Genomic DNA, 60,948 nt, shown 5'->3' on the forward strand with positions numbered 1-60,948 from the left:
CGTCATTGTCCTCTTGAGTTGAATCATCATTCGTCAGAGGAGGACACGGGGTGGTGAGTACCCATTTGTGCTTGTTAACGGTAGGTATTATGTCGAGGTTACGTTTCGAGTCTATGTAGTTTTCGTTTTCGAGTTTGTTCGAGGAAAGAATGAAAGAGAGAGAGTTGGGAGACATATTGCCTATAAAAGTTGAAACAAGTTTATGATTAGTCTTTGGTTTAGGATTTAAGTTTGTTTAAGACTTTATAAAATCCAAAGGTGTTATGAACGAAATGACACTTTACTCCTTCGAGGGAAGGCCGCAACGAGTCTCCTTTCATAAGTAAATGACTCATCATTAATGCATAGCCAAGATGTCAATACATCAATTTTGACTAGCCACCTTGTAAATTGGTTTGATCACTCACATCCTTTCGCAGGGCCTCGAGGGAGGATTACTAGGGATTGAGTCTAAGTGTGTAACCAACCACTTAGTCTAAAAGATTGACTTTGAAAAACAATCCGCCGAGGGGAGGTCTTGTCATCATCTTCTCACTCTCGGACGTAGCTCATTGAGCAATGATCAGAGCAAAGCGCCCTTGAGTACTCTCATTTAAGAGAGGGCCACGAGGGTGACTCTTAGTCCGGCGACACTTGCACTTTTCATTAGTGTTGGGGATCGTGGGTTACAAACAACAAGTATAACCCTCCCACTTAGTTTTTGGAGTTGGTTCATCGACTCTTTTAACTTCGGAAACAAATTTCCTAGTTAGAGAGCGATAGAGCGGACAACTAGAAGAGAATCCTAGATCGACATGTTCAGAGCAGTATTAGTGCATAAAGGCACAAGGTACATACTCGATCTTTTCCTATTTTCTATTTCGGGAAAGTGCGTGAGGGAAGTGTGAACTTCAACTCACTCGAACACTTGAAAGTTTGAGATTACACATCTTTTTATTTTTCGGCTTGTCTACAAGGAGACCTCCCACTCAAATTTTCAATAGCATATAGATTTTGAACATATGTGATATAGATATAGTTTTGAAAACATTTTGAAAACTTATTTGATATGGGTGACAAAATATTTTTCAAGTTTGAAAGTGAAAACGGTTTTTCAAAATTCAAACTAGTTTTGTAAAAACTCAATTTCAATTAATCTTTCAAAAATCAAAACTTTTAATCTTTACACATCATGTTTATAATCATATGAAAAACATTTTTGCTCAAGAAAATTTTCTCATTAGAGTTCTATAACTCATGGTAGTGGGGTTTGAAAATCCGGATTTCTAAAAAACTGGAGTTTCAGACAGCCGCGCACCTCGGAGTAAAATCACCATATCTGGCGGCTCCGATGTCCTTTTGAGCCGAAACTGGTGGCATTGGACAGAGGACAGACAGAGCTTTAATTTGATTCAAGAATAATTAAATTTTGATTTATGAGCAGAGAGTTATGCCACTTTTAATGCGGGTTTACTCCAGCTCGAAGAAAAAGAAATAAATTAAAGTTTGGTCCTTTTTAGGTGCGAAAAAGAATCGAGTGTAACGGAACGTTTTATGAAGGTTGTTAAAGCTTTTATTTGTGTTTTATTAGCAAGGTAATAACAAGGCATAAAAGAAATAACAACAAGCATAAAACGATTCAAGTAAAAATAAGAAACTAGCAAGATAACAAAACTAGTCACAAAATTTTACTCGAAATTTCTCAAACCTTTAAAACACGTTTTTCAATATAAAAAATTAAAAACTTTTAGAACTGATTCTAATGAGTTTTAAAAACATCCCAAAATCATAGAAAAACAACATGGTTTTTAATTTAAAGGCATGAGCAATAAATTAAAAAAAAATCTAAGATTACAATTCTAACTTGTCACAAAATTAGTAAACTTTCGAAAACGATTTTCAAGCTCATAATTTTAAAAACATGTACATGCATCTCTTTGACCATAGCTCTGATACCATTTGTTGGAATTGATATAGGGTTTAAGAAAAAGATTAAACGCTTCGGGAAGCGGCGGAATTTTAAAAAATTTCTTTTCAAGTAAAAACAGTTTTTACTAACCTAGACAAAGAGCAAGTACATGTAATTAAAACCTATTATGAGTATAGAAGTTTACTAACCTTTCTTGAAGCTTGAACTTTGTAGAAGCTTTTGGAAAGTTTGCAACGCTCGTCTCCTCGCAGCACGTCTCTCTTTCTTTCCTCGGCACCTCGAGCAACCACGATAGTTTCTATCACTAAATCACTCGAAATAAAAGGAATCAGTGAGTGGGCACTTTTAAACACTACGACTTAAGAACGAGTCTTGAAGTCGCAGAGCTAAACTCTAGGTCAAATGAGGACCTAGGTGCCAAAACAAAATCGAAAATAAACTAGAGAGAGAGAGAGGAGTTCGGCCAAAGTTCTAGAGAGAGAGTCTCTCAAATCTCTTAAACTTGGATGAATGAAATGTGAGGAATGAGGCTCCTATTTATAGGAGGAGGATTACCTTCAAAAGGTAGTTTCCTCTTTTCCTATTGCCTTGCACGTCCAACATGCCTCATGAAGGCTTAGGATTTGTTTCCTCATTTGATTTCCTCTTAGTTGGCCGAAAATGCACTTTCCTTCTTAAGGAAATTTGTTTCCCCTTTTTCTTTTGGCAAGTATCTTCATACATCAATGCACAAAATAAACTCTCTTTCCCACTATGGCATGAACGAAATTCAGCCTTATTTTCCTTGGGTTGGACGAAATTTGAGCTTCTAGAAGGAGCTTCTAGATGTTTCTTCATTTGTTCATGACAACATAAGAAAAGCCCATTAAGAATTTTCAAGTAAAATTCTATGAAATGAAATTAATCCTCAAGGCCCAATTACACTAATATGGCTGAGTAATATTTATTTCATTTGTCATCATATGACAATGTCAAAAAAAATTATTGACATTTTTTTCGTCCTATGTCCAAAAAGACAAAAATACCCTTTTGACAATTTTCGTAAAACTGTCTCGTTCTTGTTTTGACTTAGCTTTCAGTTTAACTATTCCTACTCGATGTGATTCGTGACAGTGACCTCATGGACCCAAATGAACAAAGCTTGAGCTAAACACTTGGACTCAAAAGTTCACAAACCTTTTCCAAGTTTAGCTTAATGCCAACTGACTCCACTAAAGAGTTGACACTGAAAATCTCTCGGTTCAAATTAATTTATTTTCTACTCAAGAATTCACCTAATTGTAATGAGCGGATCCACTGAATATTATCTATGTTTACCCTTCATGAATGTCATCAGCTAGTCGGGATTTACTAAATTACCATTTTACCCTTCTAGCTGTTATTTCCTCAACTCCTTTGTCGCTTGTGAATAAGTTAGAAACAATGTATTGACGAAGAGCTAACAAGTCACATTGTTTCATCCAAAAGAGTCAGGACTCAATTTGGACACTGGCCAGTTCATTTATTCACACTCCAAGGAACAAAGCATGAGGTGACATACATTGCATTTCAGCAATCTTGTACATGAATTCCATATCTATGAGAACTTCACAAAGTTACTCATGACATACTCACAACTTAGTACTTCACCAATAGGCCTTGTTCGGAATCACATAGTGAGTCCGAACTTTGACTTTCTCAAATGAGAATACTAAGGTGTGAAATGGCATGTCTCATTTCAGGATTAAGGTAAGCATGATGCAATTCATACATAGTGACTTCGAGACACAAGAGGTTAAATGGTTTGTTCTTATATTGTCTCTAGAAGTGCACTGGTCAATTCAGTACCTTCGGAAGATACCTAGAAGAACTATAGAGTCCCCAACTCTCAATGCCTCATAACCAGACATCATAGATTCTTCTAACAATCATACTGAGGTCAATAGTCCTTTGACCCTAAGATTGCGAATATATCGTTTTAAGCAAACTACGAAGAGTTTGTTCATGCAAATCTACATTTGTCTCTTCGTAAGTTGTTAAGTTTGTTTATGGACTGAAAGACTAAGGTTTTATCATAAAGCTTCAAACAAAGAAAGAATGAATGAACGTTTCAACTTTATTAATGAATAGATAGGCAATTACAAGCAAGAGTCTTCATGAGACTTTATTACATCAAATGTACAAAATAAAGACTACAACTCTTCTTGTGGGCACCATTGACAACAGGATGGACGGTTGATTTAGGGTCACGGGGAAAAAATAAGGTCAAACTTTTTTTTGTGAAAGCATAGTGCAAGGATGAAGGTTGCGAGAGAGGCATCAACGACGTTTTGTAGAGTTTCGGTGAGTTTTCATTAAGTGAGAATCTTGGCCAATACATAAGAAAGTACCGATAGGGGTTAAAGTGGTGAGATTGTTTGGTGCGTTTTGTACGCGTTGAAATCTTATTTTTCAGCTTGAATTTCATGAGTGTTTCGGGACTAGTGAGCTATCAAATATGGCTTTTCGAGCGAAGATCGTAACATAGTAGCTCTCGGCGCGCTGTGTGGCATTCTCGTCCGCCGCGCGGATGTTCAGAACAATTCTAGAAGCTTTCATGCATTACGCACGGTCCAGCGCGCTACTGTGTGCAGTGCAGCCTCGTCTCACAGCAATTGGACTTCGTATTTTTAAAGGATTTTGAGCTCGCGGATTATATCCAAAGGCCCATAAGGCTCCGAAAATATACCTGAACACTATACATACATATCAAACCTCTCAATAACTAAATTTACATTTTAAATTAGGTTTTTATAGTTTGTTTGACTCGTTGGGAGAGAAGAAAAGCCAAAGAAGAAGACCCGTTCACTACCACGATTCACCGCTATCAATTCAGCGTTTTTCTTTCTTGTATTTAATTCAGGAAATCCCGTTTTTATGTCTATTGATTTGAGTTTGGTTATGGTTTCCTTTTATTTAATTTCTATGATTTTCTCGTCGCCATGTACTAAATCCTGAGAGGGCTAAGGTGTATTGAGTCTTGATTATGGTTATGGATTCTTGTTAGTTAATTAAATTATTTATTTTCACTCCATCTTACTTTGTTTAATTTAATTGTGATCAAAATTCTTGAATGTGATTATTAGCTACTTCATTCGTGGTATTAGAACTGACTTGATGCTTATATTCCTAATGACTAGATATAGGTAGGTTGTTACGGAGTCGTGTGTACATTCTTGTGTGTAATGCTAGTCGTGTTTTTAGGAGTTGAGATCGAGAGATGATACTCCTGCATAGGCTTAGGTTTTTACATGCTCAAGAGATATTAATTCAGTAATATGATTAACATGAGCGTGATTAGCAAATTAGGAGTGTGTAAATCGAGCGTTATCTAAACCATATGATAGACTTATGAAACCATTGCCCTTGTGTTCTAATTACCATAAAATCCACATTTCATTTGTTGTGTTTATTTTAATAATTCATTTTAGTCATAATCATCATCATTGAATTCTTGAGTTCAATTCACAGCTGCTTAGTTTAATTATTCGATTAAGTATAGTCCTTTGGGATCGACTCGTACATACAATTATATTACTTAAGTGACTGCATAAACTTGCGTACAAAAATATCAAAACAGAGATGTAGAGAAACAGAATGTTGTACTTGATAGATTCGAAGCGTTTCAAAGGGAGGAAAGGCGACTCAATTCGATGGTAGATAAAGAAGAGTGATACCTGCGACAAAGGAGTCAGAAGAAGCAGATGAGGTGCGATGATCAAAAACTCGAGATTTTCTAACATATAGGAGGGTATTGCCAATGTTAGAAATATCACCCACAAAAGAGTATTGCAGTAATTACCCTTAAAGGTTATTATTATAATTATCTATATATTTCTATAAAATGAAACATAAAGACACAATCCAAAATAGTTAAATTAGTTATAGTATTTATTAATGCATGACATAATATATCCTCCGTTATTCGTATGAAGTAAGATTATACGTCTATATATATGACGTGAAAAACGCTTAAATTGGTAGTGATTTGTCAAGGTCTCAGTATAAATATAAAGGAAATCACATGAATGTGTCATTGATGAATGGTTCAAACAATGGGAGAATTTTTTACGGGGATACTACACATGACCTAGACATCTCTTGAAAAATATGAGTCGTTGAAGGAACCATTATGTCGCATATATCAAGATCACAACGGATAAACTCCAAAATACAAATAGAGTGAGTAAGAGAAAGATAGAGAGAGATAGAAATGTGATAACAAGTCAAGGTCGCGTTTGAATCTCCTCGAAAGGGAGAAGGTTTATACTAAGTCGAAACTGGATATTCTGAGCTGACACGCCCTGACTTCGTCCTTCATTGTCTCGCATGTTTCCGCGTCGCATCCTTGTTAAATGGACTTGATAGAAGAAGTCAAACCTCCGGGTTTCAGGGCGAGATCGCCTCCTTCATGTTCACTTCGACTTTGTCACGTTCTTCGATGAAGATGTTAAATCCGTAAATGGATTTGGGCTACGGCCCAAATTACTTCTCTAATTATTTACAAAACGATAGTAAATAATTGTCATGAAATCATTATTTAATCGATATAGTGCAAATGGGCTTCATGGATATTGGGTTGGGTGGCCCAATATCTATTTTCATTAGTGGGCCGAATTCTACTACTACCAAAAACCTTAAACCATAATGCAATTTTCAATTAAATTCATTACACCTGTAAATTGAAATGACATTATTTGTACTAATTGATTATACCTTAGTGAAATTTCCTTGAAGATGTCTAGCACGGTGTGTATGTTCTGCTTGAACTGCCCAATCCTTCCACATATCTGTCAATGCCTTTTCTAGACCTTTTTATTTATCGGAGATGAATGTCTAGTGATGACCGTTGACAATTCTAATATCTTTTTTCAAATACTTTAGGAAACCATGTCCATGAAGACTTGCATTCTGACTCAACGAATGCTCTATCGAGAACATGATCTGTTCCCATTGATACCAATTACAGTTCATAACTGACCATTGTGATGATCTTTGATGTGGCCACCATCTACGCTAATTACATGTCTACAATGTCCGAACCCATATTTGGAGCCCTGAAATCATATATACACTCTATTTAATAATGGCTTACCCTATGAGTCTGCCTTGGTTTCAAACTCAACCGCGAAACCTGGGTTTGAGCATTTCAGTTGAGCATCGTAGTTCAATTGCGCAGTATATTATTCTTTATAAGAATCTTCAATAACTTGTGCAAAAAGCTTTTTAGCCATGTAAGCCTTCACAAGCGAACAGTCAACGACATAGTCCTTTTAGACTCGATTCATGAAATATGCGGCCAACGACGACATACTATCTTTGAGCTGTTGCAGAAAACCACTTTGACGTGGCGAACTAGTTACGATTAACCCTGGCACAAGTATGTTCAAACTTATTCATTTTAATAATGAACGTACTGTTGTCAATGGTGCCCACAAGAAGAGTTGTAGTCTTTATTTTGTACATTTGATGTAATAAAGTCTCATGAAGACTCTTGCTTGTAATTGCCTATTCATTCATTAATAAAGTTGAAACGTTCATTCATTCTTTCTTTGTTTGAAGCTTTATGATAAAACCTTAGTCTTTTAGTCCATAAACAAACTTAACAACTTACGAAGAGACAAATGTAGATTTGCATGAACAAACTCTTCGTAGTTTGCTTAAAACGATATATTCGCAATCTTAGGGTCAAAGGACTATTGACCTCAGTATGATTGTTAGAAGAATCTATGATGTCTGGTTATGAGGCATTGAGAGTTGGGGACTCTATAGTTCTTCTAGGTATCTTCCGAAGGTACTGAATTGACCAGTGCACTTCTAGAGACAATATAAGAACAAACCATTTAACCTCTTGTGTCTCAAAGTCACTATGTATGAATTGCATCATGCTTACCTTAATCCTGAAATGAGACATGCCATTTCACACCTTAGTATTCTCATTTGAGAAAGTCAAAGTTCGGACTCACTATGTGATTCCGAACAAGGCCTATTGGTGAAGTACTAAGTTGTGAGTATGTCATGAGTAACTTTGTGAAGTTCTCATAGATATGGAATTCATGTACAAGATTGCTGAAATGCAATGTATGTCACCTCATGCTTTGTTCCTTGGAGTGTGAATAAATGAACTGGCCAGTGTCCAAATTGAGTCCTGACTCTTTTGGATGAAACAATGTGACTTGTTAGCTCCTCGTCAATACATTGTTTCTAACTTATTCACAAGCGACAAAGGAGTTGAGGAAATAACAGCTAGAAGGGTAAAATGGTAATTTAGTAAATCCCGACTAGCTGATGACATTCATGAAGGGTAAACATAGATAATATTCAGTGGATCCGCTCATCATAATTAGGTCGAATTCTTGAGTAGAAAATAAATTCATTTGAACCGAGAGATTTTCAGTGTCAGCTCTTCAGTGGAGTCAGTTGGCATTAAGCTAAACTTGGAAAAGGTTTGTGAACTTTTGAGTCCAAGTGTTTAGCTCAAGCTTTGTTCATTTGGGTCCATGAGGTCACTGTCACGAATCACATCGATAGGAATAGTTAAACTGGAAGCTAAGTCAAAACAAGAACGAAAATAGTCAAAAGGGTATTTTTGTCTTTTGAGACAAAGGATGAAATGAATGTCAATAAATTTTGACAAGTTCATTTGATGACTTAATGTCACTCGGCCATGACTTGATCATTGGGCCTCGTGAATTAATTTCATTTCATAAGAGTTTTATTGAAAATTCTTAATGGGCCTTTTTCATGTTCTCATGAATAAATGAAGAAGCTTCTAGAAGCTCCTTCTAGAGACATGTTGGGCGCCCAACATACCTAAGGAAAGAGAGTTTATTTTGTGCATAAATGTATTTAGATACTTGCCAAAAGAAAAAGAGGAAACAAATTTTGCATATGGGATGCATAAGGAATCGGCCATGTTGAGAGAAAAGGCAAGCCTTGAACAAAATAGGAAACAAATCAAGGCTTCTAGAAGACTTGTTTTGGCCGTGTGTCTCAAGTAGGAAATAGGGAAATTAGCTCATGAATATGTGATATTCTATAGAAGAGGAACCTACCTTATTGAAGGTGAGACCTCTCCTATAAATAGGAGCCTCATTTCCTCACATTTCATTCATCCAAGTTTAAGAGATTTGAGAGACTCTCTCTCTAGAACTTGTGGCCGAAATCCTCTCTCTCTCTCTCTAGTTTATTTTCGATTTTTTCTTGTCTTGGCACCTAGGTCCTCACTCGACCTAGTGTTTAGCTCTGCGACTTCAAGACTTGTTCTTAAGTCGTAGTGTTTAAAAGTGCCCACTCACTAATTCCTTTATTTCGAGTGATTTAGTGATAGAAACTTTCGTGGTTGCTCGAGGTGCCGAGGAAAGGAAGAGAGACGTGCTGCGAGGGGAGACGAGCGTTGCAAACTTTCCAAAAGCTTCTTCAAAGTTCAAGCTTCAAGAAAGGTTAGTGAACTCTTAGCTCATATTGGTTTTTAATTACATGTACTTGCTTCTTTGTCTAGGTTAGTAAAAACTGTTTTTACTTGAAAATAAATTTTTTAAAATTCCGCCGCTTCCCGAAGCGTTTAATCTTTTTCTTAAAGCCTAGATCAATTCCAACACGTACCAGTGTTGCCCAACAATGACATGAAAACATTTCCATTTGCATTTAAGGTCTTTGCATAATGGGCGAACACAATTTGGATTGTTTTCTTTAAGTGGATATCTTAACTGGCTCTGATTGCATATTCTCTTATGGCATCTTTGAACATACTTGCGGTTTTGAAGACAAGTCCCAACTTGAAGCTTGGATTGTTCCTATCTGCATCTTTAACTCCGTGAAGGTGGTGAGAGTCCTTATTCAGATTTTTGTAGTCTCTAATCTTATTAGGACTTGAACTTGCAGCAATGTCTGGTTCTTCTTCTTCTGATGACTTGTATTCCACACCATGTATGCATCGATGTCGTAATCACTGCTTGTATCGCTCAAAAAGCTTTCCCTTTATCACGTAAGCCTTACAGACCAATATCAACAGCTTCGTTGGCAACGTGCACATCGTCACTGAACTCAAACCCAAATTCTTGATACACATCTTATTCTTGATCAACTTGCTCTTATGGATCAACGTGCTGTTTTCAATCAGCTTGCTTTTCTGGATCAGCGTGCTCTTCTAGATCAACGTGCTCTTCTGGATCAACATGCTCTTCTGCATCAAGGTGCTCTTCCAGATCAGGTTGATCTTCTGTAGCTATCTTAGGTTGATCTTCTGTAACTATATCAACTTCTTCTTTTGTAGCTTGCTCACCAAGCTTGTCAAAGTTTTCATCTTCTGTTTGCATAGCCAGCTCTACCATGAACTCATTTTGTTCTTGTTGTTTAAGCTCACCTGAATCAAGAACGTATTTTGCATCTTGTGTTTGCTTTTCCCTGTTCTGAGGGTGATCATCGACATGTACTTCATCCTCAACATCCTGTGGAACCACGACAATCTGCATGTCATTATCAATAACCACACTAGGCCATATATTCATGGGGTGATCACAGAAAACATCGATGTACCACTTTGTTCTCAGTGTGGCTGCCATGAATTCTAGCAAAGTCTTGTCGTCAACAACATACACGAACTTCTTACTCGCTTGATCCCTCAAGTATTATACTGGGCCCTGAGCATATCGTAGACTCTTCTTCAAAATGCAATTTAGTACAAGGTGAGCTACATCCCCACCGACGTATTTGCAACCACCAGACTCATACACGATTGAGTAGAAAGTAGTTGAGAAAAGCATTTGCACAAATTTAAAAAAACAATATCAGTTACCTTTTAATGCCCAACAACCAACCAACACCTAAGCACATGAATAATGTTATACAAACAGGACCCACGGTACTTCAAATTTATCGACAGCAAATAAACAACACAGAGGGGAAAATAAAATAAACAAACAAAATACAGATACTTTAATGTGTGGTCCCAAAATCAAAACCCTATTTATACATGTTTACAAGTTTTGTTTGTATTGACATACTTAAAAATGTCTTCTCTATAGGACGATGCGCAAAAGCTTTTGTTGGAGTTGATTTTTTCTTCGTCATGGATTGTCTCTTTGGCAGCGATTTCGATACAGACTTTTCCTTGGATTTCGATGTGGAAGCAAAAGTTCTCTTATTCAATCACGGAGACAACTACGTCGGAACCTCTCCAGGAACTCCCCATCGGATTTTGCCATTCTAGGTAGTTGGGTTTTTAGTGTTTATTTTTTGAATTAATGACATTTTTAGTCCCTGAACTATGTCGTGTGTAACTAGTTGGTCCTTCGGCGAAAAAAGCTATAGGATCGATACCTGGTGAATGTGAGAAAATCACGTTTGATCCTTCTGTCTAATTAATCGTCTATTTAGACAGAAATTTGCTGATGTGGCTTGATCGATTAGGATAGTTAAGTAATTTCATATTTCAATCGATTACATGTAACCAACAATGTCAGATAATCAACAACACAAGCAACATAATCATTCAGAGGCAACACAACTAGAATAACTTATCGGCCAAACAGAGGCAACACCAACAGAAATATCATCACCTAAACAGAGTCAACGAGCATAATAAACAACATCACAGACATAGAATTCAGCTCAAAACGTCATCAACTTCATCATTGAACCTCATGAAACCGAAACCCCCAAATCACAAACTCAAACCCTAGAAATCAGAATTGATTTTTTTTGGGCTAGGACAATTTCGGCTAGAAATCGTCTATCTTCCTCGCCAATTTCACGCCAGAAATGCTCGCCGGAGCTTCTGGAATACACGGCCGAGAAGAACCCAATAAAAAATTAAAACCTTAGACGAACCCAACCGATTTCATAGGAAATGGGAGGAATCAAACTCAATTCCTTACCTCCACCAAATCGACAGCGGTCCTGGTTCTTCTCCGGCAGTCCTCCCTGTCCGGTGGCGGCGCTTATCCTCTCTCGGCCGTCGTACACACGCCGAACTCGGTGGTAGCGCAGGACCCGTGTCAGGGGCGTGCGCTCAACGTCCGGTGGAGCTCGATGGCTGAGGACAGTCGCTCGAGGAAAAGAACGACGGCGGTGCTCTCCGATCTCGCGTTTGACGGAGATAGGCGGTGGCTCAATCTCAGTCGCACAGGAAAGAGAGAAAGAGCGAACTAGAGAAGGAGAGTGAGAGGCGAGAAAAAGAGAGGGTGAGTCGGAGCAGAGAGACGGCGCGGTGGTTATGGCGTGGTCGAGCAGTGAGAAACAGAGGGGAAGATAGCGGGATTTGATTTTCTCGATTTGGGACGACCATATTACCATTAAAACAGGGGCAAAATCGCAACTCCACTAATCGATCAAGCCACGTCAACAAATTTCGTCTAAATAGACGATTAATTAGACAGAATGACCAAATGTGATTTTCTCACATTCATCAGGTATCGATCCTACAGCTTTTTTCGCCGAAGGACCAACTTGTTACACACGACATAGTTCAGGGACTAAAAATGTCATTAATTCTTATTTTTTTAAATGCTCTCTGGAATCGATTTTTCTTATTTTTTTTATTTCTCATAGTCAAGAAGAAATTTGAATCTCCCATAACGCTCTTCTCTCGTACGTCACGTGAGAGCCGCGTGCTAATTTAACTGACTAAATATTAGATGGAAGGACGTCAGTGAGATCAAAACCAACATTGAGGGGAAAACATCAAGTTTTAAGAGTTTGGGGGATGAATTTTCATCATCAACACCATGTCTTTTATTCAATTTTGAAATAACACTTTTTTTTTTTAGGAAATTACGTGTCTTCGTAGTGCTCGAATCCACAACCTCAAATTGGTATGAGTGGACTGGACGTACTCCTCACTTAAGCTAACTCATTCGTAATACACTTTAAACATAATAATAGATAAATTTTAACTTCAGAAATAATTATACGCTTGTGAAATTATTAAAATCTCAGAAAAATGTACAATAGCTTATTAAGCTCAATTTAAATAATTTGAGTCAGCCTGGTTGTTTGTGCTGATTTTATTATGTTTGTCAGGTTTAAACCGTTCGAGAACAAAGATCAAACAAGCCCAATTTTATTATTTTTCCTTAAGCCGGCCATATATATATATGGATTTAACCCTTAATAGATATGAGTCTCAATTTGTAGTACATTCTATAGGGAGACCTTTTGGAAATCTCTTAGTGTCTGAGCAGTAATTGTAAATCATGTACTTCTCCTGAACTGATTTGAGCCTTGCCTGGCTAGCCGAGTCCAATTCCTTAGAGTCCAAGAAAGAGCTGGAGTTCGCGCCGCAAGAAGATGAACCCGAAGAAAAGACACAAGCTTCGTCCGCATCGAAGGCTCTGTAGGAAGCAGTGAAAGGGGCTTTGGTCCAATCTGTCTTGACAAGACCGCCTCTCGTTGCCCAATCTTCGCCGTCCCAAAGGCTTGAATAGATCCTCATCGGGTTGTTCTTTGGGTACGTAACGCCGATCGATTCCATGTTTTTGAACTCTCTTATGGGCCTTCCATCTATGTAAAACCTGACAACAAAAAAACCCGAGATCAATAACTTGAAATTTTTTATTTTTTTTGTGCACGCGCGCGCAAAAATACGTAGCTGATAGTTTCATAAAATTTTGTTAATTCTTCCCAAAATTTACTGCTTTGATTACCACACAATTTTATCTGTTTTACTACAGTTTTTCATATTTTCCAAGCCTATGTTACATTTTTTGCCGAAAACATATTTTTTTAACTTTCGGCCACGGAGGCGAATTTTATATATATATATATATATATATATATATATATATATATATATATATATATACACACACACATATATATAATAAATAAAATAATGTTTTGTGAAAATTCTATAAGATCAACCCAAAAGATACTTGTATGGGCGGAAATCCTCTTAAGTATAGGAAATTACCGAGCTTCTGAAAATATTATCCTAGCATCAAGAGTGTAGTTTTTATAAGTAATATTCTTTTTTTAGTAAAATTGTAAGTAATATTCTTGAAGTTAAAGATAATCAGCTTTCCAGCTTGCTAAGAAGACAGTGCATTATTGTTAAAATGGCCATAGTTTTTGTGTGGGATTCTTTACTAGAAACGCTCATTTTATATTAGTAATTTTTGTAAAGCATGATATATAATTACGAAATTTATCAACAGAATTAATTATCTACTATAACATTCTACCCAAATTATGCACCAAAACTTATGTTTTATCGTTTTTTTAACTAGATCGTGTATCTAACCGGTAAATGAATCATTGCAACTTTTCTGATTGTGTAAACCCCAACCAAAGTTTAAATAGAAGCTAGTAGATTCAATCATGATAGAGTTATGAGTAGGAATCTAATAAATCCCATCATGTAGTTTAAGTGATGATTTTCACTTTGTCTGATTAGGTGATGATAATAATGTTCTGCAAGTTACTTTCCATGTCCAAATTTGTTTTTCCTTTTCAAAATCTGAGTTTTTCAGAAAGTTCAACACGCAATATGATAACACGTCACCGTAACAGCTTACACAATATGGTTTGGGTTCCAGAGAAAAGAGTATGTGTGGAACTCTGAAGTTGGGTCGAACCATACGTAAAACTGTTGTTCTTTGTTGCCTTTTCCTTCACTGAACACGTTTGTGTGAACGATGTACGGATCACCACTCAGGTTTCCCAAAAACTCAAAATCGATCTCGTCCCACGTTGATCCCTCTGATCGCAGCTGCAAAAATTAAAAATAAAAATATCTACGATTTGTCAGAAATGATTTTTTTTTTTTTCGTTTGCTAGCCGTTTTATATACTCGATATACGAATAAACATGTATGATAAATAGGTGAACATTACACGTATATTTCATACTATTCCATTCAATAATGTTATTCAATTTTAATTCCAATTGTATAATTAAAAAATCAATAATTTTTTGGTGAAATTATACAAATTTATTACTTTAGTAACGAAAATTCAAATATTTTATATTCCCTAGGTCTAGATTTTTTGTTTTACTTGATTTTAGTCATATATAAATTAATCAACCAACCAATATCTAGGAATCATAACATCTGGCTGATATCCCGTTGCATTATTCAACGAAAAATAAACGTGACCGATAAACGGATAGAATATGTTTAGAGAATTAACTCACGTAAGAAAAATAAAAGGTTAACTAACTTACATAATAAGCTGTAACAGTCCCTGCAGAGTTATTGGGAACAAGCTTGATTTGCATATTGATCATTCCATATAAATATTGATTCTTCGACTGAAACCCAGACCCGGAAGCTTTGTCCATGGAAAGCGTGAGAACTTGACCGTTATTATCGATCTTTCCACGTCCGTCTCCCCAAGTTATGTCAAACTCTTGGTTCAAGTTTCCGGCGAATGAAACGAGTGCCAACAAGCTTGCGTACGCCACAAGAAAAGCAAAGCTCTTAGAAGCAGCCATATCTTTTTTTTTTGGTAATAAAAAGAAGAGATTATCGATGTATATTTATACTACGTGAGGAATTAAATGCATGAAGAAAATTTGAGCCTGCTTTGAAATTTTTGTACAACAAAGCGGTCTTCCAAAGTTGTTTGGTAATCACAACAATGGAGTTGGTGGGTGTTGGCGTGTGGGGATGAGTAATTAGGGTCTAAGATGTTAACAGCTGGATTCCATAAACATGCCTTATATGTAAATAATTACATAACCATGCAACTAATGATTACGTCCTCAAATATGCTTTTATCTATATGTGAAAAATATGCTATCTATGTACATCACTTTCAGGGTTTTTTTTCCTTGTATCACATTTTTTTATCTGATCAATCTTTAAAACTCTTGATTTTGGATAACTAGCCGTTCTATAATGTTAAATTACCCATATCAAACCTTCTAATTTTAGGATGAATATATAATACTAAGAATAGCGCTGAAAACTAAAAGGTTATTTAGTAAGAAGAAGTCTCACCTTAAAAGAGATCATACATATTATTTATATTTTGTAATTTAGCTATATATCATAAATAATTGAATTAAATCTCTTATTAAAAGAAAATTAAAAAAAGTAAATTTATATCGATTTAGAAAGAAAAAAAATAGTATATAATTCATGAAATAGTTTGTTGATCTGAATATTTCATGAAATAGTTGGTGAGATTTTTTAAATGAACATAAAAAATTAGTTCTATACATATAAACATATATATATATATATATATATATATCATTCTTAGTAGATCATATAATATATTATTGAAGCCTTCTATTCTTAAAAATTCAAGGAAACATATGCCTAAAATAAAATTAAATGCCCAAATAAGCCACGCAAGGTCTAGATTTATAACCACCAACGCCAAAAAAAAACAAACAATAAATCCCTACTAATATGCCTCGTCAAAAGAGCGGATATGGAATCTGATTTGTGATGTTTTTATTCTAAAATATTGCAAGGTCCACTCTTTCTTTCTTCCAACTGGCCAATTGTTTTAATATATACGAGATATGGCGAGCTTCTTTCTTCATTAATCGAAACATAGGTCAAAACTTCGTTGCACAAGAAATCTAGTAGCTTCCAAAATGAGGACTTAGACACGTTGCTGGTGAATCACGCTATGGTAATTAACCTGAATACGAAAAAGCAGTAATATTATTATGTCTGAATAAGCAGATGTATTTGGTGTGGAAAATCCTGCTCATGTTGACCAGGGATGGCAACGGGTACAGATAAAACCGGGTACACCTATTCCGCTACTCGTATCTGTTATAATTTTTTACCCATTACCCGAACTCGTTTACCCGGATTTTGAGACGGACCGGGTAACGGGGATATCCGCCGGGTAAGCGGGTTAAAAATATTGGACCCGTTTACCCGGTTAAAAAAAGGGTAACGGGTCAGGTAGACCCGCTTACCCGTTTATAAAATAAAAATCCATCAACAATATAAAGTTTAAAAATAATAAAATTTAGGTGAAAAATATCAAAGTATTACTACAATATAAAGAACATTAAAATTCAAAATAAAGAAATAAAAAGTACAAAAGAAGTCTTCATTGTAAATTGATCATCTTCATTGTAAATTTGGTCATCTTCATACTATCATCTTCATTGCAACATATAAAAATTTATTATCTTTTTAAATATTTAAAAGTTAACGGGTCGGGTCCCGGGTAACCGGGTACGGGATGACTATTCTGTTACCCGTACTCAGACCCGTTAAAACCTTAATGGGTATTACCCGTTTACCCATTTACTAAAAAAGAACGAGTATTACCCGACTCAAATAAATCGGGTAACGGATCGAAACGCGGATAACGGGTCACATTGTCATCCCTAATGTTAACTACTAATAATCCCCTACGTCTTTCATAACATGTAATTTATACTTCAAATTTATGACTTAATTGAGCTCGTCATTTTTTTTTCTTTATTTAAGTCTAACTTCATCCGAGAACCCAAAGTTTTAGTACTTTATTGGCTTATACACAAGAAGTGCTTATTTGAAATTACATGCAAAAATTACTTTATTCAATTAACTCTCTCTTTCTCTTTCACAATTAATTTTTTCCTGAACAAACATAAAAAATTAATATAAGATTAATTTTTACATAGTGATATTTTGTCGAGCTTCATACGACCGAACTTCCACTATAGAAGAGGATTCTTTTCAAAAATATGCACCGAGAGTTGCACATTACAATCGTGAGAATCAACCTCAAACTACAACCCACAACCTGGAAGAGTGCTTGAACTCCCATACAGGTCCCGATGATGGGACTTGAGACATATTTTGAACTCTCAATACTCTTGAACCTCGAAATAGGAACCCACGCATGGAAAACGAAAATTAACCAATCCTTGTTGACCAAACGTCCTACGAAAGTAAACAAACAACCCTATTTGAGCAAGTGATCATGCCGTCCAATGCCTTAGATGTGTTGACCATGATCCAAAGTCTCATAGATGAAATCCGATATTTGAAGGAGGTGAGAGCCAAAAATCGACCTACCTGTAGAATCTCGAAGGAAATCTTTACCTTTCTCCGCACATATATCCTCCCAATATTGTGACAATGACTTCAGACTGCCTCGTATCCGTCACTATGACATAAAGCTCGACCTTGTCTACCACATCATGTAATACAAAACTTAGTTCACGATGATAGAGCAAACCCTAGATGAAATGTGCCAAATCTTTTTCGTTACTTCACTTGACCTAATTTTAAATGTATCAAATGCTAAAGATCAGGGACCGTTCGCTCTTATCAAGAGCTTAGAATTTATTTATACCCCATTAACGACATCAAGAGTCTAAAGATCAAAAGTTTCACATAAGAATCAAATCAGATTAAAAGATTCAACGCCGGTTATACAATAGCCACATCATCAAATGGTTTTGCACTTGCGTTTTTCTCAAATTCATTGTGGGACATGTGCCTACAAGCCTAGCCAAACTAATGGCTCAAGTGAAAAGCTACATTGAAGTAGAAAACTATCTAGATGGTTGGGGAGCGAATGAGCTCATAAATCTTCATTTAGACAAACTAGAGAGAAAACACGACTCTAAAAAACAAAAGGAATCGAGGGTGGCAAAAGACGAATTTCCAAGTCCCAGACAACTAAAAGCCGAATTTAGCGAATATCAATCGACGACCATCCAACTTCAGCCATTGAATACTACGCCCGAATAGAAATTGGATGTAGCCCGAGAGAATTTTACAAACTCGGCTCTGTTAAGGCATAGTCTATGTGGCACTCCATTTCTTACTGCTTTCCTATTGGTGTATTACTAGCCTAGTCATGTCCTATGTGGACTATCTCTTTTCCTTTATTACTGCCTAGTATAAAATGCACACTTAGTTCTTTTGTATCATTCCCTTTTAGATATATTCAAATCTTGTTTGGCTCTCTCTTTCTCAATCCTAACATGGTATCAATAGCTGTAATTCCGGCTTTGAAAAAACAGATATTCGATCATGTCGACGGCGTCGGTAACGTCTCTTGAAGACACAGCGAGATCTACACCTGCAAAAGAAAATCCAGTTGTTTTCAACAATTCGATTGGAATGAAGCTTGATCTCAACAACTTTCTCATCTGGAGAAAGCAAGTCCTTTCCACACTGTGAGGACACGATCTACAGGATTTCCTCCTTAAATCCGCACAGCACCGACGAAGTATGAAGATGCGAAAGACGAAGAGAATGATGAGGTCACTCAAGAGTACAGGCGCTGGGAGAGACAGGATCAACTTCTAGTGTCTTGGCTACTCTCGTCAATGGCGGAAGGTATTCTATCTCGTGTCATCAGCTGCGACACAGCAGCTCAGATCTGGAAAACACTAGAAGTATATTATGCTCAACAAATTCGAGACAAAATTTCTCAATTGATGAGAACAAAGAAGAATGATATCTCTATGAATGAGTATCCATTGAAGATCAGGAATCTGGTGGATCTGTTGTCTCTTGTTGGAAGCAAGTTTGAAGTCAAAGAACATGTTGAAGCAATCTGTGAAGGTTTGCCTGATGAGTACGAAACGTTCATTCTAGCAACTATAGCACAAAATGATTTATTCACGGTAGAAGAAATTGAATCTCTACTATTGGCAATGGAAGCGAGGATTGAAAAGAAGAATTCAAAACTCGATCTACCTTAACATAAGAACACATCATTGACGACTGCTAACTACTCCTCTACTCACTATTCTAACGATCGTAGAGGATGAGGATCAGGATTTCATGGCCACAGACAGCAAAACTATGGAGGTTAACAACAATTTGTAAGAGGTTCGAGCTATGGCAACAATAATTTCAGCAACAATTTCAGAGGAGCGCCTTGTGGAACTACCAGAGGTCGTGGTCGTGGTTTCTTCTCGCGTGGTTTTCAGTCTAACAAACCTCAATGCCAGGTGTGTGGAAAGATTGGGCATCTTGCTCTTGGATGCTTCTACAGTTTCGATGAGTCATTCAAAGGACCAAATCAACTCCAAAACACTGGTTCTGAGACTCACAATCAATCTGCTGGCGTTGTTCAAGGCTACGTTGCTCAGACCATTTTCTCTCCTCAAGATACTCAAAGTCAGAACTGGTATACTCAAGAGAAATCCTTGTATACACCGGACTCAAACTGATATCCAGATTTAGGAGCAACCAATCACGTCACCTCCGATCTACAGAATGTGGAGCTGAAGTCTGAGTATCACGACGTAGAACAACTTCACATTGGTGATGGTAAGGGTTTACAGATTAAGAATATTGGTCAAACATAATTTCAGTCTCTCTTACCTCATCATAAACTTGATCTTATAACATTACTACATGTGCTGAAATTACAAACAATATGATTAGTGTGTCTAAGTTCTGCCTTGACAACAATGTGTTTTTTGAATTTCATTCCTCTTATTGTTGTGTCAAGGATCAGAGTTCTAGGTCTATTCTTTTGGAGGGCGTGCTTAGGGATGGTCTCTACGTTTTTTAAAAGAATCAAGTCTCTCTCAACTCCTCAACGTGTAAGTCTAGAGTCACAAATTCAGTTTGTCCAGTTTCTAAGTCTAATTCAAAGTGTAACGCATTCATTTCAGCTAGAGTTCCAAATTATGATGTCTTTAAACTTTGGCATAATCGTCTTGGTCATGCTTCTAGTAAGGTTGTGCAAAATGTAATGTCACATTGCAATATACCTTTCAGTTTGAATAATAGTTCAACATGCACTTGTTCAACATGCTGTTTTGGAAAAATTCATAAGTTTCCATATTTTCCTTCTTAAACAGTTTATTCTCAGCCATTAGAACTTGTTATTACTGATCTTTGGGATCCATCACTGGTTCCATCTAGGAATGGCTTTAAATATTAGAATAAATCTCATTTTTACCCCCTGGACTCGTACCTCGGTTACATTTCGCCCCCTGGACTCGAAAATGTTGTAAAACTCATCTCACAATTCAAACACATGTTACAAAGCCCCACTTCCGTCAGTATTTGGACGTTAAGTTTAACTTTTTGATGATGTGGCAATATTTTAAAGGGTATAAGAGTATTTTCTATTATTCTAAATACTTTTAATATTTAAATATTGTTATCAGATATATTAATTGTTATTAAATAATTAAATATTTCTTTTATTCTCTCTCTCTCCTCTCTCTTGTCTCTCTCTATCTCTTTGTTTCGTTTCTTCTTCTTTTCTTCTCTGCATTTTTTCCTTCCATCAAAATACAGCATTATCAAACCCAGGTATGCCAAACAATAATAATCCTCTTGAACCCTGTAACCCAACCAAATAAGAACACACTTCATATATAAGACTAAACCAAGAAATGACCTATAAAATCAAACCCAGGATTTCAATACAGAATATAGTAATATCAAAACCAGGCATGCCAATATTAGGTTCCACTGGCAAGCGCATTTGCAGATCCGGGAAGCATAGGTCACGAAGACCGCCGGAGAGAGCTTCGCGAACCCGGGAAGCTTCACAGACCCGGAGAGAGACGTCCAAAGTCAGATCTTGCCGATCCTCGTCGCGCGGTCCGAGATACAGAGACGTCTCGGAGCGCCGCCCCTCCACGCAACACAGATCCAAGCAAGAAGAAGGCCGATCGAGTGGTGAAGTCCCATCCACACCTGGGTCGCGCAAAGAGGGGAGCTTCGAGACCCTACAGTCGCGCGGACCGCAAGAAGAAAGCCGAGCGCGAGGAACCCCGAAGAGAGGAATGGTCGAGCTCGAGGAATCCAGAGAGAGAGAGAGAGAGAGAGAGAGAGAATAAAAGAAATATTTAATTATTTAATAACAATTAATATATCTGATAACAATATTTAAATATTAAAAGTATTTAGAATAATAGAAAATACTCTTATACCCTTTAAAATATTGCCACGTCATCAAAAAGTTAAACTTAACGTCCAAATACTGACGGAAGTGGGGCTTTGTAACACGTGTTTGAGTTGTGAGATGAGTTTGGCAACATTTTCGAGTCCAGGGGACGAAATGTAACCGAGGTACAAGTCCAGAGGTAAAAATGGGATTTATTCTAAATATTATATAACCTTTGTTGATGCTTGCACTCGCTATACATGGATATATATATATATATATATATATATATATATATATATATATATATATATATATGTTAATAGCCAAATCTGATGAGTTCAAAATTTTTCAAAACTTCAAAGATCAAGTGGAACTACAATTTCCTCATAAAATCAAATGTATTCAATCTGATTGGGGGTGAGCTTAGACCGTTTACCAAATTTTTAGAGTCTCTAGGTGTTGTTCATCACAAACCTTGTCCACATACTCATGAACAAAATGGTCTCGATGAGTGCAAACATCGCCACATTGTTGAAAATGGTCTCCCCTTACTTGCAGGCACAACTTCCATTTAAATTCTGGGATGAGTCCTTTAGATCAGTTATATATCTCAAAAATAGGTTGCCAACTTCAGTGCTTCATGACTAAACTCCTTACCAAGCCTTATTTGGTCACACTCTTAATATTCCCATCTGCGTGTCTTTGGTTGTGCATGCTATCCGAATACACGACCCTACAACACTCACAAGTTAGCCTTTAGGTCCACATTAAGTGTGTTTCTTGGGGTAAGTCAAAACCACAAAGGTTATAAGTGTTTAGATGGAACTGGTCGTGTCTCGTGATATCATTTTCAATGAATCATCTTTCCCATGTTCCTCTCTTTTCCAGTCAGTCTCTCAACCATCTCAACCCCCTGTATGCAATTCCATATCTCCAACCTTGTCCATTCCCTTGTTTCCTCCTCGTATCTCATCTGATGTTGATCAATATGCGCAATCTAATATCCCAGTATGTTCTCCACCTGCAGGATCAGGACTGGAGACTTCGGCGATGACTTCATCGTCACCACCAGTCTCATCCCTTGGTCATGGAAAGATTGTCATTGATCTTCCCTTTGAGTCATCAAAGTCAGTTGTTGGTCCACAAAATTCTCATCCCATGCAGACAAGAGCTAAGGCTGGTGTGTTCAAGCCTCTTGTCTACAATGCAGCTGTGGAGCCGGACTCAGTTGATAGTGCATGGGCATCTCAGGAATAGAGTGGAGCCATGAGAGATGAGTATCTCGCACTGATGAGGAATGACACATGGTATTTGAAAAATCTTCCCCCGGATCGTAAGGCTATTAGGTGCGCAAGTGGATTTTCAAGCTCAAGCAAAATGTAGATGGCTCGTTGAAATGTTACAAGGCCCAGCTGTTGGAATTGATCTAGGGTTTAAGAAAAAGTTTAACGCTTCGATAAACGGCGGAAACTTAAAAATTTTCTTTTTCAAGTAAAAACAGTTTTTACTAACCTAGACAAAGAGCAAGTACATATAAATAAAACTAATATGAGCATAATAAATTTACTAACCTCTTTAGAAGCTCGAACGTTGATGAGCCTTCGGAAGGTTGAAAACGTTCGTCTCCCTCGCAGCACGTCTCTCTTTCTTTCCCCGGCAACTCGAGCAACCACGAAAGTTTCTATCACTAAATCACTCGAGAGAAAATGAATTAGTGAGTGGGCACTTTTAAATACTACGACTTAAGAACGAGTCTTGAAGTCGCAGAGCTAAACACTAGGTCAAATGAGGACCTAGGTGCCAAAACAATAAAACGAAATTGACTAGAGAGAGAGAGAGAGAGAGGATCGGCCAAGCTAGAGAGAGAAGCTCTCAAATCTCTAGAACTTAGGATGAATGAAATGTGAAGAATAAGGCTTCTATTTATAGGAGAGGTCTCACATTCAATAAGGTAGTTTCCTCTTCTATAGAATATCACATATTCATGAGCCAATTTCATTTTCTTCTCCTTCATTTGGGCGGCCAAGACTTGCCAAGCAAGTCCTTGGATTTGTTTCCTCTTTTATTTGGCTTCCCTTTTCTCTACTTGGCCGAAATTTCCATGCCTTGTGTAGGAAATTTGTTTCCTCTTTTTATTTTTGGCAAGTATCTTCATACATTCATGCACAAAATATTCTCTCTTTCTTTGGGTATGTTGGGCGCCCAAGAGGTCTAGAAAAGGCTTCTAGAAGCTTTTCTATTTATTCATGACAACATGAAAAAGGCCCATTAAGAATTTTCAATAAAATTCTTATGAAATGAAATTAATCCACAAGGCCCAATAAATCTAATTTTGGCCGAGTGAAACATGTCATTAAATGACATTGTCAAAAAATTTATTGACATTCATTTCATCCTATGTCTCAAAAGACAAAAATACCATTTTGACAATTTTCGTTCTTGTTTTGACTTAGCTTCCAGTTTAACTATTCCTACTCGATGTGATTCGTGACAGTGACCTCATGGATCCAAATGAACAAAGCTTGAGCTAAAATACTTGGACTCAAAAGTTCACAAACATTTTCCAAGTTTAGCTTAATGTCAACTGACTCCACTAAAGAGTTGACACTGAAAATCTCTCGGTTCAAATGAATTTATTTTCTACTCAAGAATTCAACCTAATTGTAATGAGTGGATTCACAGAATATTATCAGTGTTTACCCTTCATGAATATCATCAGCTAGTCGGGATTTACAAAATTACCATTTTACCCTTCTAGCTGTTATTTCATCAACTCATTTGTCGCTTGTGAATAAGTTAGAAACAATGTATTGACGAGGAGCTAACAAGTCACATTGTTTCATCCAAAAGAGTCAAGACTCAATTTGGACACTGGCCAGCTCATTTATTCACACTCCAAGGAACAAAGCATGAGGTGATATACATTGCATTTCAGCAATCTTGTACATGAATTCCTTATCTATGAGATCTTCACAAAGTTACTCATGACATTCTCACAACTTAGTACTTCACCAATAGGCCTTGTTCGGAATCACATAGTGAGTCCGAACTCTGACTTTCTCAAATGAGAATACTAATGTGTGAAATGACATGTCTCATTTCAGGATTAAGGTAAGCACGATGCAATTCATACGTAGTGACTTCGAGACATAAGAGGTTAAATGGTTTGTTCTTATCTTGTCTCTAATAGTGCACTGGTCAATTCAGTACCTTCGGAAGATACCTAGAAGAACTATAGAGTCTCCAACTCTCAATGCCTCATAACCAGACATCATAGATTCTTCTAACAATCATACTGAGGTCAATAGTCCTTTGACCCTTAGATTGCGAATATATCGTTTTAAGCAAACTACGAAGAGTTTGTTCATGCAAATCTATATTTGTCTATTCGTAAGTTGTTTAGTTTGTTTATGGACTAAAGACTAATGTTTTATCATAAAGCTTCAAACAGACACGGAAGAATGAATGAACGTTTCAAATTTTTATTAATGAATAAGCAATTATAAGCAAGAGTCTTCATGAGACTTTATTACATCAAATGTACATTATAAAGATTACAACTCTTCTTGTGGGCACCATTGACAACACCAGCTTGTGGCTTAGGGCTTCAACCAAACTGATGGGTTTGATTATAATGAGACCTTCTCTCCGGTGGCCAAACCCTCAACAATTCGCCTCATTCTATCTGTGGCACTATCTCGTGATTGGCATGTGCGACAATTGGATGTAAACAATGCGTTCTTGAATGGTGAATTGGAGGAGGAGGTTTATATGGCTCAGCTGAGTGGATTTGGAGATCCTAATCACCCATCTCAGGTGTGTCGTCTGAAGAAGGCCATTTACGCATTAAAACAAGCTCCGAGAGCATGGTTTAGCAAGCTTAATCAGGCTTTTGGGTCTCTTGGGTTTGTCGCTTCCAAAGCAGATCAATCCCTATTTATCAAGGCTTCTTCAAGCCATCAACTCTTCGTAGTGGTGTACGTGGATGATATTCTAGTCACTGGGAGTGATCCTACTCAGGTTGAGCAGATGATAGTGAAGCTTGGGAATATTTTTTCTTTAAATGACCTTTGTTTCTTTGATTTTTTTTTTCTCCTGGAAATTCAGGTTCTCCCTACAAACTCTGGATTGATGTTTTGTCAAACCAAGTATATTAAGAAGCTGTTAGGTAAGGCTAAAATGCAATTTGCTCGGTCTAGTCTCACTCCCATGACTAGTGGCTTGCAACTCACAACATTTGGGAGTGATGCTATACTTGATGCTCAGCTCTATAAGAGCATTGTGGGTGGCTTACAATATGTTACTATTACTAGACCGGAGTTGGCTTTCTCAGTGAACCGTGTGTGTCAGCTTATGCACAATCCACTGCAAGTTCATTGAGCAGCTGTGAAGAGAATTCTTCGCTATCTCGCTGGGACTTTGGACTTTGGTCTTCATCTCTTGCGCTCAACTCACTTCGATGTCACTGCCTTTAGTGACGTAGACTGGGGTTCAGACTCGAAAGATCTTCGTTCTATTTCAGGGTACTGTGTGTTCGTTGTTGGCAATTTGATGGCTTGGAGCTCCAAGAAGCAACATACACTCTCACGCTCCTCTCCTAAGGCTGAATTTCGGAGTCTAGCAGGTGTGGTATCTAAAGTGACTTGGGTCTGTGCATTGATTTCTGAACTGTAACTCCCTCAGCTTCGTGTGCTGACATCTAGGTGGACAACATGAGTGCTATCATGCTTGTAGGCAATCCGGTCTTACATGCTTGCAACAAGCACATAGAAATGGACTTGTATTTTGTTAATCAAAAGGTAGCTCAAGGCTCTGTAAATGTGAAGCATGTTCCTGGCTGTGATCAAGTCACCGATATCCTTACAAAGGCCATATCCAATGCGCGCTTTCCTCTTCTTAGGTCCAAACTCAATGTTGAAAGTCTTGCAACCTTGAGTTTGAGGGGGGCTATTAAGGCATAGTCTATGTGGCACTCTATTTCTTACTGCTTTCCTATTGGTGTATTACTAGCCTAGTCATGTCCTACGTGGACTATCTCTTTTCCTTTATTACTGCCTAGTATAAAACGCACACTTAGTCATTTTGTATCATTACCTTTGAGATATACTCAAATCATGGTTGGCTCTCTCTTTCACAATCCTAACAGGCTCTGATAAAGAAAGACCTTTCGACTTGCGATAAATATTTATATTGCGCATGATTGACAAGACTGAATTATCTACCAGCCGACTATCCCAATCGAACAATGCTAAATGGGGTGGGAAAGTTACCCTCACCAACAAGATTGAGATATGAGGAACCACAAACACTCCAGTCCACACTCTCAACACCATCATCAGTTGACCTGAGTCTTGGGACACGGTCCAACAAAGGACGATATATTCTAAGGCCTACTACAGGGAAGGCGAGGGCAAATCCGTCAAGTTGACGCAAAATTTCGAAAAGCCGCCAGTCGCATCCTACAATTTGGTTCATTTCACCAAGAGGTATTACGAGTCACCCATCCAGATACTGATGCGGTCATCATTAAGACCCAGGAGTTCAACAACTTGGTGAAAAGAATACTCCTCGACAATTAAAATGCAATTGATGTTCTATTCAGCGCTTGATCACATGAATCATGAATAAGTACCACACACCCTTGTACGAACTCTCTGTATGGCTTCATTAGTTTGCAATAGGCGAAAAATATATAAGTAAAATTATCAATTAAGTGTTGTTGATAAAATTAGTGACTATTTATGCAACACAGTTTAAATTTTTATTAAGCAGAATAAGACATTTTAAGAACTAGAATTTTTAATAAAATTAAATTTGGTTTACTTTAAAAAAAAAAATAGTAGGCTATTAGGCTAGTAACTTAATTGCACCATAAATAAATAACAAAGAAAGAAAATTTGATCAGATAAAGTCAATTCATTTGTGTAGAGAATCTAAATTGGAGACTAAATACAGTTGAGATTTTTTTATTTTTTATTTTTTAAGAAAATCATCTTTGCTTGCCAATTTGTCTTTTAGCATTCTTGACTCGTTTGGGACTTTATAGACGTCAAGAATATATGTATTTGCATGGCCACACAAATCGAACTTTAATTACTAAGATGTCCAAAAATATTATTATTAAAATAAAATACTATTACACAATTTAACGAAACAAATATACGTAAAACATACAAAAGAATTATATCGATTACAAAAACAATTTAATGACCTTATATTATACATATATGGTAATAACAAGAACACGTATATAACTACTATTAGTCTCTCTCTCGTGCTTATGCCACTTTGCATTCTGGAGGGAATCCTTGGGGGAACCTCTTGGAATCAGTACAGTAATTGTATATCATATAGTTTTTCTGAGCCCATTTTATCTTTGCTTCGCCAGCTGAGTCCAATTGTTGATTGAACCATGAATTGGCATTCGTGCACGAAGACCGAACGCATGCGTTGGCTTTGAAGTTTCTGTACGAAGCAGTGAACGGTGCTTTGCTCCAATCCGTTTTTACCAAACCACCCCTCGTCGCCCAGTCGTCTGCGTTCCACAAACTCGAATGTATTCTCATCGCCTGGCTTTTCGGGTACGGAACACCGCTCGATTCCATGTTCTTGAACTTTCTGATCGGAGTACCGTCCACGGAGAAACTGAAAATACAGATACAGAAATGTTATATTTTGAATATATAGGAATTCCATAATGAATTCACGAGGGACGGAGTCAAAAACCTAAATTAAGAGATAATATGCAAACAAAAAATAGTACAAGGGTAAAAATAAATAAAAATGGCAAAGAGTGTAAACAAAAAATTTGAGGGGGGCTTTTTTTTAGTGAAAATGAGTACTTACATAATGTGGTGAGGGTTCCATAGGATGGAATATGTGTGGAAATCGGCTGTGGGGTCGAACCAAAGGAAGAACTGTTGCTCTCTGTTTCCTTTGCCTTGGCTGAACACGTTCGTGTGAAGAACGTAAGGGTCTCCGCTCAGATTCCCAAGAAACTCGAAGTCAATCTCATCCCACTTCGACCCTTTCGACGACATCTGAAATATAAGAGACAGAGACGTAAATAAAAAGGAATAATAATGACGAAATGAAAAAGAAGAGAAGAATAAACAAAAAAAAATGCTTACGTAGTAGGCAGTGACTGTGCCGGCGGAGTTGCCGGGGACGAGCTTGATTTGCATGTCAATCTGACCGAACAAATACTCGTTCTTTGACTCAAACCCAGACCCAGAAGCCTTGTCCAGAGACAGGCTTAGCAACTCTCCGTTGTTCACTATCTTTGCTCTCCCATCGCCCCAAGTGACCCTCAAATCTCTGTTCATGTCACTTGCTGATACTTGAAGAGAAATAAAGGAACAAAAAACAGCACTATAGGCCAATAAGGCCAAGCTCAAACGAGATAGAGAAGAAACCATTTGAAATATTATGTGGTACTTAAAAATAACAAGTTTAGAAGTATTGACTATTGAATTGTATTGAAGTTGTGTTTGCATGGTTTAAAATGTGAGCTCGTGTATTTATACTAGCTAAATAAAAGTGGCGACGAGGAAGTAACCAAGAGAGGTCGCAACCTCTCTCAGCTGTTTCCAGCTGTAAATTTGTATTGGGACTAACAAAAAATACAAATAAAAGAAATATAAAGCAGAGATTTTAATTTGTGAACCAAGTCAAAATCGCACAACTATACTATACTTGACGCGGTTGTTTTGTTAGCATTTAGTGAGAAAATAGAAAGAGAAAGAGATAGAGAGAAAGAGAGAGTTGTTGGGCTGTCTTGTGCTAGGCCTATCTTGTGCTCGCTCGCTCGCTTTCCTATATCTAATAGTTTAATGCTTTTGAATAAACTTTTTTCTCATTATTTTTGTCGTTTGTTCAAATCAAGATATCTCCAGCTAGCAAATGGACAGCAGCAGCCATGCGTGTGGCAAATTGTCTCAGTGGGTCGATATTTATCTACTGCTTTCAGTATGCCAAAATTTGAAAGGCCTCCAAATAAAAAACTATACTACTGAAACTTGAAAGAATAGGTAGATCTTACATAGACAGTGAAACAACTAGTAGTTTATATTACACTCTTTTCAACAATCAGAGGCTGGTTTTGATTAACTAAACAATCAAATAAAATTGCGCACCCAATGAAAATAAATGGTCAACAGTTAATCCCCACCCTTTAACATTTATGAGCAAATCGCCGCCTTATATTTCCTATTTTATATATGGACGTCAGGAGGTGCTAGTTTTGAATATTAATTTAATTATCTGAAGTGCTAGTTTTGATAAATTTGATTATTTGATTTACTTAATTTTTTTGGCAGTTAACTTTTTCTAATATAAAATCAGTATTTTTGGTTTATTCAAAATATTGACAACTAAATACTTCTCAAAATAAATTTTGTAAATTAAAACTGACTCTTATTCTAAATAAAACTGTAAGAAAAAAAAAAAAAAAAAAAAAAAAAAGATGTGTGAAATTGTGATATGTTACTAAACAAATCACAAGGATTAGTAACTCGGGTGTGTATTTTATGTGGCAATGTGATTTCGGTCGTAGTTTAATTTGATTATTCATACTCAAGATATTTTATCAATTGATGTAAGTGTCAATTAAAATGACTTAATATATGCTTTAATCTCACTGGTGCATTTCCATTCACTTGAATTGAATTATTTGGACGGTGAGTTAAGAAAGAGCGGAGAGAATTCAGCCACGTTGTTAACTCCAATTTTCATGGATCAAAGAACACTGTCTAATGCGCTTTTGAAATTGATGTATAAAGGAAGTTGCTCAGTAATAGAGGCATTCAGTGCGATGATTGTCGCACCAAATACCTCAAAAGTCGCATCTAATAATTTATTAGCTGCGTGTCGCACCGAAAAGTAACAAATATTAGGTGCGACACTTTTTGGTGCGACATGTCGCACCTAATTTCGCACTTATTTTGCTGCCAAAATTCTTAAAATTCGCGAGTGTTTTCATATTGGGTGCGACATGTCGCACCCAATAAGCTTCCCGCCATTATATTAGGTGCGACAAGTCGCACCCAATAAGCTTCCCGTCATTATATCAAGTGCGATATGTCGCACCCAATATAAGCTTTCCGCCATTATAATAGGTGCGACATGTCACACCTAATATGTTATTTTAATTAAAAAAATTAATCTATAATTAAATAAAAATTAATTAACAAAATTATAAATTAGAAATAATATTCTGAAAATAGAATTCTTATATAAATTAAACATACAAATTCAGTCTAAACATAAGGTTTGTTCTATGCGTAGAGAGAGAGAGAGAGAGAGAGAGAGAGAGAGAGAGAGATTAAGAAAAAGAAAAATATTAAGAGTATCCCTCGTGTTTAATCGAAATGTTATATTTATCTCCTCTATTTCTAGAAATATCAGACATATCCCTTCAGTTTAATATAATGGCATACACCTCTCCTAAAAAAATGTTATATTACAAATATCACCATTTTCGTTTATTTTTTACAAAAAAAAATAATTTGAACTCCCCAAAATAGTACCCTTAATAGAATAAATATTTATTTACTATATTATTAAAAAAAATCAAATCTCTCTTCATAAAAAAAAGAGATTTGTAACTAATTAGGCCACTTTAAACATGTGATTTTGGATCTAGCCTATGTTTGACAATTTTTAGGGATATAGCCAAATGGCTTATGTGGCAATAATTAAGGTCTTATCTGCCCTTATTTATTAATAAATTCGTCACTTTCTCTCTCCTATTTTTTTCAAATAATTTTTTTTGCATCAAAACTTCAAAAATTTGTATCTTTCTCATACGAACTCGAAATTGAGTGATTTCAAATCCTACAAATTCGTGGCGTCGAGATCTTCAAAAATAGACCCATTGTGTTTGATAAAAATTATTTTTAATGCATCATATTTACATTTCCATTTTTTTTTTTGATAATTTCAAAAAATTTCAGTTATTTTCATATTTAAGGTAGATTTTTCTACATCTATGGTATTAAAAATTATTTTTCATCAAACACAATGGATCTATTTTTGAAGATCTCGGCGTCACGAATCCGTAGAATTTGGAATCATTCAATTTCGAGTTCATATGAGATAGATATGGTTTTTTGAAGTTTTTATGTAAAAAAAAGTGTAGGAAAAAAATAAGAGAGATAAAATGACGAATTTATTAATAAATAAGTGTAAATAAGACCTTAATTATTGCCACATAATCATGTTGGATATTTCCCTAAAAGTTGTGAAACATAGGCTAAAACAAATTTTATAGTTTCATTTTGGCTATTTCGCTATAATGCCAAAAAAAAAAAAAATCCTTAACTTTTTATAAAGAAATTTTTTATTTTTATTTTTTATTTTTTTTGTATATAGAATAAAAAATAAAATAAAAAACTATTTCATTAAGAATATTTTTTGTGAAAAAATAAACGAAAAAGATGATATTTGTAATATAATATTTTTTTAGGGGAAATATATGTTATTTATATTAAACTGAATGGATATATATGATATTTCTAGAAATAAATGGGATAAATATCGCATTTCGATTAAAAACGATGGATACTCTTTTGATATTTTCCCATAAGAAAGTTGATTGTTAATCACTTGTGCCCACACATATTCTATGCGTATATATTTTGAGTTTATTTGTATACTTTTGTTATAGCTGCTCGGTAGGAAGAATCAAAGCAGTATAAACTCGTTGTCGGAAATAAAGGTTTGCATGTGTATATCATCTGAGACGCAAAGGTTTGTACGTCTATTTGACCATTATAAAGAAGAGGTTTTGAAGAGCGTAGACGCGACAACACTGTTGAATACAAGATGGTCAAGTTATTTTAATTTGAACATTTTCAAGTGAAATTAAATATAGTGTATAATTATTTTATATAAAATTTACTAAAGGTCGTTTGACCATATTATCGAAGTCATGTCAAACTGATTGGAAAAATTTTAATTTCATTAAAAGGAGTTTGTTTGAGCTTATTTTACCTATATATAGCAAAATTTGATATTATACGAGCGAACTTTAATTTTCTTAGAATATATTCTCTATCTCATTTTATTCAGATTATTAAAATTTCACCTTAATTGTCATTATTTTGAAGCATATCAAAAGAAGAAGAAACAAACGAATGAAGTTTGTAAATTTTATCCTGTTTGTTCTCACATAAATATATTTTTAACGCACAAACATTACATTACATTTGTGATGTAGAGCGATATAAAAACGAAAGGAAACGCAATAGGATTGCAAGCAGAGCTTGACTTTTCTTAATTCAATAATAATAATCCATTACACTGATAGAGAATAAAACTTATAGTCTGAGAAAAAAAGGAAATAAAATAAAGAGACAATAAACCAAAAATAGTTGCAGCAAATCATTCTAAACATGGAAATAGATTAACGAAAATAAATATGACAAATATTGCTCATTAAAGGAAATATACACCAGATCTGCAACTATCTCCAGAATTGGTGCACATGATCTTTAAAGCTATTTCCGGCTTTTACGGTCCCATGTCTCCATAAAGGAAAGTCCTATAAGCTCCGCATCATTCTCCCCTGGGTCGAGAAAATTCGTCCCCGAATTTTGTGCCATGTCGTCCTCCGAGTTGTCGCCGGTGTAAGGAATGAGATGCTTCACGTTAAAAACGTCGGCCGTTCGAATGTGGGAAGGAAGCTTGAGGCGGTACGCATTAGCATTAATCTTCTCGACAATTTCCACGGGGCCGATCGTCTTCGCCTTGAGCTTGTTATACTCGTGTGCCGGAATACGTTCCTTGGTTAGGACTGCCCAAACAAAGTCACCAACGTCAAACTCAACGTGTCGTCGTTTCTTATCTGCAGCGAGCTTGTATTGGGCTGTAGCGATTTCCAGATTTGCCACTGTAGCTTGGTGGGTGTGTTGGAGCTGTTCGATGAAGGCTGATGCGTCGCCGTGAATGCGCGTGTGATCGGGAACTGGGGCGAGATTGAGCGGTCCACGCGGAACGACACCGTAGACAACGTGAAATGGACTAAAACCCGTACTGCGATTCATGGCATGGTTGTGAGCGAATTCGGCTTGACTAAGCTTCAAATCCCACGTTTTAACCGCTTCACCAACGAGGCACCGAAGGAGATTGCCGAGTGATCGGTTAACAACCTCGGTTTGGCCGTCGGTCTGGGGATGATATGCACTACTGAAGTCGAGGCGGGTGTCGACGAGTCGCCAAAGTGTGCGCCAAAAGTGGCTGAGAAATCGTGTGTCGCGGTCCGAGACTATTGAAGACGGTAGTCCATGAAGACGGTACACTTCCCGGAAGAAAAGAGACGCGACGTTAACCGCATCTGTTGTCTTGCGACACGGGATGAAATGTGCCATTTTCGAGAACCGGTCAACGATTACAAAAATAGAATCATGGCCACGCTGAGTACGGGGAAGGCCAAGAACAAAATCCATGCTAAGATCGACCCACGGTTGAGTCGGTATTGGGAGAGGCATGTAAAGACCCGCGTTAGTGGATTTGTCCTTTGCGAGATGACACGTACGACACCGAGCGACGAAGTGTGCGACATCTTTCCGCAAAGACGGCCAAAAATAATTGTCTGCGACAAGCTGTTGAGTACGATCGCGCCCAACGTGACCCTCATTGTGTAGATCGCGAATAATCTTGAGACGAAGACTACCCTCTGGAATGCAAAGTTGTGTATTGTGGAAGAGAAAACCCTCCGACCAAGAGAATTCTCCGTGTTCTCCCGCATTGAGTCGCTGGATCACAGTGGAGAAAAATGGGTCTCCGGCGTAGAGCTCGGTCATCACGTCGAAGCCGGGAACTTCCACTCGCAGCTCGGTAAGAAAGGCGTGACGGCGACTCAGTGCGTCGGCCACGCGATTCAAAACTCCCGCCTTATGCTTTATAGAAAACGTAAACTGTTGGAGAAATGAAATCCAAGAAGCATGGCGAGATGATACCTTCTCTTGTATCCCAAGATGTTTTAACGCGTCGTGATCGGTGTAGAGCACGAATTCCTTATGAAAGAGGTAATGTCGCCAATGATGAATGGCGCGCACAATCGCATAAAATTCTACGTCATAAGTGTTGTAACGGGACTTCGGACCGGTGAGTTTTTCGCTAAAATATGCGACTGGACGATTGCCTTGGCTAAGTACGGCGCCAATACCGACCTTGGACGCGTCACAGTGGAGGAGAAAGGGCTGCCCAAAATCCGGAAGGACAAGAACCGGTGCACTCGTGAGCAGTGCTTTAATTCGGTCGAACGATTCTGCTGCTTGAGGTGACCAATGAAAATGGCCTGATTTCATGCACTCGGTGATCGGAGCCTTGACGGAGCTGAAGTGTGGGATAAATCGACGGTAAAAAGATGCTAAACCGTGAAAGCTCCGTACCTCGGTGATGGTGCGCGGTTGTGGCCACGAAGAGACTGCTTCGACTTTGGATTCGTCCACACTTAACCCATCAGCGGTGATGACGTAGCCCAAAAAGGTGACACGGTCGGTGAGAAAAACACACTTTCCGATGGCAGCATAGAAAGAGTGACTGCAAAAAATATCGAGAACTTCGCGAAGGTGTTGTAAATGAACCTCGGCGTTAGCGCTATAAATTAAAACATCATCAAAATAGACGACGACAAATTTACCGATCAAAGGCCGCAATGCTTGGTTCATTACTCGCATGAAAGTGCTCGGCGCGTTAGAAAGTCCGAACGGCATGACAAGCCACTCGTATAAACCTTCGCGGGTCTTGAACGCAGTCTTCCATTCGTCGCTGGGTCGGATGCGAATTTGGTGGTATCCGCTCTACAAGTCCAACTTGCTAAAAACACGAGCGCCACCCAATTGGTCAAGGAGATCATCGAGTCGTGGAATAGGAAAATGGTAACGAACCGTAATCTTATTAATTGCCCGGCTATCGACGCACATGCGCTATGTGCCATCCTTTTTTGGCGTGAGCAAGGCAGGAACCGCGCACGGGCTTAGACTCTCGCGAATGTGCCCTTTGTGAAGAAGCTCTTCCACTTGTCGGCGAAGCTCCTCATGTTCCGACGGGCTCATGCGGTAGTGTGCTCGATTAGGCAAGGGCGCGTCGGGAATGAAGTCAATCCGGTGCTGAATGTCTCGGAGTGGAGGAAGCTCGGATGGAAGCTCTTGTGGAAACACGGCACGGAACTCGTCAAGCAATGGCTGTACGATCGCAGGAACCGGAGGAGTATCGGAAATAGATTTGCCGAGCAGCGCATAGACGACGCCCGACTCGGTCATCTCCGCCTCAAATTCGGACCGAGAGAGCAATGACATGGTCGGTCGACGAGCGGTGACTTTCGCCGGGTTGGACGGTAGAAGCACGATCTTTTTTCCTCTGAAGTAAAAGTTATACGTGTTGGCCAGCCCATCGTGGATTGAGTGTCGATCGAATTTCCAAGGACGGCCCAAAAGTAGATGGCACGCATCCATTGCAACAACGTCACACATCACCTCATCACAGTACGTTGCGCCGATCGAGAATTTCACCAAAGCTCGTTGGGAGACGCTAACATCGGTGCCGGTTTGAAGCCACGACAATTTATACGGTTTGGGGTGTTGTTCCGCCACGAGACCCAACTTCTTGATAACTTCTTCGGCAACGACATTCTCGCAACTACCCGAATCGATCACAAAGCGGCATACCCTGTCACCGATTGTACAAGAAGACTGAAAGATGTTGTTGCGTAGCCAAGCATCGTCGCGGACCGGGGGAGCGAGAAAATTCTGGCAAATAACAAGTGCATGACCAACATCGCCCGCTAATTCTTCGACATCTTCGGGCTCGTCGGCATCGTCGTCGTAGATAGGGTCGCCAAAGAGTTCGTGTGCTTCCTCGGCGAGTAAGCCACGACGCGGATTTCGTGGACAATTATTTCGACGGTGGCCCGGTTCGCCACAACCGAAGCAACGAAGACCACCATCAACAGCCGCGGGAGGGGCTGGGTTCGTGCCAGGGAGGGCCTGGACAGGTGTAATCTGAGCCCGCGGGACAGTGGTAGGGGCTGTTCGGATCTGTTACGTAGTCGTCGGGGCCGCGTTGTAGGGGCGGCGAGATTGTTGCTTCTCAATGGCGAGGGCGCGTTGATGCGCCTCAGAAACAGTGATGGGATCGAACATGTTTAACACGTCTTGTATCTGGACACGTAGGCCTCCGATGTAGGGGGACACCGTTTGATCCACTGTCTCGGCGATGTCGTTTCGAGCCAAAAGCATAAAAAAAATCGGTAGAATAATCTGTGACAGACCTCGTGCCTTGGCGAAGATTTTGGAGGCTTTGATAAAGCGTGCAGGCGTAATTGTACGGCAAAAACGCAGATCGCATATGCTTCTTCATCTTCTCCCACGTAGCAATCTTCTGTTTTCCGGATCTAGCACGCTGCGTTTTGATTTGCGTCCACCATGCGGCCGCGCGGCCACGGAAACACGTCGCGACGAGAGACGCTCGTCGGTTCTCGGGGACCCCTTTGAAGTCAAGAACTTCGTCGACCGCTGTAAGCCAGTCGAGAAATTCATCGGCGTTGACATTGCCGTGAAACTCCGGGATCTCCATCTTGAACGCCGATTCCCATCGCATATCGCCATCCACACCTTCAGCGCGCGCACGAACCGGGGGCGGAGCAGCAAGATCGGGCGCGAACGGGTTATCGTCGTCATAGTCGGAACCGTCCAATGGGGCCGGTGGTGCTGCGGGTCACTGTTGCAGAAGCGCATCGACGGAGCGGGTGAGGGCCTCCAATTGTTGACGGAATCCGGCGAATTCTTCACGTCTATAAACGTCATCTAGATCAGCATCACGATCGGGAATTCCTCCACGTCGGCCTCGGCGCGCCATGGCGATGGTGGGGGTGATCGGAAAGGCTCTGATACCAACTGATGTAGAGCAATATAAAAACGAAAGGAAACGCAATAGGATTGCAAGCAGAGCTTGACTTTTCTTAATTCAATAATAATAATCCATTACACTGATAGAGAATAAAACTTATAGTCCGAGAAAAAAAGGAAATAAAATAAAGAGGCAATAAACCAAAAAATAGTTGCAGCAAATCATTCTAAACATGGAAATAGATTAACGAAAATAAATATGACAAATATTGCTCATTAAAGGAAATATACACCAGATCTGCAACTATCTCCAGAATTGGTGCACATGATCTTTAAAGCTATTTCCGGCTTTTACGGTCCCATGTCTCCATAAAGGAAAGTCCTATAAGCTCCGCATCAATTTGTATTTTATTTGTTTGTGGTAAAAAAAAATGATTTCGCTCTTAACCTAAGTGTTTCGCATTTTTTGTGATAAAACTTAAGCGTCTTGCTTTAAAGTTCTAATTTGTTAAGTACTTCAAACTTCATAAAATTAAGATAGATAGTCAAAGAACACACGGCTGCAAGCATCAGCCTCTAACGTCACTCTTTACAACATTCATTTACAATGGCGAGGTAAGTTTGATAGAGATCAAATAGAGAAGTGAGAAAAACATATAGAGAACAAAAAAAAAAAAAAAGAAATTGAACTTGATGAGATGAAAAGTCCAAAGGAAAAAGAGGGACTATTTAGACATTAAAACCTTATGCATGGGGTCCATCAACCTTATGTGTCAACGCAAGATCATGAAAATTTGTGCTGATCACTTTGCGTTTAATATTATTTCAGAGTCAAAATTTTCAACCCAATTCCATCATACTTTCAATGCCGGTAAAGTTTATTTTTTTTTTCAAGTACCATGTTATTTTTATTATATTAATAATAAATTCAATTGTTTTAATCTTTTTAACTAAAGCTTGGTGCACAAATAGATGTTGATGTTGCTTTCAGCACCGATCTCAAAACAAAAAGCTGCACGAAACGACAAACAGTATTGACTAACAACATAGACATGAACACGTCGTCACCACTGAATTATATGATAACCCATACAAAAAATCGGAGAAAATAACAGGGAATTGCATGCATGAGTGGTACGTAAAATGTTCTTTTTTCATTAAAAAAAAAAAGAGGAAACAAAAAAAGTTCTCATTAAGATTGAGAGGTAGTGACATTGCACTCGATAGGTAGCCCCAGAGGAAACCTCTTGGTGTCCGTACAGTAATCATAAACCATGTACTTCTTTCGGACCCAAAAAAGCCTCTTCTGGCCCGTCAGATCGAGGTCTTCAGAGAGCCAATGATACCGATCTTCCTGGCTAGGGCTACCACCGATGTTACAAGTGGAAGCTCCGTTGGACCAGACACAAGCGTCGTCGGCTTCGAAGTTGACGAAAGTGGCCGTGAACGGGGCTTCGGTCCAGTCGGTCTTCACAAGCCCGCCTCTCGTGGCCCAATCGTCGGCGTTCCAAATGCTCGAGTACACTCTCATTGCCTGCTCTCTTGGGAAGGGGATGCCCAAAGGCTCTAAATTCTTGAACTGCCTTATTGGCTTCCCATCAACAGAAAATCTAAAAGAAAATACATAAAGTAAGATATAATGATCCATTCATTCTATGCCCGTGGATCAGTTAGTGTATTATAGTATATATATATATATATATATATATATATATATATATATATATATATATATATATATATATATATTTTGTTCTTTCTTGATATAATCACCGCATTATTTCAATTTTACATAAATAAAAATTCCGAGTTAAAAGATCGCAATATACAAAATTTCATATATAAAACGTTGTATAAGAAAATATTTAGATATCTTCAAATAGCTCCTAGAAAAAATTACATAACTAGCATAAAATGTGCGTTACTTTTTATATCTCACTCATGTTTTCAAAATATTTTGGCAGTAACTGTTTCTCTTTTTTTTCGAACAAAAATATCATTGTGTTCCAAATCTTGTCAGTAGTTATTAAAATATGATCAACAACTATGAAAATATGGTTAACATTTATTAAAATCTGGTTAACATTTATTAAAATCTAGTTCAAAATATTGGTATATTGAAATCAGTTATTGAAATATGGTTAAGTGGTATTGGAATCTGATAAACAGTTATTGAAATCTAATTAGCAGTTATATATTAAAGGCGAAATGGACACTTTAAAATTAAAATAATTGTTTTAAAAACTTAAAAGTTCAACGGCTAATATAGAAGAAAAAAATTACGGACAGGCTATTTCCACTAGCACATATGCATCAAATGTCCAAATTCGACCCCTAGCAACATTTGTAAAAATAGCTTTTAATAGCCGTTTTTCGTAATTTTTTCAATATTAGCTGCTGAAACTTTTATTTTCATAAATAATCGTTTTAATTTTTGAAGTGCCCATGTTTTCCTGAATAATTGTTAACTAGATTTCAATAACTTTTGACCAGATTTCAATAATTGTTAATCTGATTTCAATAATTATTAACAAAATTTCAATAACTGTTAACCAGATTTCAATAAATGTTGATCAGATTTCAATAAATGTTAATTAGATTTCAATAATTGTTTACCAGATATGAAACATAAGGATATTTTTTTCGGAGAAAAGGGAAACGGTTACTGACGAAATGTTTTGAAAACATGAGTGAGATATGAAAAAATGACGGATATTTTAGGCTTGTTATGTAATTTTTTTCAAGTAGAAGCAATCTTGTGCGGAAAGATTGAACCTAAATCAAGATTATATTTGACCCATAAATCTATAGGTGATTTACCATTTGTAGTTCATGAAGGACCAACATGCATGGAGAAAAAAAAAATTACAAGATCTAAAAATCTAGTTATATTCAAGGTTTAAAACTAGTCGAAAATCTCGGTGATTTTCTTTTATTTTCGTTTATTTTGGAGGGATATCAACTTTATTATTTCATTTTTTTTTAAATATCCTTAAAACCGACAAAATTTTAAGGAAATCTGTTTTGTTTTTATTATATAATAACATAATATAAAGTCAAATATCGGTGAATAATTTTGAAACCTCCCGGTAATTCTTCAAATCGACGTTATAAATTTTACGTTGGTATTTTCATCACCCGCAAGCATTTCGATAAATAGAGTCATCAATCAACGACATATTAAACCTCATTTATATTAACATATTCAATTATACAAAATTAAAAAAAATATATCAGATCTAGATATCCAATTCAAACAGCAAACATAATAAAATTGGTTAAGTATGCTTACACGACGTGACCGGGGTTCCAGAGAATCGAATAGGTGTGGAATTTGATAGTGGGATCAAACCAAAGATAGAACTGTTGCTCTCTATTTCCTTGTCCTCGCGTGTACACATTGGTGTGGACTATATATGGCTCGCCACTCGAATTCCCCAAGAACTCAAAATCCAATTCGTCCCATGTTGATCCTTGTGACCTCAACTGTTAATACAAATACTCTAAACATGTCATGCAAAAAATTCATCATTATACAATATTATATAATAAGAAAGTTACGTACGTAGAAAGTGGTAACAGTGCCAGCAGAATTTCCAGGCACGAGCTTGAGTTTGACGTCAAACTTCCCATAGAGAAACTCGTTCTTGGACTGAAAGCCAGACCCAGAAGCTTGGTCGAGAGAGAGAGTGAGAAGTTTTCCATTGTTGAGTATGTTTCCACGTCCATTTCCCCACGTAATCTCAACGTCGTCGTAAAAGATATTATAGCCTAAAACCACGTCAACGCTACTGAATAAGCCACTCAACGTGAGAAAAATATACCACGTAAGCATTTCTGCCGAGGCACCCATTGATTAATAAATCTCGTTCTTATTATTACTTCGTTAGATGGCTTGTCGAACAAAATAGCTATTTATATGAGTGGTTTGTATATTTTGAGTGTTTTTAAGAATATTCTCATAAGGTGGTGGTTGTGGGACAACTGTGGAGCACAAGCCTAAAGTGACATTTTTAGTGGGGTGTTTATTCCCATAATCGTAAGTGTCCGAATATATTACACTCAGTTCTTACTAGGATGCATGGCAATAGTAATATTTTAGTTAGATTTGCGGAAAATTTTGTTTTATTCAAATATCATAAGGACCTTAGTATTTCTTTGTGTACTTGTCAATAGCACGATTAATATGTTAAACGTAGAAAGTACGTCTATATGCTTATAACAAAATAATTACGACAGCATATAATATACAAGTTCAATTCAACTTTCGGAATAAAATATATTTATAAGCTTTGTGGTGGATAGCCAATAAACCACGAGTGCACAGTCGGCACATAGGACGCTTTAGGTGGGGTTGGTGTCTTTTTTAATATTTTGTATAGTTTTAAATTACAGCCTCAATTCAAAACCCCCATTTTTTTGTGGACTGAATCGGTGATTATTGGATAGTTTGCGTTTAAGCATATTATTTAGAGAACATTAAGTGGAAAAAAATTAACAATTTTAAGGTGTAATATTTTTTAAGTATGGACTTACTCAATTTTTTTTTTAAATTGCATTTTTTCAATAGTAAATAATTATTTTCCTTATAAATTAAATTGTAAATAGTAGATAAAGTTAAATAAAACCCAAAACAATAAACAAATTAAAAACAATTGTAACCATAAAAAAATAAGTTTACTTCAGAAAACTATTTTCGTAATAACTACTTTGAGCACGCTATTTTCCGATAAAGTGAAGAAAAAAAAAACAGCAATAAAAAAACATTTATCACTAGTATTTGTGTGAATACCTATGAGCATAACTGGATTACCAACACCGACCTTAAAATTAAGATTGTACAAATCAGGGTTTCATACTATGTGTTATACATTATCATGTTATCATTTTTTAATCACCAAAACTACTATCCCATCTTCTCTATGTTAGTTTAGGGTGAGGGAAATTTGTCTGAAAATAAACTTAGTAGGAAAATATGTATAAAAATGAACAACTTAACAACGAATTCTTATTTATTTTTTCCATCTTATTTCCAAGTTCCGAATATACCCCAAGTGCTAGCAAAAATAACTTTGCTGCATTTGCGGATAGTATTTCACGTTATCCACGTTTTAACGCTACGTAGGACAACCTTGGTTCGAATGAACCCGTACAGGTTAATTGCACTGCTCTCGTGTCTACCAAAAGGAAAAAAAATAGAAAAAAAATAAAAAAAAATTATAGAAATAACTATTCAAACTTTTTTTTCACTCGAATATAGTAATCAAAGAGTTCATGTAACATATTGCCTTATTTACAATTTTACAATTTTGATTTTCCATTTAGCTAATCTTTAATAATTTTTTGATAAATAATCATAACCAAATATTTACATGCGTAAACTGAAATACCTTATCAAAACATTGACTATTTAGCTAAATCTTTCAAAACGTTAGCTATTTAGCTAACTCTTTCAAAACATTGACTATTTACCTAAAATTTACAAAATGTTGACTAATTAGAGATTCCTCTAATTTTAGTCGGCTAGTTTGCCAATTATTTGATAATATAAAGAATACAAACTGACACCATCCGGACTGCTTTCCTTATATCTCTTTTTTTTTTCTTGCCTAACGAACTCCCAAGGCGAAACCCATCATCCCTCTCTTGCTTTGGCACCAAGTAACGGGAAATCGAGATTTTCAAACGCATACATATTCACATGATGCTACGCAACAATATAGTTGATCAAAATGGTTCATTCGGTCGCACATAGGTAAGAACGAGAACAAGTTTGGTGAGGAAACCATTCATTGGCTCAGCTCGCGTTGAACTTAGTTAAGGAAGTCTTTCATTGGATCGTCATGATGAACTCTCATCATTCTGTAAGCCTCCATGTCTTCTGCTGTAACCTGGAAAATACCACAAAATACATGGATTAATGTTTTTCGACATAACAGCATGTCATGAAATTAAGTTTCGAATCACATGAGCAAAGATTAAAAAAAAAAAAAAAAAATACTTCATCGTTCCATTTGACGTTGTATTTCCTCTTCCGATCGTCCTTCTCCTCTCTCTTTCTTTCGTCCTCCTGCCAAAACCGAAATTTCTTGATCAGAAATTTAAGCCTTTTCTTAGTTCTTTTTTTTTTTTAAATTATAGACGACCGAGTTGTATCACGAGTTGATAAAATAAGATTAACGAACCTTTTTCAGAGATTTGGCCAGTCTGTTTTCGTCCAAGACTAAATCCTCTGGGATATCAGTTCCCCAAGTTGCAAACTTTTTGTCCACAACTGGCAAAGCTAAATCTGTCGGATTTCATAATTCAATAAACAAAGTTATAGTCACGATTTATACATGAAACAGAAGTTTGTGATAATTTCTGATGACGATGGGGTTTACCTTCAGTAGCTTCTTTCCGAGCAATATTAGCCTTCATGAGATCGGATACAGCCTCAGAGGCTTCAATCCCAGCAGAGCCTGTGCAATAGCTGTTTTGAATCACCTGCTTGCAACACTTGTAGCCCCATTGATGATCCTTCCACCACGAACCCCAAACGCTCGTGTGATTGTTGATATAAACATCTTCTTCGTACTTGCTCTTCGGAAGAGCCATCTCCTGCGTATATGAAAAGAGTAGGCTTGTAAGAACCAATATATTCACAGACAAACCATTCGATGTATCACACTTAAAATGGAACAAATTTTTTAAGTTGATAATTGAAATCCTTTAGGCAAAAAAACAAAAAACTTTTACCTGTCCTTTGATGACCCTGCCGGCACGATCATACTCGACTTCTCTATCGCTCTGCCCGAGTAAAAGTTCCCTGGGAATTTCTTCTTCGGTAGCTGCATTACCATATTTCTCCAAAATGGTGTCCTTTGTATGAGACTTGAGTTTATCCTTGATGACTGTAAAGTTCTTGTAGAGCAACTCGGCTTGTGACGGAGCTGCTTGCATGTGAATGTCCTGTCCCTTGTCAAACGCTTCCCAAGCATGTATGTTCATCTGATTGAACTCCAAAGCTTGACCACTGTTTCTATACTGATTGTCGCCCTATAAAATTGAAGCGATTGGTCAGAGACGTGAACCCAATACATTCAACAACAACAACAGAATGATGGATTTTTTTAGAAGTTTGATTACTCACTTCATAGAACTTTTCATTTGGATCAGCGTCGGGAAGTGGATCCTCACGCATGGACCGTGTTTTAGGATCATAGTGGGCAGAGTTGACATCGAGATTAAGAAGATATTTTGCTGTGTCTTCACGGATACGTAAATTCCTAAAAGTGTAAAAACAAACACTTAGCAACTGCAAAAGATTTGAGGCAAGCAAAATCCATGCGAATTTGGAAAAAAAAAAACCCAATCATTACCTGACTGTTCCTGTGCTCCCGCCACCTGTTGTGCGAACTCGCTTCTCGACCTTAGCGAAATCCATTTGTTTACTCTCATCTACCTTAGCTTCATCGACCCTCAAATCATCCTCGTCGTCATCTTCTTTAGCATCGCCTTCCTCGCCAGTTTCGGTGCTGTTTTTTCCTTCCAATTTCTTCAACTGCTGTTCTTTCACGTATCGCTTTCGAGCCTCGTCCCGAGCTTCGTATCGCTCAATGACAAGGGCATAGGTCGCCGAATCATATCCGTTCCATCGGTCCCGTTTTCCATCATAGTCTAGCTCAAACGTCTCTACTTTTTCATCGGGTGCAATATGTTTGTTTGTCCACTTTGCCCCCGATTTGCGGGGTCTATCCATACACGCCTTTGCAGTGTGTGTCATGGCACCACAGCTGCAGATAAGTAAGCACCGGATTTAATCTTTATTCTTTCCTCTAAACAATATTAAAATAGCATTCATGGGTAACACGCAGCTTGAAAAAATAAAGTATACCATAACCTATTAGTTCATTTTACCAGCATGTTTAATGTCGAAATAAATAAAAAAACTAAACCATCTAAATCGAAAGCTGGAAATTCTTAAAAAAAATCTTGATCCCAGGCAAGTCCCACATCTCAAGTTTAAACACGTGATGGACTTACCAGGGATAAATCTAACAGATGTAAATCAATCTTGAGAGAGAGAGAGAGAGAGTAAACTTACTTTTCACATGCACCTTTCCTGTATTTATCCGCCTGAAAAATCTTGGCACCTCTGTCATACCACGACTTCGTGTAATTCGGGTCTGACTTCCAATTCCTTTGATGTTTCAAACTCTAAACACCCAAACCATAAACAAAAATTACATACAACGTCAAAAACTTACGCGACACTGATACGTTACGACGACTATATAAACCACGCTAAACCGAAAAAAACAAAATGACTCACAGGTTTCTCGGCATTAAGATACCAAGGCGCGGATGACATATATTGGGGAATATGAGGATTGATCTCTCTCCCATCCTCATCCACCTCAGCCGGTGCAAGCCCAGCTTTACGTGCTTCTTCCAATTCAATCTGTTTTCTGTGGTCTTCCCTGGACTTAAACGCCACTGCAATACCAAGAAATAAACATCAATTTTCATTGTAATATCACAGAACAAACTCCAGAGTCTTTTAAAATACCATAAATAAAATTGAAGAATTGGGCTTTGATTCAACATCTGGATTGATAAACATTGGATACACTCACTTTCTAGATATGTTACGTATTAGAGCAAAACATTCCAAGGAGAAACATCAGCACGGCTAAGAAAATTAAAGATAGATTCTTTAAATCAGAGTTTTTTTTTTTTTTGTGAGCGTTGAACATTTTCTTAAGGGAGTTTCAACCTCCGACGATTCCACTACCGCCATAAAACTAAAAATCAATTGAATTTGATTCTTCATAAGAGGGGAAAACGAAAAACTTAAAATTTTGTTTTAATTAGAAAGAAAAAAGGAGTCGCGTTTGTATGGGAAAATTTCAGAGAGAAGTTCGAACCTGAAGAAGTCGCCATGGCTTGGTACTTGAGAAATCAGCGGGGTGTATAATTAGCGAATCTGCCTTTTTCACTCTATCGTTTGGGCTCTCTGCGTCCAAGTTTTTTTTTTTTTTTTTTTTTTTTTGCTTTTCTTTTCTATTTACGTATTTGTATTGTAACCTTTGTTTCTCTTGCAAATATATATCTGGAAAATTCCACACTCTCGCCGCCTTCGGCTGAGGCGGTTCCGTTCTTCTAATGGGGTATGTAACAAGAGCTGAGTTAAGTAGCCGCCAAGATACTGAAATCGTTTATAAATTTATGAATATATATGTCAGAAATTATTGGTAAATATGTAGATATATTATAATTGGTAATTTGTCTATAAAGCCAAAATTACTATATCACTATCCATCAAGACTTATTTTTCTATTTAACTTAAAAAGCCAAAATTATAAATTCATCCTTTATATGTCAAGACATTTACAATAAATACCTAACATCAAAATTAACCTGATTAATTGACAAAAATTACAATTGATGCAATTGAAAAGAGAAATTTCATTATTGTCAAAAAAATTAATTAAATATCAAGATTAGAGCTCACTTTTTAAAATATCTAAAAAATAGATTTTTTGATCAAAAATAGACGAAAATACCCTTTTGATTAATTTTTTAAAATTTGTCTCTACCTCTCTCTCTCTCTCTCTCTCTCTCAACCCAAAAAAATTTCTCGACTTATACGATTCCATACGATATTGTATGACGGAACACGACTTGATACGATGACGTACAATGGAATCTCTTCGAATCTCAGTGGTGGTGGAGGCCCAAAATCCCGAGCTCTCAAAACGACAAAAGATGAGTTTTCAATGATTTTCTTGTTAAATCTCATTGGATATAGTTAGAATAGTGATTAGGAGTTAGTATTTATAAGATTTATGTTGATTTGGGCTAATTTGAGTCGGATTTAGAAAGTTAGGGCATGTTTGGTAGTTCACTCAAACTGTTTTTTTTTCTGTTTTTGTGTTCATATAGTTGTAGTATAAAAAAAATTTGCAGTTGTTTTCAAATAACTGTTTGGTAAGGATTTCAGTTTTTTTTTTTATTCATTTTTTTGTAATTGTAGTGTAATAATTCACATAAGAATTAGGCGTCGACCGGTATATGACAATTTGAAGTTCATTTACAACGTGCCTTTCCCAGGTCATATCATATACGGCGGGACCGGTATCTTTAAGACGTTAGAAAGAGATTTGACGATCTTAAGATCGAAGATCGAATTGTCGGGACTCTGTTCGAGCTGTTTTTTTCGGAGACCGAACTCAATTTCTCTCTGATGCTCGTACACACTCTTCTACAAGATCGAGGCAACGACACGTGGAGAGATACAATTTGGATTAGGCGATAGACGAGTGAGATTTGGACGCCTCGTATACTCCCTAATCTGTGGGTTGAGTTATGAAGATGGTCTGTCCAAGAACTACAAGACCAGCGCACAAGCAAGAGGTTGATCATCGAGCATCTGAACAGAGTGGCTGGTTGCAAGTTAAGTGCATTGGTAACGGCGTTCAACATTTGTCAGAATCCGGATGATGCTTCAAGCTCGGTCTCCGCGTATTTGTGTTAGGCTATCTACTAGGGCAGCCGACCAATAAAGTGCTTAAAGAGAAGTGGCAAAAATTTCTGCTTATCGTTGAAGACCTCCCGTTCTTCTTCAAGATGTCTTAGAGAAATATCAGCTGGTCCGAGTTAATTTCCAGCCTCTCGGTCAACTTGAAGCACTATCATGAGCGTTGTTGAAGAAGTTGAAGGAAAAGCCGGATGTGGCTCAAAAAGAGGCCGAGTACACGTTGATGAGTAATTTGCATACCCTTCATTACTGGGCATACGAGGCTATCCCAGAGATTGGGATGAGATTCGGTTTAAGCCCCGGTATTCGAGTGCCCATGATGCATTCATGGTCCAATAACATTTTCATTATTGGCAAAGACATTGAGGCCGTGTTGAATAAAAAACGGTAATTTATTTGAACTTTAAAAATATTAATCTCAGTAACTTTGAAATATGAATAAATTTTTTGGTTTTGTAGTTGGTCATTCTTCAGATGCAGAGACGTCCACGAGCAACCGAGAAAGAATTTTTCACTTTGCTCGAGACGTAAACGAGCAAATGTCTATATTTGATAGACGTCGAAGGGAGATGACGCGACGGAGCCACGTACTATTGATGAAGAAATCGACCCAGTAGCGTCTGTCGCGAAGGAGGCCGATGTCCTCGGATTTGATAAAGATTCGGACGAAGAACATGTTTCAGACACTTCGCGTCTTCCTCGTCCAAGAGCTTCTCGTCCCAAAGCGGCCGCTCACCCTGAAGCTTATTCTCGTCCTAAGTATCCCCCTCCCGGAGTGACCGCTCATCCCGAAGATCCCGAGCTGTTTGTAAAAACGCATGAAATACTGGAGAACTAAGGAAATCTAAGGGGATGGTCTTACACGCCTTGAATACGAACAACTGTAGAATAGAGAGAATTAGGCGGGACCAGGTATAAATATATTTAATAGAAATTTAATTTTTTTAGTCGTTCTTAGTCATTACTTTCTTAATAAATATATTTTGTGAATTTTACTTCCAGATTCGCATGTGGGAGAGGCTCAATGTCGTCTTCACGGATGTTATGGGCTTACCTGGGGGTGAGGTACCCACTACCCAAGCTGAAGGGGAGCAACGTCGTCGACGGTCCTCCTCCTCCTCATTCTCATTCTCATGAGTGAACAATGCATGAAGTTAGTTATGGGTTTTCATAGAAGTTTGTTTAAGATCGATCTGACCTAAAGAGTTAATACTTTCCGAACTTAGGTACAATGATTAATGAGCAGAAAGCATTTCTTATACTTCTAGTCGAAAAGTATTGATTAAGACCATTAAAGAACAATACCACATATAAGAACCATGACAACTTTATTTAGAATGACTGGATCAAGACAATAACTACATATATGACTCTGAAACCAATTGAATCAAAGGAATAGAATAAAAAAAAGGAGTACATGAATGAATAACTTATACCATGAATCTATGAGTTAGTGTTTTCCGAACATACAAAAAACAACTCTCTTTAATAGAAATAACTATGTCTGATGATTGGATATTCTTCATGTCATTTTATTAGTATTTTGTCTTGACCAACATTAGAGACTGGAATTCATCAAGGTTCGGGTTCTTTCTTACATCAACATACATTAAAGATATACATAATGCATTAAAGTTACCATATTCTGAATTCAACGGTTTCAATAAGGTCCCGATACTAGTTCGTCTTGAACCAAATCTAGAACTACCATCAACAATTTGTGTAGCCATAAATCCTATTTTATATTCATTGAGATCTGTTGACTTTGTATACCATTTGGTTGTAAATAAATTATCTAAGCATAGACCATTTTGGTCTTGAAATTATCTAAAAATGGAAACAGTTACATTAGTTGTCATCTTGAACGACCTTCGACTAAGCCGCCATCTTCGTCTGCAAAGTCGTCTTCTTCTCAGAAGCGATCTTATTCTCATAAGCAGTGTTCAACTAAGCCGCTAGTTTCTTCTCCGAAGCCGTCTTCGAGTCCTCTTCGTTCAAGAGACGTTTCGGACAACCAACTTCCGCTTACAAAACCACCTAAGAAGAAATGCGGAGAGCCACAAAAAGCTCTGACACATAAAGAGCGGCAACAACGATAGAAAATGATGCATCCAGACACATTCACTGATCCGACGAACTCGAAGTACTCCAAAAAACGGCTCTATGCGTTCAAGCCTTTGAAGGAAGAAAATGATATGGAGTTAAATCCCTTTGTGAAGTGGATGCAGACGTCAAAATATCAAGACAGCTTCATGGCTTCGGTTCGACTCAAGACTCGCGACGCTCCTCCTGCTTTCTTCACCGTGTTGTTGGAGTGCACGAGATGGCTACAGGATTCGGTAAGTTGAATGAATACTCATATGTTATAATACACATTCTCTTTTATGTTAAAGTAAATTAATATGTTTGTTATTTCGTACACGTTCGCAGCATATTGACGACATTCTATGCATGCTTCGGACTCGTCACTATCGTACCATATATCGTACAACACCATACACCATCAAGAATTTTGTTTAAATTTCATCGTACAAAAAAGTTAATTCTCATCCTAACCTATCGTATACAATCGTACAAAAATGTTAAAACTCAAATTTTTCGCTATGTACTTCAGATCTGAAGGCATTTATCCCTACATTCTATCTTATTCAATAAAAATTTATTTAAAATGACTAAGTAAGTAATCTTAACTATGATGATTCCACGGAATCCACTTAAGTAGAGATGATTTAAGAGATAAAGAGAAGATTGAAGAGTTAAAATGAAAATGGTTTAAGAGGGGAGAGTTTATATGGTCAGAAGGGTATTCTTGTTTATTTTTTTTTTTATCTAAAAGTCCATTTTGGGATATTTTTAAAAACTGAGGTCTAATCTTGATATTTAATTAATTTTTAGGTCCAATTAAGGAAATTTCTCAACTCAAAATCAACGGTTCAAGAAAAAATAAGACAATTTTAAATATACTTTTATGAATGGGAAGTAGTGTATACATTGACATCTATTATCATATTTAAGACCACAATCTTTATTCTATTTTAAATATATAAAAAATACTTATTAAAACCTTAATTTTCTATCCCTTAAAAAAAAGACACATGTTTTTTGCAGCCGCTCCCCTCTTGGGATTCAAATGTCGCGCCTGGTCTGACTAGCTGTGTGGCCCCGAGAGCAACGAAATCATTCATCACGCTTGTCCTTCTCTCTACACTTCTCTCCTATTTCTCCGGTCTGTTCCTCGTTTTTTTGGCGACCACTCTCCACTCGCCACATAGTCATTGATTCTGATAGGATCTCAGAGATGGTGGTGACCGTTTGTTACGGAGTTGGCCAGAGAACGCTCGTCGTCCTCGCCTATCCTTCGCCAAATTTGACGAAAGAGGTATGGGTATGTGACTTGGCGTTTTTGGATATTAAAATGGTGCTTTCTAGATGCGAGACAGGCTGGAGGGTTTTCTTTATTTTTGTTAGTGTGTTTTTGATGTTTTGTCCTGCATCATTTTATTTTTCAATTCAGAAATATTTGGTTTGTTTTTGTTTGGAGACGGAATAGTCCCATCCACCTTCGTGGTATGGACATACTGTTTGATTCCCGTCTATGCATTCTGAAGAATAATTTTCTTCATGATCAACGTCGTGCTCTCCCTCTCACATCCTCACTCATTTTCGTGCTCCTTCTCTGCCGTGCGTCGCTTCTCTCCACCGTGCGTCGCGTTTCTCCCTGGGGCTACTTTCCTTCCCTTGACCTCTCTCTCTCTCTCTCTCTCTCTCTCTCTCTCTCTCTCTCTCTCTCTCTCTCTCTCTCTCTCTCTCGGATAGTATTCGTATTCATCTCCGTCGTGCTCGTCTCCAAAAAAGCTCGTGCCTGCAATATTTTGGGTAAGTTTTTTGTTATTGTAATTTGTTATTTATTAGTATTATTTTCTTTAATTGATTGTTTGAAATTTCTAATTGCATTTAATTGGTTTTTTGGTCGTACCTTCTATATTTCGTGCTTTCAAAATATCCTCGCCCTCGCCCCACTTTGGCCGTTACTCTCCTAGCTCATGCCCACCTTCATCGTGCCTTCAACACTCCGGGTAAGCCTTTTTTTTTTTTTTTGGTTAGGTTGATTTGGTAAATTGATAGGTTATAGTTTAAAAGGTTTAGAATTGATTATGAAATTGTGTATAATTATAGTTGTGAAACTATGGTTAGGTTGTTAGATAGTGTATGGTTGATTTGAAAAATTGATTGATTTTTTAATTTGGTTTGATAAAATTGTGAAATTGGTTTGATTAAATTTTGAATTTGGTTTGTGAAATAGTGTTTAATTGTGATTAGGTTATGAAGTTGTGATATTGTGTGTAATTCTGGTTAGATTATTGATAATTTATGGTTGAATTGGTAAATTGAGTTTATGTTTGAAATTATTGAGAATTGATTGGTTGTAATTGTGATTAGGTTCTTTATTTTTTGTGAGATTATGAAATTGTGCTTAAGTTATTGATAGTTTATGGTTGATTTGACGAGTTAATAGTTTATTGCCCAATTTATTGAGAATTTAGGTTTTAAAGTTGAATTTGAGATTGTGTTGGGAGAATTATTGATTTTGTTGTAAGATTGTTTATGGTATATTGTGATTTTTATTTTGTTATTGAAAATTTATAAAATTCTAATTGATTAGTTTATTATGATATTGTGAATTGATTATAATTGATAATGTGAAATTTTGGGAGACTTAGTGAAGTTTGAATGTTAAAGTTGATTTAATGTTGTGATATTTGAAAGTTATTAATATTGAATTTGAGATTATAGATTTAATTTTTAAATTTTTTTATAGATGGAGATTGAGATTTTCTTTTTTGGATATTATGGTCGAATTGTGTTTTATTTTGTTTAATATGTTAATAATGGTTCCTCGAAAAGATATATCCAAAAAGTAAAAAATTCAAAAGGGAATACCCATCAAAGTTCTAGAACGAGAAGCAAGTATCGTGTAAAAGAGGAATCAGAGGAGGAGGTTACCCCATATGTCAGAAAGATTTTTGTTAGCGAGAAGGCTAAACATTGCACGTTCACGTCCGGTCATCCTAGAACATGACCCGGACATATCTCGATATTACACCTTCATTGGTGAGCTCATCCACAACATCATCAAAGAGCATAAGTGGACTAAGTATTGCGCGATACCCGAGTATGAGAATATCGACCAATCCTTATATATATATATATATATATATATATATATATATATATATATATATATAGTACTTATACTTATATATATGTAAGTATTGGAGATATATATAATTTATTCAAAAGTAAAATAATTTGAAGTCAATACTTTTAATCTGAAAATATAAAAGACAGAATAGTTTACGTTTATATAAGAGGAAATGCCGGCGTAAATATCTAATATTTACATAAACATACACTTAAATACTTAATTTTTTTGGCAAAATTACTTAATGTTGAATTTCTGTTGCACCGTCAAATAAAGTCAATTAAGTTTGATGGAAATTTACTATTTTTTCTTAAAATTAATTAAGCATTAATAATATCATTTTTATAACCAAAAAATTAATTAAAAATGAAATTATTAATCCTTGATTAATTTTAATAAATAAATAATAAATCATTTTTAATTAATTTTAAAAAATCATAAATGCTTAATTATAATAAAAATTTATTTGTAATTAATTTGTTATTTTATTGATGTTTAATTAATTTTAAGAAATAAAGTATTAAATTCTATTTAATTTGAGGTTGTCACGTGTATTTCCGTCAAAGTTAACTGATTTTATTTAACGGTGCAACTGAAACCCTCTATTAAGTATTTTTTTCGCGAATAAAATATTTAAGTGTATGTTTATATCAAAGTTTGCCTTACCGTTACCATTACCGTAGCAGGACTTCAATTTTGGGGATAAACCGCTTATCGGAGGGGAAACTGAAGGGTATTCAGACAAAAAAGGGAAATTGGTTTCGGCAATAAATCGCTTACCGTATAGAAAACCGACAAAAATGTAGGATAGCGAGTGGTATTAAGACTAATATTTTGCCAAACTAAATATATTTTTCATAGTTCAAACTTCAAACTTTATAATTTATACAACGAATACGTGTATCAATTCATCATCACAAATCATCATATTCATCATCAAATCATCATATTCAACTCAAGAACATCATTTATCATCATTAAACATTAAAAGCATCATAAGTATCTCAAGAACATTCAATCAAAAACATCACAATCATCATCAAATCATCATCTACGACATCAAAAAACTCATATTCGGATTAAAAATCAACATTTTAATTCGGATTAAACCTAAAAATACATAGAAAACCATACAAAACAAACAATAAACTCATATTCATTGCTCAAACCCATGGATTAAGTAAAAAAATTATAAAAAAAAATGAAAAGAAAAACCCCAAAATTTGAAAAAACCCCGAAACTTACCTACCGAAAACCAATGAAAGTTGTAAAAAAAAAAGCTGCGACGAACGAAAACCATCGGAAAGCATCGGAAACCTCCGGAAAATGCCGATAAATTGGAACAAAAAAATGGTAACTAGCGAACCGGTATCGATCCTCTCTGATAAAGCGGTTTTCGACCGGTTTCACGTCTGTTTCCGCGGTAAGTCAATCATTGGTTTATATAAATATTAAGTATTTATACCCCTATTTCTTATTTATATAATCGGAAAATAGTTAGCTTCCAATTAGAGGAAAATAAAAATGAAATAGGTTTATCTTGTGTTTTGAGATAGTAAGCTATGAAATTCTCTATATTATGATTTCATTGTGAATGTTTAGTATGAAAATATATATTTTTTAGGAGGAGACTTTCTTAAATTGAAATTATGTACAAAACTGACATTCTGATATTGAAAACATAAATTTGCGTATTACAAAAGAGCACTGAGGTGATGAACATCATTTTCCGGTACAAAATAAACATCTAAGCTAACCTAATCACATCAATCTAGGGATACGAAAACGTGTCTAATCAAATATCCAGATAATTGATGAGTCGGCTTACATACTTTAATAAGCATAAGCATATAAAAAAAAAAATACTAACAAAATGTTATACAGAAATCTTATGTATTTTCTTGGAATTATCGATGACTTAAGTCTCTAATATACTCCATATCTAAAGTAGTGCACTTAATATTCAAATCATCTATTTTTAGTATGGTCCTGGGCCACATAAATGTATCATGTATTATAATCGTCACCGCCCCTAAGCAAAGTCCATAGCGAGAGAGTGGAATTTCGAATACCCTAATTAATTGTGGTCATGAAATATATAAAAACCGAAGTACAATTAATTATATTAGAAAAATGAGAAGAAAAAAAAGACACCAAAGTTTGTGATGCTATCATATATTGTATTTGACACACGGCAAAAGGGACTTACACAAAACATCCATGCTGGTCAAAAAGATTGAACCACGTGTATAACTATGAAAGCCCTTCCCTTCTGTTTGACAACTTGCCAGTTGTTAGCTATTTTTCCATATACCAAAATTACTACCTATTGCCATCTGTTATCACCACCTCTACTTCCTTCATAACTTGTCATTCTTAGCTTAGTTCTCTCTCCTCTCACTCTCTCTTTCCGGATATGAAAACGAAGGTTAGAACAAGAAAGACATAAATTCCTTGATATAAATACCATCCCAATCCATTGAACCCCACAATAAAAATAAAAATCTATCTGTCCCATTCTCACCGCATTTCCACATATAAAGCAAAAACAATTTCCCCAGACAGATATCACTCCTTTCAAAAGATAAAACTTCTTAAAAGACTAAAACCCAACAACTATGCGTAGCATTGTGACAGCCTGTTTGTTAATAATAAGCTCTATTTTGGGTGTCACAAAAGCCGGTAACATTGACCAAAATTTTGACCTCGCTTGGGGCGATGATAGAGCTAAAATACTCAACAATGGAGATCTTCTTACACTGTCCCTAGACAGGGTTTCAGGCTCCGGACTCCAATCCAAAAACGAGTATTTATACGGACACATCGATATGCAAATCAAGCTTGTCAATGGAAACTCAGCCGGGACAGTCGCTGCCTATTACGTAAGCTTTCTTTCCATAATACATTTGTTTTTTTATATATATATATATATATATATATATATATATATTTTTTTTTTTTTTTTTATTCTCATTGAATATGGACTTGGTTGTGTTGTGTCACAGTTGTCTTCTAATAAATTATCGGCTCGGGATGAGATAGATTTCGAGTTCTTAGGGAATCTTAGCGGCGATCCGTACACAGTCCATACTAATGTGTACAGTCAAGGCAAAGGTGATAGAGAGCAACAGTTTCGCCTTTGGTTCGACCCAAGTGCTGATTTTCACACCTACTCTATCCTTTGGAATCCTCAACGTATTATGTAAGAATTATGTTATATATATATATATATATATATATATATATATATATATATATATATGCTTTACAAGGGTTTACGCTACCTTAAATTTAATTGACCGCACACAAGAACGAAGATTTATATGCTACAAATTTTCGGTTCCTCATTGAACGAATTAAAAAAAAATTCAAATGGCATAGAATTAAGTAGAGATAAAAAAATTACATTATTAAACGTATACCAAGAACACATCTTAAATAGCTAACTCAAGCGAAGGCAATATGTTGAACATTTTTCAATTTGACACATATTTGTACATTCATTGGAGTGTAAAGCGTCTGTATATTTGATGTCGGTAACATACTTCTAATTGAAGTTTTTTTTTCAACAAGTACGCTTTTAATAACATAATTGATTATGTTTATAAAAATCAGTATTTTTTGTTGAGAAACTAAAGTAAACTATACCCATTTACTGAGAGAAATAAAATATAGCATTTTCATCCATAGCCGCCAATTATACTTTTGTAAGATTTTCCATTTATAAATAATCTTATTCACGAATAATAATGTATACATTGATGGATATAGTTACATGTTATTTTACTAATTAATTCGACTTTTATTCTATCAAAAATCTTCTAATCAATTTTGAAAATTCTTGTAATATTAATTTGAAGGAAGAAAAAAAAAACACATGAAGTCACTTGATAAACTCTGTCGTTGCATATATGATATACAAAATTGCGTATACAGCTTCTACGTGGACGGAACACCTATAAGAGAGTTCAAAAACATGGAGGCCCTTGGAGTCCCGTTCCCGAAGAGCCAGCCTATGCGAATCCACTCGAGCCTATGGAACGCCGACGATTGGGCCACCAGAGGCGGGCTCGTGAAAACGGACTGGACCCAAGCCCCGTTCACGGCCTCTTACCGAAACTTCAACGCTAAGTCGGCTTGCGTTTGGGCCGCCGGAAAATCCAGTTGCAGCGGCTCCAAGGAAGAAGTCGGAGCTTGGCTCAGCAAAGGACTCGACGCAGCGAGCCGGGAGAGGCTGAGTTGGGTTCAGAAGAATCATATGATCTATAACTATTGTAACGACGCCAAGCGCTTCCCACAAGGTCTTCCTATTGAGTGTGGAAAATCTTAGATCTTAAGATGTATATCTATAGATCTGTATGTACTTGTATGAACAAGTGTGTATCTATCTATATATTGTATATGTTGAGAGTTCCTTATCGCCAAACACACGCTCAAAAGCAAAAATTCAAGAACACAACGAGGTTTGTTTACGCGGTTCCGTCAATGTGACCTAATCCCCGGAATTCCCTTTTTGGAATTCTTTGCACTATGATCAAACACCCTTACAAACACTTGTGACCTCACAAGTCGAGACCTCCCAAACCTAAAAACAGAGATGAAGAAGAAGATGAACTACCCAAGAATCTTATACCCAATTCTCTCGCTCAATCTCTCAACTGTTTTAGGTCTCTCTTTCTTTTTTTTTTGCGTCGGTTTGTCTATAAAACCGTTAGCACAGTACGATATAACCCTTTCTCAGCCAAACTAACTTAAGTCTAAAACTAACTTTAACTATTTATAAACACTGGTCAAGATATTTACTTAGACCGATACTAACTAAACACTAACCGTGGTTAAGGCACAGCTAATATCAACAGTATATAGAATAATATGTGCATCATAGTACGTCACCAACTTCATATGAAACCTCAATTTAAGTTCAAGAAAACCTTATCTAGTTCAAGTGTCTCGTGCAGCTTTGAATATAGTCATGAATAGTAGTCCCTTTATAAGCGGCCATTTCACAATGTTTTCGGTTAAGATAACACTATCCATAACACAGCTAAAAGCTTATAACAAAGTCACCACGATAAACAGCATAATTAAATCATAACAATAAATAATAGTAAGTAAAGCAGTGAAACTTTTAAAAATGATATTTATGATTTTATACTTTTTTTTATATACATAACTCGTTATGTCGAATAAATTTTTTTTTATTTTTTATTACATCACAAAATTAACCGATGCGGATTTTATTTATGATTTTCAAATTTTTGGACTAATAATCGGATCGAATTGGTCCAAAACCGAAATTCGATTATCTGAATTTTCAGTTAACCGAATTATGCAAACCGATATCCAGTTTGAAAACCGGTTATCCCGTTTTGAACTTGGTTAACCAAATAACCGGTTAACCTGTTATCCTGTTCAAACCAATTTAAAATAAAAATAAAAAATTGGTTAGTAAAATTCAAAATTGGTTATCTAGTTTCATAACTGGTTATCCAGTTCAGATCGGTTATTCCGTTTTATAAAAAAAAATGGTTAAATAACCGATAACCGAATTTTCGGGTTTTCAAAACCGATAACCAATCCAGTTTCATAAATCGGATCGGTTAACTGAACCGAATTTTCGGTTTGATGACGTTGCACCGAATTTCGGTTTCGGATCGGTTCGTTATCGGTTTAATTGATTTTCAGTTAATTTTTGTGCACCTTATTGTAGTAGGCTAGGACTCTAGAGAGAAAGGGAGATTCGTAAAAAGTAAACCAACTAGGTTTATTTTTATTTTCAAAACATTTCCCAATACAAAACATGTTCTCAAAATTTATAGTGTATCATGAGACCTTTCACCACCCAAAACGGACAAATTAGACATAAAATAATGGTCATTTAACACCCATTAACACAGAGAATAAAGACTCTTAATACACCGAATTAAAACAACGAAAATTGAAAATAAGAAAGATGGACATAACATAAAAAAAACGTCATTCTGAGGGCGTAAACACCTGGATTTGGCCAAAATCCCAAGACGCTACAGCAAAGCTGAATGATCCCGATTTTTCATAAATTCTAGCCCAATTTGCCATGAATCAGAGAGGAAGATAGTATATTTCGAAATAAATATGCATTTCTTGGTGACTTTTAGTCGTGTGTTTTAAGGGTTATTTATAACCTCAAAACCGTGTGTGGTTCACTAACTCCATTGACCATGGAATAAAGACTAACACCTCATCAAGGCTTAACAAAAACTCTCTCTCACAAAAAGCCAAACTTTAAATCCTAGTGAAAGGTATTCATCGAATAAAGCACATCATTTAAATCATTTTAATTATGACAAATGAAAATTTACAAGATTACATATGTATTTATTATTATGCTTGACTAAATTATATATGCCACCTAAGGCTCACAACAAAATACTTATCACTGTGATGATTTTCATCAATTAATCACAAATTGACATTTTATTAATATTCTTTAATTAGTTCAATATAGAAAAACGTCGTGTGTAAATCAAAGGATTAAATTTTCCTTTTACCTTATCAATATCCATAGTCATATTACAAATATACCCTATGATATTTATTTAACTTATTGTTAGAGTACCTTAGGTGTACGACTAGTCGTTTTTTAATAGCCTTTTGTTTGTGTCGTTTACAGTTTAGCTAGCTGTATAAATGCTCTGTACTTTTCAAATTTGAGCTGTATCAATGAATGAGTTCTTCTTCTTCTCTTCTTGATCCAACCACTCCCTAAATCCTAACATGGTATCAGAGCAGCGATCTTCATGATCCAGTGAAACCCTATTCTCTCAGATCGGTGATCTTCTTCTTCTCCGATCACTTATTTTACCTCCATCGGTGATCTTCTTCTTCTCCGATCTCTGTACCTCAATATATTTTTTTTCCGGCAACAATGGAAATCGGAAACGCTGTGCAATTCATCACCTTCTCTCATCCAATCGCCTCCAAACTCGACGGAAACAACTTCATCGTGTGGCGTAAACAAGTTCTAGATCATCTCCGCGGTCACAATCTTCAGAGATTTCTTTCTCCTGAAGTCATTCCTCCACCTGAATTTACAACTGAGCGCAACCGCGAGAATGGAGTGGTCAATCCGGCCTTCGTCGCCTGGGATCGTCAAGATCAACTCATTTTCTCCTGGCTCATGGCCTCCATGAACGACAATCTTCTCTCACGAATGGTCTCATGTGAAACATCTTCTCAGATCTGGAGTACTTTGAGGATCTATTTCGCGTCTCAGATCAGAGCAAAAGTATCTCAGTTCAAAACGCAACTGAACAACACGAAAAAAGGTGCGTTGTCAATTGATGAGTACCTTCTCAAAATTCGCAACCTGGTGGATCTGTTGGCGATGGTTGGTGAAGAGACCAAACCTAAAGATCACATTGAGTTCATTTATCGCGGATTACCTGAGGAGTATGAGAATTTCATTATGAATATGGATACTCGTGCTGATACTCTCACTGTGGTGGAAATCGAGTCTCTACTTCTCACTCAAGAAAGTAGAATTGAAAGGAAATTCAGTGCAATCAATCTACAAGATACTCAAGTGGCGAATCTAGCCAATTACAATCCTCACTCAAATTGGAATCGAGGTCGTGGATCGATTACCAGAGGTAACTCGTTCTCCTATAGAGGTGGTCAGAACTTCA

The 60,948-nt window shown here is 36.7% G+C and overlaps 5 protein-coding genes across 5 annotated transcripts; 1 reads left to right on the plus strand and 4 right to left on the minus strand.

Moving 5' to 3' along the window:
• Nucleotides 1-12,963: 12,963 nt before the first annotated feature.
• Nucleotides 12,964-15,368, minus strand: LOC149394929 (putative xyloglucan endotransglucosylase/hydrolase protein 23). The gene is made up of 3 exons (XM_089614872.1): nucleotides 15,092-15,368; nucleotides 14,443-14,636; nucleotides 12,964-13,440 (listed from the first exon to the last, which is right to left on the minus strand). The coding sequence occupies exons 1-3, from the start codon at nucleotides 15,359-15,361 to the stop codon at nucleotides 13,053-13,055; spliced, it is 852 nt and encodes a 283-aa protein (XP_089470998.1). The 5' UTR covers nucleotides 15,362-15,368; the 3' UTR covers nucleotides 12,964-13,052.
• A 12,425-nt stretch (nucleotides 15,369-27,793) lies between these two features.
• Nucleotides 27,794-29,223, minus strand: LOC149394930 (putative xyloglucan endotransglucosylase/hydrolase protein 23). Its single transcript, XM_089616058.1, has 3 exons — nucleotides 28,836-29,223; nucleotides 28,552-28,745; nucleotides 27,794-28,350 (listed from the first exon to the last, which is right to left on the minus strand). Exons 1-3 carry the CDS (start codon nucleotides 29,199-29,201, stop codon nucleotides 27,984-27,986), a joined length of 927 nt encoding a protein of 308 aa, XP_089472184.1. The 5' UTR covers nucleotides 29,202-29,223; the 3' UTR covers nucleotides 27,794-27,983.
• Nucleotides 29,224-38,599: 9,376 nt separating this feature from the next.
• On the minus strand, nucleotides 38,600-41,438 carry LOC149394931 (xyloglucan endotransglucosylase protein 7-like). The gene is made up of 3 exons (XM_089614796.1): nucleotides 41,122-41,438; nucleotides 40,849-41,042; nucleotides 38,600-39,166 (listed from the first exon to the last, which is right to left on the minus strand). Exons 1-3 carry the CDS (start codon nucleotides 41,407-41,409, stop codon nucleotides 38,749-38,751), a joined length of 900 nt encoding a protein of 299 aa, XP_089470922.1. The 5' UTR covers nucleotides 41,410-41,438; the 3' UTR covers nucleotides 38,600-38,748.
• A 1,423-nt stretch (nucleotides 41,439-42,861) lies between these two features.
• On the minus strand, nucleotides 42,862-46,763 carry LOC149394932 (pre-mRNA-splicing factor SLU7-A-like). Its single transcript, XM_089614795.1, has 10 exons — nucleotides 46,466-46,763; nucleotides 45,871-46,034; nucleotides 45,643-45,755; nucleotides 44,918-45,331; nucleotides 44,689-44,824; nucleotides 44,295-44,594; nucleotides 43,940-44,156; nucleotides 43,742-43,845; nucleotides 43,558-43,626; nucleotides 42,862-43,447 (listed from the first exon to the last, which is right to left on the minus strand). The coding sequence occupies exons 1-10, from the start codon at nucleotides 46,479-46,481 to the stop codon at nucleotides 43,370-43,372; spliced, it is 1,611 nt and encodes a 536-aa protein (XP_089470921.1). The 5' UTR covers nucleotides 46,482-46,763; the 3' UTR covers nucleotides 42,862-43,369.
• Nucleotides 46,764-55,673: 8,910 nt separating this feature from the next.
• LOC149394933 (putative xyloglucan endotransglucosylase/hydrolase protein 23) lies at nucleotides 55,674-57,701 on the plus strand. The gene is made up of 3 exons (XM_089614797.1): nucleotides 55,674-56,163; nucleotides 56,287-56,483; nucleotides 57,218-57,701. Exons 1-3 carry the CDS (start codon nucleotides 55,900-55,902, stop codon nucleotides 57,609-57,611), a joined length of 855 nt encoding a protein of 284 aa, XP_089470923.1. The 5' UTR covers nucleotides 55,674-55,899; the 3' UTR covers nucleotides 57,612-57,701.
• The last annotated feature ends 3,247 nt before the right edge of the window (nucleotides 57,702-60,948 follow it).

Source organism: Urtica dioica, chromosome 5 (genome assembly GCF_054948205.1).
Source record: "Urtica dioica subsp. dioica isolate 48M chromosome 5, U.dioica_male_clone48M_v1_H2, whole genome shotgun sequence".
NCBI lineage: Eukaryota > Viridiplantae > Streptophyta > Magnoliopsida > Rosales > Urticaceae > Urtica > Urtica dioica.

Bases quoted from the DNA above. Each gene is read 5' to 3' on its own strand.
- LOC149394930 (XM_089616058.1), bottom strand. From the start codon at position 29,201: ATGCAAACACAACTTCAATACAATTCAATAGTCAATACTTCTAAACTT. The intron at 28,746-28,835 runs GTAAGCATTTTT...CTTATATTTCAG, and splicing joins GCACAGTCACTGCCTACTAC to ATGTCGTCGAAAGGGTCGAA. The intron at 28,351-28,551 runs GTAAGTACTCAT...CTGTATTTTCAG, and splicing joins TGGAACCCTCACCACATTAT to TTTCTCCGTGGACGGTACTC.
- LOC149394932 (XM_089614795.1), bottom strand. The intron at 45,332-45,642 runs GTAAGTTTACTC...ACTTATCTGCAG, and splicing joins AGGAAAGGTGCATGTGAAAA to CTGTGGTGCCATGACACACA. The intron at 43,448-43,557 runs GTATTTTTTTTT...GGTATTTTCCAG, and splicing joins ACGTCAAATGGAACGATGAA to GTTACAGCAGAAGACATGGA.
- LOC149394929 (XM_089614872.1), bottom strand. From the start codon at position 15,361: ATGGCTGCTTCTAAGAGCTTTGCTTTTCTTGTGGCGTACGCAAGCTTG. The intron at 14,637-15,091 runs GTAAGTTAGTTA...TAATTTTTGCAG, and splicing joins GGACTGTTACAGCTTATTAT to CTGCGATCAGAGGGATCAAC. The intron at 13,441-14,442 runs GTAAGCTGTTAC...TTTTGTTGTCAG, and splicing joins TGGAACCCAAACCATATTGT to GTTTTACATAGATGGAAGGC.
- LOC149394933 (XM_089614797.1), top strand. From the start codon at position 55,900: ATGCGTAGCATTGTGACAGCCTGTTTGTTAATAATAAGCTCTATTTTG. The intron at 56,164-56,286 runs GTAAGCTTTCTT...GTTGTGTCACAG, and splicing joins GGACAGTCGCTGCCTATTAC to TTGTCTTCTAATAAATTATC. The intron at 56,484-57,217 runs GTAAGAATTATG...TTGCGTATACAG, and splicing joins TGGAATCCTCAACGTATTAT to CTTCTACGTGGACGGAACAC.
- LOC149394931 (XM_089614796.1), bottom strand. From the start codon at position 41,409: ATGGGTGCCTCGGCAGAAATGCTTACGTGGTATATTTTTCTCACGTTG. The intron at 41,043-41,121 runs GTACGTAACTTT...TTGTATTAACAG, and splicing joins GCACTGTTACCACTTTCTAC to TTGAGGTCACAAGGATCAAC. The intron at 39,167-40,848 runs GTAAGCATACTT...ATTTTCTTTTAG, and splicing joins TGGAACCCCGGTCACGTCGT to ATTTTCTGTTGATGGGAAGC.